The sequence below is a fragment of the Borostomias antarcticus genome (genome assembly GCF_949987555.1).
Source record: "Borostomias antarcticus genome assembly, chromosome: 25".
Classification (NCBI taxonomy): domain Eukaryota; kingdom Metazoa; phylum Chordata; class Actinopteri; order Stomiiformes; family Stomiidae; genus Borostomias; species Borostomias antarcticus.
The window spans coordinates 5,151,472-5,223,560 of record NC_140258.1 but is presented as its reverse complement, the minus strand read 5'-3'; the positions used below and the strand labels follow the sequence as shown (position 1 = coordinate 5,223,560).

Sequence of the window (72,089 nt, the reverse complement as noted above, 5' to 3'; positions counted from 1 at the left end):
TACATCTTAAGACTGTCCTCCACAAACGATATTTACAGATTTTTGAAATATCACAAATTTAATGCACAGCGCATCAAAATATTATAAATGTTATAAATCTCCAATGTTCATGAAAAAAATGAGGACATTTTCATGTTATGGTAGATGTAGTGTGAATTTTATTAAGAATTTTATCTCAAAAACTGAATTTTTGACAGTATTTTGAAGTCTGTCCTCATTTTTTCCCCTCAAAGTACTGCTGTTCATACAGGAAAAAATACACTACCCACAAAACTATAGTGCAACAGCAATGTCTCCACCAATCAGAGACTCAAGACTAGAATAGAATATCTGTTTATTGCAATGTACTGTATATGGTTCACACATACTAGGAATTTGACTCGGGTTAAGGCATAAAAAATAGAACAACAAAATTACAAAGAACAGTGCAATAAAATATAGTGCAATGTACAAATTACAGATGTGGGAAGTTAGAAATGTTCCATCCTGCAGCATTTCACCTTTGCGGTATTTGGCGGGGCAATCCCGTTGGAAATCTTGTGGGATTTCAGACAGGTGTTTTGTTTTAGTGATGCAACACCGCCAGGTGGCGTCTTTGAGCAGATTTAGCAGGGTGGGCTCAGTGTTTTTCTCCTATAGTCTACAAATGAAGCATCATTACATTTCACATTCTTTAATTGAAATGCTCTGTTGTAAAGCACTTTGAGCTGAATTTATCTGTATTAAAGGTGCTATACAAATATCGTTTAATTGTTATTATTACCTTGTTCTCAAACACATTTTTTCTCCATCTGATGTAATTTAATTATTACAAACACATATATCTCATCATCATCATCATCATCATCTTCATCCGCTTATCCAGGGTCGGGTCGCGGAGGCAGCAGCTCCAGCAGGGGGCCCCAGACATCCCTTTCCCTAGCAGCATCAACCAGCTCTGCCTGGGGAATCTTTAGCCGCTCACAGGCCAGTGCAGAGATGTAGTCCCGCCACCTAGTCCTGGGTCTACCCCGCGGCCTCCTCCCAGCCGGACACGCCTGGAACACCTCCCTAGGGAGGCGCCCAGGAGGCATCCTCACTAGATGCCCAAACCACCTCAACTGGCTCCTTTCAACGCAAAGGAGCAGCGGCTCTACTCCGAGTCTCTCCCGGATGACTGAACTTCTCACCCGATCTCTCAGGGAGACCCCAGCCACCCTCCGGAGAAAACTCATTTCGGCCGCTTGTATCCGTGATCTCGTTCTTTCGGTCATGACCCATCCTTCATGACCATAGGTGAGGGTGGGGATGAAGATAGACCGGTAGATCGAGAGCTTTGCCTTTTGGCTCAGCTCTCTTTTCGTCACAACAGTGCGGTAAAGCGACTGCAGAACCGCACCAGCTGCTCCAATTCTCCGGCCAAACTCCCTCTCCATGGTTCCCTCACTCGTGAACAAGACCCCCAGATACTTGAACTCCTTCACTTGGGGTAAGGACTCATTTCCTACTCGGAGCGGACAGGCCACCGGTTTCCTGCTGAGAACCATGGCCTCAGATTTAGAAGTGCTTATTCTCATCCCAGCCGCTTCACACTCAGTTGCGAACCTATCCAGAGAGTGCTGGAGGTCGCAGGCAGCTGATGCCATCAGGACCACATCATCTGCAAAAAGCAGTGACGTTATCCCCAGCTCACCGAACTGCAAACCCTCCTCCCCCCGGCTACGCCTCGATATCCTGTCCATGAAAATCACAAACAGGATTGGTGACAAAGCGCAGCCCTGGCGGAGGCCAACACCCACCGGAAAGGAAGACGACTTACTGCCGAGGACCCGGACACAGCTCTCGCTCTGGGTGTACAGGGATTGGATGGCCCTAAGTAGGGACCCCCTCACCCCATACTCCCGCATAACCCTCCACAAGACCTCTCGAGGGACCCGGTCGTAAGCCTTCTCCAAGTCCACAAAACACATGTAGACAGGTTGGGCAAACTCCCAAGCCCCCTCCAAGATCCTTGCGAGAGTGAAGAGCTGGTCGGTAGTTCCACGACCAGGACGAAATCCGCATTGTTCCTCTTCGATCTGAGGTTCGACTATCGGCCGGACCCTCCTTTCCAGCACCTTGGAGTAAACTTTCCCTGGGAGGCTGAGTAATGTGATGCCTCTATAATTCGCACACACCCTCTGGTCCCCTTTTTTGAATATGGGGACCACCACCCCAGTCTGCCACTCCTTCGGCACTGACCCAGACTTCCACGCAATGTTACAGAGGCGTGTCAACCAAGACAGCCCCTCTACACCCAGCGCCTTCAGCATTTCTGGACGGATCTCATCAGTCCCTGGGGCTCTGCCACTGTGGAGTTGTTTGACTACCTCAGTGACCTCCTCCAAGGACATTGACGACCCCCCATCATCTTCCGGCTCTGCCTCGTTCGTAGAGGGTGGATTAGTCGGGTTCAGGAGTTCCTCAAAGTGCTCCTTCCAACGCTCAACAACCTCCTCAGTTGAGGTCAGCAGTGTCCCCTCCTTGCTGTATACAGCTTGGATGGTCCCCCGCTTTCCCTTCCTGAGGTGTCTGATGGTCTTCCAGAAACACTTTGGTGCCGACCGAAAGTCCTTCTCCATGGTTTCTCCGAACTCCTCCCACACCCGCTGCTTTGCCTTGGTCACGGCCGAAGCCGCAGCCCTCCGGGCCAGTCGATACCCTGCAACTGTTTCTGGGGTCTCCCGGGCTAACATATCCCGGAAGGCCTCCTTCTTCAGTCGGACGGCTTCCCTCACCACCGCTGTCCACCACGGTGTCCGAGGGTTACCGCCCCTTGAGGTACCTATGGCCCTCAGGCCACAGCTCCCAGCCGCAGCTTCAGCAATGGAGGCTTTGAACACCGACCACTCATGCTCGATGTCCCCAACCTCCACAGGGATGCCTGAGAAGCTCTGCCGGAGGTGGCAATTGAAATCTCTCCGGACAGGCTCTTCCTCCAGACGTTCCCAGTTCACCCTCACTACACGCTTGGGTTTTCCAGGTCTGTCCAGAAGTTTCCCCCGCCATCGAAACCAGCTCACCACCAGATGGTGATCAGTGGACAGCTCTGCCCCTCTCTTTACCCGAGTGTCCAAAACGCATGGCCTCAGATCAGATGATACGATAACGAAATCGATCATCGACCTTCGGCCTAAGGTGTTCTGATGCCAGGTGTACTTGTGGGCATCCTTGTGTTCGAACATGGTGTTTGTTATGGACAAACCGTGACTAGCACAGAAGTCCAACAACAAAACACCACTCGGGTTCAGATCGTGGTGGCCATGCCTCCCAATCACGCCCCTCCAAGTTTCTCCATCATTGCCTACGTGTGCATTGAAGTCCCCCAGTAGGACACTGGAGTCCCCTGCAGGAGCCCCCAAAAGGACTCCACTCAGGGTCTGCAGGAAGGCTGAGTACTCTGAACTGCTGTTCGGTGCATAAGCACAAACCACAGTCAGAGTCCCCCCCCCCACAGTCCTAAGGCGCAGGGAGGCGACCCTCTCGTCCACTGGGGTGAACTCCAGCACAGAGGCGCTCAGCTGGGGGCTAGCTAGTATAGCCACACCTGCCTTACGCCTCATACCGTGAGCAACTCCGGAGAAGAACAGGGTCCAACCCCTATCCAGGAGTTTGGTTCCGGCGCCGGTGCTGTGCGTGGAGGTTAGCCCCACCAGGTGTAATTGGTATCGCTCCACCTCCCTCACAAGCTCCGGCTCCTTCCCCCCCAGCGAGGTCACGTTCCATGTCCCCAGAGCCAGCCTTTGCCGCTCGGGTCCGGTCCGTCGGTGCCCCCCGCCTTCACCGCCACCTAGTTGGCAGCGCACCCGACCCCGACAATTCCTCCCGCGGGTGGTGGGTCCACGGGACGATGGAGGAGGAGATGGTGTTTCCACGTTGCTTATTCGGGCTGGGCCCGGCCGGGCTCCGTGGTAAGCCCGGCCACCAGGCGCTCGCATGCGGGCCCTCCGTCTGGGCCTGGCTCCAGACGAGGGCCCCGGGCTTCCTCCGGGCCGGGTCTCTCTTCCTTTTTGTTGTAATGTCATCAGGGTTTTCCTGTAACCCCAGGTAGGGGGGCTAGGGGGTACTACCACTTGCCCAAGGTGGACCCCCAGACTAGTGGAGGGAAGGAGGCGTCTTACTTCTCCATTCTAGTTTTGCAACTAGCCACTGCCACATTTAGAATAGAATTTAAAATCCTACTTCTTGTATACAAAAGTTTACATGGTATGGGACCAAATTACATAGCAGGCACGCTGATACCATACAAACCCATCAGATCATCAGGTCATCTGACAGTGAGCTTTTTACTGTTCCTAGGGTTAAATCCCACCCAGCTGGAACAAGCGTATTGAAATAAACCCAGGCATACTCCAACAATACTGAAATGAACAAATAAAGGCTACAAACGTAGGGGCCTTTTGTACACTCACTTTCACCACATCTTTACTATAGGCTAACACATTTACAATACTGTTATTTTGCGCATTTGACTTAACAGACACCACGTCTTGAGCCGACACATATATCTATAGTATCTATCTCAGTATCTGACGTCGGCTCAAGACGTGGTGTCTGTTAAGTCAAATGCGCAAAATAACAGTATTGTAAATGTGTTAGCCTATAGTAAAGATGTGGTGAAAGTGAGTGTACAAAAGGCCCCTACGTTTGTAGCCTTTATTTGTTCATTTCAGTATTGTTGGAGTATGCCTGGGTTTATTTCAATACGCTTGTTCCAGCTGGGTGGGATTTAACCCTAGGAACAGTAAAAAGCTCACTGTCAGATGACCTGATGATCTGATGGGTTTGTATGGTATCAGCGTGCCTGCTATGTAATTTGGTCCCATACCATGTAAACTTTTGTATACAAGAAGTAGGATTTTAAATTCTATTCTAAATGATACAGGCAGCAAGTGTAGTGATTTGAGGATGGGAGAAATGTGAGCAAACTTTCTGGTGTTTGTCAGGATTCTGAATAAGTTGGAGCTGTCTAAGTGCCTGTTTGGAGAGTCCCGAAATCAGGCCATTGCAGTAGTCTAATCTACTAGATATAAAAGCGTGGACTAGTATTTCAAGATCAATCTTGCACATGTAGCTCTTAATTCTAGAGATGTTTTTAGATGGAAATATGCTGTTTTTGTGATCAACTTATATACTTATAATAACTTATAATATGAGCATTAAAACTTAAATCCGAGTCCAGAACGACACCAAGGTTTCTGACTTGGTCTTTACAATTTAGTGAGTAAGCTCTGAGCTGACTACCAACACCTATCCTTTTTTCTTTTGATCCAAAAATGATAGTCTCGGTTTTGTTTTTATTTAGTTTCAGGAAATTTTGACCCATCCAGTTATTAATTTGTTCAATGCAGTCTAATGGGTAGTTGACTGGTGCAAAGTCATTTTGGGAGAGAGATATGTAAATCTGAGTGCCGTCTGCATAGGCAATGTTATTATTTTGAAGAATTTTGCCCAAGGGAAGCATGTATAAATTTAATAAGAGTGGGCCCAAAATTTACCCTTGAGGGACACCATAACTCATGCTTGTCCGTTCAGATGAAAAGCCGCCAAGGGAGACAAAATAGTCCCGATCTTGTAAGTACGATCTGAACCATTGTAGTGCTGTATCAGATAAGCCTACCCAGTTCTCTAATCTATCCAAGAGTATTTTGTGGTCGATTCTATCGAATGTGGCACTAAGGTCCAGCAGGACAAAGACAGAAACCTTGCCAGCATCTGTGTTTAGATGGATGTCGTTTAAGACTTTGATGAGGGCAGTCTCTGTGCTGTGATTAGGTCTAAACCCAGACTGAAAACGGTCAAGCAGCAAGTCGTGGAGTTGTTTATTGACAGTTTTCTCAATTATTTTACCTATGAATGGTAGATTAGAAATAGGGCGGTAGTTATTCAGTATAGCTGAGTCAAGACCGTTCTTCTTCAGTAGTGGTACAACCACTGCCATTTTAACGGCTTTTGGAAAGGTTCCCGATAGATGGGAACTGTTTACTATTTGAAGTTTATCAGATGCAATGGAACTAAAAACTGATTTGAAGAATTTAGTGGGCAGCAGCAGTCTAGACAGCAAGTAGAGGTTTTAAAGGAGTAGTAAAGGGGAAATCATGTTTAGCCCTGTTTTAAGGTTACTTATGATCATATACAATGGTTCAGATCAAAAAGTTGACAAAACTAGCACTTTTGAGAAAGTCTGATAATTGCTCTACCACCGTTTTGGTCATACAATGGATGTGGGTGGGCACTGAGACAAATCATTCAAAAAACATGTTAAACTCTAAATTTCAAAGACAAGAATCTCACCGAGGTGTTAGTTGGCGTTCTGACATATAATTTGCCATAAAGTAAGATTCTAGTTCATCTGGAAAGGCTTTTTTAAATATTTAGCATATTACTATTTAGTCGCAGCACATAGTGTGTAAACTTCCGCTTGAACTGATTCCGACAATGCCTTGATCTCTGCGGATTGATCTACACATCTACAACGGTCGTGTCAATACAAGTCAATGGATTTCATAAAATGATCAATAAAACCCTACAGGATTCATGCTTTGCGGTGAATTTGATGTCAGAACACCAACAGACACCAATTACCCCCTTGGTGAGCATCTTGTCTTTGAAATCGAGAGTTTAACATGTTTTTGAATGATTTTTCACGGTGCCCACCCACATCCATTGTATGACCTAAACGGTGGTAGAACAATTATCAGACTTTCTCAAAAGTGCTAGTTTTGTCAACTTTTTGATCTGAACCATTGTATATGAGCATAAGTAACCTTAAAGGACAATGCTCGTTTTTGACAACCTGGACCTTATTTACGACATATTATAAGACGTTTGACTCACCGAGATCACTTTGGTGAAGTTCGGAGGCATGTAGAAGAAATTTAAAATCCAGCGTGAGCCAGTATATCCATGTAATGGCAGTGGTCGGGGCACTGAGAATGCAGTTTCTAAAAATCTATTTTCTGCCGCGAAACGGTTGTTTTCATCAATCTGTCTTTATGAATCGCTAGTTGTGCTTACATAGAGCGTAGGCCTGTTGTGGTTTTTCACATGCCTCTGTAATATGATCTTTAGAAACGTCTTTCGACACGAAATAGCTTCCTCACTTGCTCCAGCACGCATGCGCACGGCGTGCTGGAGCAACGATTGCGCGCTTTTCTCTTCACCAAATCCCAATAGCATTAAAAAAATATATTTCTGTATATGCAGTGATGCATCCTATATAGTTTCTGGTTGATTGAGGACAGTGTTGAACCTTTTGTATGGACATCAGACAAGAAAACATGCATAAATCCTTTTTTTTACATAGGCGAAAATTAGAAATTGTGATATTTGTCACATACCTTTATCAGCATTTTTCATTACTTTCCACCACTGGGATTTTGGGGGACTTTTTATATGTTATAAAGAACATATGTTTGAGACTAAAACAGTTTAAATAATTTCAATTTAGATTGTTTTATTCCATAACGTGTTTAGTGACTGCATTAGTGACAGTGACTGTCCTGGTATGCAGTGTGATTTCTGTTCAGTTTTGTCTGCTGATAATACGTGTTTAGCTGTCGAGAAATACGCTAGCAACATCCAAGTTACAATCCTCCTGTTGTGTTTCCGTTGCATGGGAATGTGATATTTAATGTCCTTATAAGCACAGATTATCTTCAATTGCAGATTTGTTTGTCTGTCATCCATGTACGTTGATGTATGTGATATATTGTAATGTTTGAAGGAGATTTATGTTCTTTTTCGTAAATAAATTATCCTGATGTCTCTAGCTAAGAGGAAAGGGAAGAGCAGTCATGTTAGACTTGACTGCATGAGATCATCTTCAGTTGCAGACAAAATATAATTCTACAAATCGACCCCTTTGACAGCACTCTCAATCTGTTTAAGAGGGGTGAGGAAACTGTAACCCTATAGAGGTTACTTTCTCTGTCTTACTTCATTGCAGAAGCTCTCCTGACACTCCATAAGGCGGCCGAGGGGAATGTGAAGGCAGCCATCATGGACCACCTCAAGCAGGCCCCAGGCTGCGTGGGAGGAAGGGGGTTCAGGATGGCAACTGGGTAATAAAGTGTTTTCTGCTGTGTTCTGGAGCAGCAGTAGTTCAGGAGTTGGAGCAGGTCGTCCAATGACGGGTTGATGGTTCGAATCCCTGCCCCTCCTGTTAGCATGTTGGAAGTGTCCTTATGAACGACAAGGCGCATGCTTACATGGTATCTAGCCACCATCGGTGTGTGAATGTAGCGGACACTGGCGCTGTTTGTTTGCCTCTCTCCACATGTGTGAACGAGAAGACCATTGTAAAGCACTTTGGGTGCTTGAAAAAATTTTAACGTAATTATAGTATGATATGTAGTTTGCTACAACCTCATGCAGTCTGAACACAAGCTTAAGTCTAGACTTCTATCTTCATGACTACACTTGAGTTCAGGTATCAATTTCAGTTTGTAATGTGTCTTATTCTCCTCAGATCGGACCAGTGAGGCCCTCCATGACCATATAAGCCCTGCTGAGGTAGCAGGTGTTCTGAGCAATGGCCACGATGGAGGAGGAGGGTGGGGGGGAGTATCACTGACGTGGGGGGGGGGAGGGGGGGAGTACTTATTCATCTACTAGTTCTCATTTAGCTTTCAGATAATAGGCCTATTGGAGTATAGATTATTCATGTTCTTGTAGACTGTATTTCCTGTTTGATTTCTACGTGGTTGTACTGTTTTTGTTTCACAGCACAACATAAGTTTGTATTTTTATCCGGAATCCGAATCCGAATCTATCCGGCCGAGTTGCCTACCGTTTCCAAATCGAAGTCTCAAGGTTTGGTTGAGACGTTAAATAGTGCTCTCTCAGCCCACCCCCCCACACCTAGGCCTGCCTGTTTAGGGCCAAGTGAAGCTAGATTGGTGGAGGAGTGACCATACAGATGTCGCCTGTCACCCTAACATGATATCTTAATAACCATTGGTTGTCAGTCTGGGTTGTGTCTGTTTATAGTGTCCCATAAAGATGTGCCATTGATACCCCAGAGGAGAAGCCCCCCCTGTGGCCTAAGTGTGACCTCTTGACACCCACTAAACCGAACAGCCACAGCAGCAGCAGCAGCAGCTGTCTCCCTCACTCTATTGACTACACAGTGTCCACGTGAAAACAAACAAACACATTAAATCAAATACATAGCAGTAAGCCTCTGTAGATGTTATAGACATTTCTCCCTAGATTCTTCACTATAATGTATGAATTGGAACTATCACAAGGTCTCGCCTTGACTCTTTAATAGATTAGCAGATGAGCTTTAGTAGGCATAGCTTCCTTTTTGTTAATATTAGATTGGGGTAAAATCAAAATGATTATGAGAACGCTTGAAAACGTCATCAACAAGGGACAACGATGTACGATGTATCTTCAGGCGCCCACTAAGGGATAGTCTGGGAAACACTCGTAGGAAAAACTGTCCCTTCACCAAGGTCTACCTTGAGAAGCGTCGTAGAGCACCAAGGTACAGCGAATCTGGGAAACGTGGCCCTGATGGATAAAAATAAACAATGAAAACAGATTTAAATGAAATAATGAAATTAAAATAATTAAACATTTTAGAAATAATAATATAAAATATATTTTTTTTTAAATACAAAAACAGACTACAAATTAAGAACAAAGTAAAGCTACCTGGTAAAAGCAATATTAAAAAGGTATGTTATAAGATCTCGCTTAAAAGTTACCACGGTCTCAGACATTCTCAGGTCCTCAGTTCCTTCAGCGAGCTGAAAGTTTCTAGGAGAAGATCAATGGTTGTGCATTGCTTACAGTATATACCGTAGGGCACCTACTCTGATTGGACGCGGGAGCATGCTTTTTTTCCCTCTTTTTTCAGTGTACAATGCTAGCTACAATTGGTCATGCCAATTATGAGCAGGTCCTGTGGGGCGGAGCTCCACAAAATAGAACTAGACAGCAATATCATGGGGCAAATAAAGGTGATATTTCTGCAACCTACAGTAGCCTATATAAAAAATGAACCTATGAATATATCACACTGTCAGGTTACAATTGTACAATTGTTCAAGTGGATCAAAAGCCCCTGCTTCATACATTATTGATACACATGGAATACGGGCAGGATTTGTAAACAGAGATTCTTACTGTATACAACATGTGGCCATGAATACGATCACCTAGAAGAGCTTTGATATATATATAACAAAAATCAGTGACTCGCTGCAGCTGATGTCTTTTCAGAATGTCAGTCCACTCCCCTCTCTGGATGTTCGGGAATTTTCTGTTGGAGAGTAACCATTGCATCTGATGCCACTGTGAGGTTTACCAGATACAAGCTTTATGTTTGACAGGATACTGTGAGCTGGCTACTGTACAGTATGTGAAGTCCAATCAGGAGTAAAAGGAAGTGGAACAGACAAATTGGTCCTTTTGTTACCCTCATACTGAATACCTCATGGCCACCCAAAACAAGGGCAGTCAGGTCACATTGCTTTGCAAAAAAATATTCTTCTTTGCTGCCTATCAGTTTTCAGTGCACCTACGTGTTGACCTACGTGCACCTACGTGCTCCTCTCCTCTTTTTTCTACATCATCTTCAGTATTCTGGAGTCCAGATATCGGCTACATCTATTATGACACTTTCCTGCAACATGGGAAAAAAAACACTTATTCAGATGCCTCAGTTTCCCAAAGTTGAATAGATGATTTCAACTTTTCATTTATACATAATTCATCATCATTCTTCGGTATTGCCTGTCACTGCACCATGTGTGCGAAGGCACAAGTAGAAATGAAATAGGAGTACAAAGAGGTAGGATAGCTCACAGAGCTAAAATGGCATTATATCTCTTCCTTAAAGTCTAATCAACACTGTCACTGAGCCCACATACAAGGTCGGCTCAATCACTCTACTCATTTTCAATGGTGTGTGTGTGTGTGTGTGCGTGCGTGCGTGTGTGTGAGAGAGAGAGAGAGAGAGAGAAATAACAATTGTTCATATATGTAGAAGCATTCTGGTGTGTCAATGTATTTTGAGTGCTTAGAATATGAGAGGAATCTCACCAACTAAAATGTCAGGGTTAGGACTAGTCAGGATAATTGCTGACTTTCATCACATTGATGCAGTCTGTACTACAGATACATCCATGATGGCTTTTACCAATTATTCTTGCTGCAACCCAACGTTTCTGTTCTAAAGCCTGTCGTCTCGTTCTTATTTATGGAGCTTTAGGATGAATCAATACTGACATGCTCAAATTAATCTTCTCAAAGCTGTACACTGATTCAAGCTTCAAGTACTTTGGCGTCCAGATCACCAAGGACATGACATGGTCAACACACATAGACACTGTGGCGAGAAAAGCACGTCAGAGACTGTACCACCTTAAACAACTGAGGAAATTCTCAAAAGCGCTTTGTGCATTCGTGCTGTGAAAGGCGCTATATAAATAAAACTTACTTACTTACTTACCAGATTCGACGGAGCTTCTACTCATACACTATCGAGAGTATCCTAACTGCGAATATCACCACTTTGTATGGGAACAGCAGCTCTCAGGATCGCAAGGCCCTACAGAGAGTGGTATGGTCAGCTGAATGTACCTTGGGGGGGACTCTGCTGCAGTCAAGGAAAAGACCCCACACTCACATGGTGAGTACAGAGAGACTCAGGAAGAGCTTCTTTCCCCAAGCCACCCGGCACCTGAATGATTATGTCTAACGTATAGGACAACTATACCAAGAGGATCAGCATATCTAGTGTATATAACATAACCACATGCAATGCAAATGGCAATAACCCCCCCCCCCCTACACACACACACACACACACACCGTTTATTTATTAAAGCTATATGACACACCCATTAGTATGGGAGTTTATCCTCTCATTTATAATAAGAAGGGCAAGTTGTGAAAGAATCTGTAGGCTAATTGCAGGATGTCATTGTCTTCAGTAGTGAGATTACAAAAACTTTAATAAATATTTTAAAATATTTTAACTGAGGAATCTATTAGAGATCTACGGAAGAGCATTAGGGACCAACAACAGAGTTTTTTTTTAAGCTTCTGAGTTTAAAGTCAGAATTTCTGAGAAAAAAGTCTGAATTTCTGAGAAAAAACCTCGGAATTTCTGACAAAAAAGTCGGAAAATAACTTCTGAGAAAAAAGTAAGAATTTCTGACTTTAAACTCAGAAGCTTAAAAAAAAAACTCTGTTGTTGGCCCTAATGCTCTTCCGTAGAGATCTGCATAGAATCACTCCAACCAGCCAACCATATTTTACACATAGGGCTTAACAGAAATGTACAGTACCACTACATTTTGTTTCAACGTTGTTGTGTTTTTTCTTTTGAGAAATGCATGTCTTTTAAGCCCGAGAGCCTGAGCAGGTAGGCTTTGTTACTGTAGCACTCACTCATCACGACCCGACTGTGTGCACACTGAGAAATATTGTGTAAAGAGTTGTCCGTCCTTAAAGCTAATTTGAATACATAATGTTTCACTCGTGTCGTTGACTTTTGAGATGGCTTAATGGAAAGTCATTACATCTGACAGAAAATATTGCTCTCATTTTCCCTCTCAGAGCAATCCCTTGAACACAAAACACACAAGGCAAAGCATTAGCCTACCATACAGCAGATGTCATGGGAAGGGGGTGGGGTCTCTCTTTCACAAGCTCTATTCAGATGTTAGCAGTAGAACGCATTAGCCCTCTTTAATTATAGTACCATCCATCAAGGCATTAAGAGCACTTCCCTAACCAGGTCTCACTCACTATTTGATGTATGTTTATGATTCCAGACTGCCGCTCAATTTTCACTTCGACAAGATTGCCAATTTAAAGGTGCACATGTAAACAAATTATTCAGATCTTTAGAGGTACTACTAAGCACAATCTATCCTTTCACATTCAGAAGTGCACAACCCTCGACAAAGATATAACTGATTATAGAATATTTGCACTGAGGTCATCCGATCTGCCGAGAAGGGGATCGGCTGCAACCTGCCCTTCCTCCTGGTCTTGCACAACTCCACGCCCCTGAAGCGAGCCAGGAGGATTGCGGCCGACCCCTCCCACCCCGACCACAGTCTCTTTGTGCCACTCCCCTCAGGCAGGAGGCTGCGGTCCATCAGGATCAGGACCTCACGCCACAGAGGCAGCTTCTTCCCCACGGCCACCAGCCTCATCAACAAGGCTGGTGTCCTCCTCTGTCTCCACCTCCACCATTGCCCCACCCTGGACCCCGCTGAGACACTTGCACATTACCACCGAATGTACTGTACATAGGACGCACCGCACCCGAATATCATGCCGCACACACCATAAACACACACTCATATATTACACTTTACAAACTCACTGTATAGATTCAGACTCAGACAACGTTATGGATCAAGAAGGCGAATTCAGTTGCAGCCCATAACTCATCCACAGTTAAAAGCACAGCAAAAACATTCTCAGGCAAAACAAGTTATGTGCAGAAGCAATAATATAATATAACTACAACATAAGTACAGCATAAATGTGGGAGCACATGAAATGTACAGAATTCATAGTTTCAGAACAACTTACTGGCTGCTGTCAGCATTTGAGACTTAGCATGGTGGTTAGTTCTCCTGGGGGGGTTAGAGGCATAGTGGTTAGTTCTCCTGGGGGGCGCCATGTACTGTACCCCGCCAACCCCAGGGCATTATAGTGAATTCACTGGTCAGAACGTGATCTGGTTGGCTAATAATCCTTTTGGCCTTCTGGGCCACCTGTTTCTCCCAAAGGGAGTCCAAGTCCCTCTGCTTAACTCCAGTAATCTTGGAGCAGACTTTTGCAATACCATTTAAGCTGTTTGTCCTTGACAAACCATGAAACCAGCAAATAAAAGAGAACGTCAGAAGGCTTTCAATGAATGATTGATAGAGGTTGCATAGGATGGTTTCACAGACATGGAAGGAGTTGAGCTTCCTCATCAAGTGGATTCTTTGTTGTTCACGCTTGATAACTGAGTCTGTGACTCAACTGACTTGATTTTGAGTCGAACATTGTTTCAAGGTACTTGAAATTGAACTTGAATTGTACTTGAATTGGAAATCCTTACCATGTATTATGCTGGCCTTTGGTTTACTACTGTTCTGCCAGGAATCAATAATGAATTCCTTTGTTTTTGATCAAGGTAGCTGGCATTACACAATTTGACAAAGGTACAGTAGGTAGGGCATGGCCATGACTCCCTGACCGCACTACATTTTGTATATTGTTTTTTTTTATTGTATCTTATTTTGCACTAATATTTTGTTCTGTCCTGTCTTTGCACTGTCCATGTCTCATTCCTGCACCCTGTCCAATGTTGTCTCCATGTTATACACGATGCCCGAAAGCAAATTACTAGTATGTTGAAAAACTACAATGGCAATAAAACCAATTCTGAATCTGAATGTATGTATGTATGTATGTATGTATGTATGTATGTATGTATGTATGTATGTATGTATGAACGTATGTATGTACAGGTGCATCCCAAAAAAATAGAATATTGTGAAAAAGCTGATTATTTTCCATAATTTAATCCAAAAAGTGAAACTTTCATGTATTCTAGATCCATTACACGAAGTGAAGTATTTCAAGCCTTTTTTGTTTCAATCTTTATGATTGTACAGTATGTTCATTTATACACTCAATACCTGGTCGGGGCTCCTTTTGCATAAATCACTGCATCAACGTGGAGCGTGGCATGGAGGCAATCAGCCTCGAAATATTTCACTTCATGTGTAATAAATCTATAATATATGAGTTTCACTTTTTGAATTCGATTACGGAAAATAATGAACTTTCCACAATATTCAAATTCTCTGAGATGCACCTGTATGTATGTATGTATGTATGTATGTATGTATGTATGTATGTATGTATGTATGTATGTATGTATGCATGTATGAATGAATGTATGTATGAATGTATGTATGTATGTATGTGTGTGTGTATGTATGCATGTATGTGTGTGTGTATGTATGCATGTATGTATGTATGTATGTATGTGTGTGTGTATGTATGCATGTATGTGTGTGTGTATGTATGCATGTATGTATGTATGTATGCATGTATGTATGTATGAATGAGTGTGTGTATGTATGTATGTATGTATGTATGTATGTATGTATGTATGTATGTATGTATGTATGCATGTATGTATGTATGTATGTATGTATGTATGTATGTATGAATGAATGTGTGTATGTATGTATGTATGTATGTATGTATGTATGTATGTATGTATGTATGTATGTATGTATGTATGTAATGCATCCACAGTCCCCAGAGGGAGGAGGGGAACATGAACAAACATGTGCAGTACAGGTCCCTCTCTCCCTCAGTATGTCTAATGTTATGTAAAGCACTTTCCCCTGCGTGAAAACAAATCATCCTCAACACCAGCAGCCAGCGGCTGAGCGAGGACTGTCTCCCAGGTGGTAATGAATACTCTTGTGGGCTGTTCAATCACACATCAGAGACCTAATAGCAATAGATGCCTATCCTGTGGTCCATGATAGCATGGGAGACAGGAAGACAGAGCCTCCCATTTTATCAGGACTCTAGGTGATAGGGGTTATAATCTCCTGACCGACTGGCCACAGAGCCACAATACAAAGGAGCCTGGGTTTAATGATCCCTGGCACCACCAACCCATTATCAGTACCCCCGCCCCCCCCCCCCTACATGGAGGATGAGTTATCTGATGAGGGAAGCTGCTCTCGTTGCACCTGGTGGTGACAGGGCCTTAACGGATCAGACTGATTGATGTGGTCCTGTCTGCTCTGCTCTCCGCCTCACCGTCCGCTCCCTGTGCCTCACTGTGCCGATACTGAACAGGAAGTCGGCTGCTCCAGTCACACGCCATGCCTATACAGTAGCTCAGTCATCCTCTACAATTAGTCATATTTCAGAGACTATCATACTCTAGATATCACTGCACTGGGAAATTAAATCACATTTTAAAAACTTTACTTAGGTAACTACTGTACCAATATCCCTTTGGTGGGTCTGCAGTATGGCCCCAGGGGTGTACCTCCCAGCCTCAGTGAGTAAACAGGCTATAGAAAACATGAGAGTGGGCTGTGTGGCTTCACTGACTTTTAATTCAAACCCTATGATGGATAGTTCAGTTGAAACCGATGGCTTCCTACTCACAAATAAAATCACGTCCACACAAAGTGAAGTTGTGCAACTCTTTCCAAGCGAGTACAGGGAACAGAAACTTCCACATCAGACACATATCAACTGAGCGGGCAGAGCCAGATGGAAGAAAGTGAACTGGTGGCAGTCGTGCATTCCATACCATCAATTGGTGGACGTTTGATGCCACAGCAAGCTGGCAGAGGCGTAAATTAGAGATGGCAGGTGTCTGAGAAAGGCTCAAATGTCCCTGTAGGGTGATTATACCAATCTGAATATCATTGGTCAAACAAGGACAATTCAATCATCAGACGTGTCGTGGCTATTGCATTGCTTTGATCCTCTCACACATGTATAATGTCAGAGGAAGAGACTAGAGTCACACATCTTATTCAATATTATTTAAACAGAGATTATGCTTAATGAAATCTGTGTCGATCAATCTGTATGTACAGTATACGATTTGAATATTTTAAATTAGCGACTGCATAATAACAGTGGTCCTTTCAGTCTAATTATATTATTGAGTTGTTCTCTAGATGTCAGATGTGGTTAGTGGTTGTCAGAGTTCAGGGCTTCATTAAAACTCAGTCAATTACGTACAGTTCCAGCCAAAGGTACTGTTGTATTGTGTGTGTGTGTGCGTATGTGCGTGTGCGTGTCCGCAACTAATTATAATTAATTAAGCCTTATTAATTGTAAACTATTGCAGCAAATACAGAATGCTTATTGTAACATGTTTATGTGTAGACATACGGTATACAGGAAAATCCCTGTGGAGAAATGACTTTATGTACACAACTAATACCAACTACCAAAGCGTGCAGTACTGTATGAATGCATGAGAATGGTGTTGCAGTGTGTGTGTGTGTGTGTGTTTATCTGTACTACTGTATATCAAATCAAACTATATTTTTATTGTGCATTTCATACACAGAGGCAACACAATGGGGGGATGGGCATACATGTAGATCCTACTCCTAATTTTCCAGAGGGAAGCAAAAAAAAAAAACAGTTCACCCAATATACTGTAGGTGAGCTGTAAAAATTCTTCCCTGACCTCTCTCAATGAGGCAAGCAAGAGGAGGGAAATGTTTAAATCTATTGGCTAGGAACATTTTTCAGAGCAATAAACATAGCTAATAATAAGCTAAATACTTCATATTAAGAGATATGACTATCAGTAGAGTAGATAAATAGTTATAGAGATGTTACCAACATGGCAGGGCATTATGTGTTAGCTATCCCTGAAGTCCATAATAGGATATTTACTGTAAGTCTCATAATAAGGCACAGTAAAGCACTTAGCAGACAGGCTCCTAAAGAATATAGAGTAAACTAGGTATAGCAGCAGAAGTGGGGAAACTAAATGCAGAGAGCAAAGCAAGGATGGGGGGGGTGACGTAGGCTACTTGATGACTTGATGGGGACAGCTGGTGACGCATATACAGTATGATATCCATGCCATACAATGGGATGCAGCAGTAGTAGGAACAGTTCATTTTTCAAATCCAGTGTCGCCATCCAAAACAAACATCGATTCCACTTTCATAGGAATCAATTTCAATACAGTGAAAACATCCCGTGCAGCAGAAGCGTGCTGTAGTCTGCATAGAGAAACTGTAAAAATGAACACGTAGAATACAGAATACAGAATAAAACTGGGAAGCAATGCTACTCCGTCTACACCAGAGCAAAGTGACATTTTGGTCTCACTCTTGTGAGTTGGATGGTAATGACTGGGCTAGTTTCTATGGGGGGCCTTCAAAGACTGCAATATGACTGCAATTTTCTTCCTGGAGGTGAAAGCCCATTGATTGGCCTCTGATGGTTTTCATGGGGGGCTGCTTTCATCCAGGCAGAGGCATTATCGAGCTGTGATCATGTTTTCTCTGGTTTTGTGTAACCATCAGTAGGACCTCAATAACATTCATGACTATGCTAGTGGTCTATGCTCCAAAAGAGTTAAATACAAAATGATCTGCTGATGTACTGATAGATTTATCGATTCAAGCGTGGGTCTTCATAACTTGCAGTCGTCTAGACATTCTATACAGTGATAGAAATGAACTTGTCATTCTCTGTAATTGATTAATAATGTAATTTAGAGCTCAGCACTTAAGGAGTTTGTTTGTCTCCTCTGGTGTCTCTTGGCAGGACGACCGCAGTCCGAGGCTCCAGCCGCCGGTGGCTCTCAGCTGGATTACTGCAGGCGACTTCGTTACCTCTCAGTGTCTGTTTGCATTAAGGACTCGGCCCTAGCTGAGCACTGATGGGGTTAGTGGTCGGGTTAAACGCTGTCGCTGAAATGAGCTCCAGGGATTTCCTTTAAGTCCAGACCTTACTAACCCTAATACGGAGACAGACACGGAGGAACGCACCTGTCAAGATGAATGTCTCCTCTGAAAATTGCTTTAAAAGTGTTTTCCTTGACACAGTGTAGACAGGGAAATACCAGTATATATAGAACTATTAAACATGTAACCTACAATGTCTATAACTTTAGAAAGGAAATGCAGTATATCTAAGAATTGAAGATAAATGAGAGTGTAAAATGATATTGAACTAAAAATGGTGCTTGGAGAGCACAGACCTCCGCCCATGAATGCATTTCATGGCTCTGTGCGTGTGCACATGTGTGCGAGCAGGACATATTTGGTAGTGCAGAATTCACTAGGTCAAGAGCTTTAGAAAAGAATGGGGTCAATTATTCGCTCCTGATCCTAAATCCAAAAAAGGAGGTGAATGGGTGGTCATGTTTGGGCGGCTCTGTGTGGCCGTGTTTGGGCGGTTCGGTGCACTCCGGGCTCTCCCCCCGCACATCCCAGTCCAAACCTCGTGTCTCTAGCAGCCCCCACATGGGGAGCTGGCTTCGCCCAAAGTTATCTCTTGGCTCTGTGCGTACACTTGTGCGTGCGAGCAGGACGTTTGGTATTGCTGCATTCGTTGGGTGGAGAGTTTTATGCCAGTCAAAACCACATGTCTCTGCAGTGTTTCCCCTAGAATGTTTTTCAGTGGGGTGGTAAACTACTAGTATTGTTGCAGTTCAGGTGTGATGCATGGTGTCAACAGTGTCGTCATAGACACTAATAAGTAAATAAATAACAATGGAGTGAGGTGCAAGTATACAAAATGCTTTCCCCTCAGAGATTAATAATGTATGTATGTATGTATGTTTGTATGTGTCTGTCTGTCTGTCTATCTATCTATCTATCTATCTATCTATCTATCTATCTATCTATCTATCTATCTATCTATCTATCTATCTATCTATCTATCTATCTTATTTTATGTTATCTAATATAATCTACCATTTTTACCTGGAAAGGAATGCAGCTATACTACTACTATACAGTGCTGGATTCATAGTTAATCAGTTACTACCCATTAACTAATCTCAGAGTTAATCAGTAACCACTCATTAACTAACCTCAGAGTTAATCACTAACTATTCATTAACTAATCTCAGAGTTAATCAGTAACTAGTCCTTAACTAATCATTCGTTCCTCATTAGTTACTCAGTAACTACTACATTTTTGTGTACCATAGTGTACGGTGGGTGGAGGTAATCATAATTGAAGTTAAGTTTTTCTGATTCAGAAACTAGCCAATAATACAACTAATAATACATGTATCTGACCATTCAGTGGATTACGGGCATACTGTAGGGATGTCTAGACTAGAGTTTCTAGTTGGGAAGTAGAGAGTTTCTAGTTGGGAGTGGCATTTTGCCAAATAATCTTCACATTTAGCTGCATAATTTGTCTGAGGGGAGAAAAATGACCTCTGCTCTTTTCACTTAATTTGCTGTCAAAATATAAATATTGAACACAGAGGACTCACCCTTGTGCATGACATTGGCCAAGCCAGGGCTGATCTAGATGGCAGAGGTGGCCTAGAAGTCAGATGCGTGTTTACATTAGCATGTGGACCTGTGACTCCAGACACTAGTCAAGAGGTCTAATTTAGACACCCATTTCATAATGACATTATTCAGCAACAGTTTTGGAAATAGACTCCTGCATTGACAATCATTGAAACTGCTTCAACCTAATTACAAACAAATCTTTGTACACAACAAGCAGCAAATATGAATTCAAAAGATTGCACTCGGACCAATCTAATATAATTTGACAGTGCTAGTGCCTATACTTCATGACGTGAACTCAGCAAAATCAAAATGACATACAGTACTGTAATGTTAATCAAAGCTCAGGACCACTTTCCTCATTCACCCACTGTACACAAACACCTCCTGCAGTGCAATTTGCAGTCATTCCAACTTGTTCAACTCTCTTTGTTGTTTCTCTCTCTCTCTCTCTCTCTCTCTCTCTCTTTCTCTCTCTCTCTCTGCAAAGACTCACAATCCCCTCAGATCTCAAGAGGCTTAATCAGTGTCTGTGTCAGACTACTTCTCAGTAGCCTTTGGCCACAGCGGATATTACCCCCCCCCCACCCCCCCCACCCCACACACACACACACATCTGTCAGCCCACTCAACGGGAAATGAAACTTCTCATTTTGTAGACAAGCACACTGTTGGTCTGGAACACACTGGCGAAAAGCAGGGTAACAACAATATTCAATCCACATTACGCCATGGTATCTGACACGCTATAGAACACAGTCCTATCATAGAAAACAGCAGCAAATACACATATTATGCAAGGATAGTAGCCAAGGGAATGGTTGCTTTGATTCAGCTTAATTTGCATAAACCCTCCCAACTAGTCTTTTAATAAGTGAACTGTATCCTGGGAGGCATTAGCATATACAGACAACATTACGTTTGATTTGTTGAAAAAGGGGGATTGGGAGAAACCTTGCCAAACAGACCTGTTTGTTTTAAATTTAATTTGGTTTAATAAAGCAACAAATAGTTATTGTTTTGAAAATGACTCCCTCTTGGATTCTACAGCATCACCAACTGTGTAGTTTCACAGTGCCCCCTAGTGACATCACATCTCACACACTTGGAGGATGAACTGTTATGGAGGCTGGTATTGCTCCACAAAGCAAATCTGGATATGGTAAGATGTTTTTCTTTAGCACCGAAAGCTGCAGGTTTATAAATGTGGGATTAGGGGTTTAGATACCGTAGGTCTGGGCTACACTGCAGCACTTAGTTGTTTCTGGCTAGAGCTAAAAGTTCAATGTTGTTTCTTTATCGGTATGAAGGGACCCAGCTGCTGTGTCCACTATGGTTCAATTTTAGCTTCAGTAGCCATGAAAAACCAATTTATGTTGCGTGATGTGAGCATATATACAGTAGCGATATGCAGTAATGTAATTGTAACTGTAGCAATGAGTGAACTCAAATTGAAATTGCCAATCATCAGTAATTCCCTCTATTTCACACTAGGTGGGGCTAGGCTATTGGGAATACACTGGGCCTCATAACCACAAAACATCATTCAACCTCTGACAGTAAAAGAACAGATTGATGCATTTTCCTGTCAATTAGGGCCAATGTGGAATGGAACCCCCTCAGACAGTTTATAATCCCTGACTTTGAAATGAGACAGAACAACGCAGAGGGAAGGCCGAGGATTACTCCATCACAATCCCCTGAGAAGACCCTGACAGGGAATGGAGAGATGGAGAGATGCGTCCACCCACTTCTATAATAGTGTGGATTAGCTGGAAGGGAAGGGAGTTGGTTTTCTCTAACTCTAATTTGCATGAATTTCTCAGATGACAAAGACTAATTGCCGCTAGATTGACCTGCATCGAGTCAAAATGCAGCCAGGTGCCGGAGTATAGGAGCCTATTGTTCCGACTGTCCTGAGAGAGCAGACTTTATTTAGAGAACAGGAACGTACAGTAATGCCGTAATATGGCAGACCCAAATGAAATCAATATCAGATTTGGAAGCGATAACAATTTCTGGAACCAAAACCAGGTGGCTCCATACTGCAGAGACATGGCTCACAGCCGTTTGCTTAGCTGTTCTAGTTTAACAGGTTCTGCATCAATAAACAGGTTGGTATTCATATGACAACACAGACAGTCAACAAATAAAAAGAAAATTACAAAATATTGAGTCCAAGCATGTATGTGTGTGTGTGTGTGTGTGTGTGTGTGTGTGTGTGTGTGTGTGTGTGTGTGTGTGTGATAGAAAATGCAACAGTGCTGAATGCAACAGATGGCGTATGGTCATAAGTTCACAGTGAGCACATTGTCCAAGGCCACCAGGCCCATTCAGATGAGTTTCCTTGACAACCGAGCATGACACATCAACGGTCTCCTTGGTGATGTTTCCTTGGTGATATTTCTCTCGCCGCTCGTCGTGAGATTCAAGCGTCATTATCTTCAAGGACATGGATGTGAATACATGCTGCATTGTGCTTCAACCTCATATGAGAAAGAAAGAAAGAAAGAAAGAAAGAAAGAAAGAAAGAAAGAAAGAAAGAAAGAAAGAAAGAAAGAAAGAAAGAAAGAGGCCGTTTTTCTATCGACCTTCATCTAACAAGTGCTTTATGAGAGCCTCCTGCTCTCCGTCAGCCTTTCCAGACAGATGCCCGATGTTGATTTTGATTTATTTATTCACCCCCCCCCCCACCCCCAAACTGCGGTGCTGCAGGGGGGCTCCCCACCCGGCCGTGTGGATGATGTCAGAGTTACAGTGTGATTGAAGACAGATGTGTGGAAGACAAAGGCTGTCATGAACACAGTCAAGAGAGGCACTGCATGTACTCTGCGACCCAGAAAGCATCCTTAGACCGCTGCTTACACACCATCACTCATGCACTCCGAAGTGACCAAATACAGTACATTGTAAGTGGATCCCTCCTGGGATTCTGGGGGCCCTGGTCCAGGACATAAGTGAGGTTTTTGCATTTTTGCATAAAGTGTATTTCTCAGCTCTCACTCTCACGCCCTGTCCAATACACATCCTCATTACCGCTTTTCACTCTGTCTACTCTTAAGTCCCTACAAATAATATACTTTTATGTTACGCTATACGCTACTCACCGAAGTGAAGACAGTTTTCGAACTATAAAAGCCTTTTCTCTGCGGTGGCATGACTTTGCATCCCCCACCTTTTGTATAAAAACCTTTTAGCCCTTAAATATCACATATCCACAGTATCAAATGGCCGTCTATTTTCAAAGGGGTGAGACTTCTGGTCTTCTTCCTATATTTCTTCCTACTTCCTACACTTCTTCCTACACTTCCTACTCTCTATTTCAACAATTAATGGCATTCACAGACAACCAACACTACGATCAAGCTGTCAAAGAGGGGGTGTTGTGACATCATACACACACAGCCAGCACATGGTGATGTGTGTTGGTCTATCTTGAGTCAAGCTCTGTGGCAGGGGTCAGCTGCTCCAGGGTGCACGACCCTTACCAGGAAATGAGTGGACTGGCATTCAAGGGGCCCTTGGAGATGAAATCAGGTCACAGCCTACCTGTCGTCACATGCGGACACCCTGGCACATCAAAGAGCCTCGTTAGTATAGTCAAACCACAGTTAAACTGTGACTGGCTCCTCTTTATGTAGTCCAATGCGTACAGGTCTCTACGCCTACATACTAGTTAGTTTAAAATTCAACATGAGATCATTCCAGCATGCACAGCAGTCCCATGACAGTATGGTAATGTTATGTAATACTCTTTTTTTTTAAGGCTGAGACTAGCAGTAAATAAACATTATGCATGAAATGTTTTTGGATGGGCTGGAATTCAGATAAATCTACAGCATTCCTCACATAGAGGATAGTCTTGTGTCATAGGACATACTGTATAGAGTAAAGAGTGTGAACACAACATGTCAACCCCCCCCCCCCTCTCTCTCTCTCTCTCTCTCACTCCCTCCAAACATAATGCTGAATAAACGGGTGTGTCCATTATGAGAGATTTTGTTTTGACGCACTTCCTCTTGAAGAGGTACGGCTTGTATGCAGTTGCGCCAATAGGGACGTCTCTCTGGAAGGGGTCTCTCTGGAAGGGGCTGTCAGCGCTCCTTTGAGGAGTGAGTTTACCAGCCACTCGCTACCACGACCATGGACTCACTCCACAAGGGTTTATGAGGACTCACAATTCACTCACATTTTACATAGATACACAGATCAGAAAAAAGTCTCACATTGATAATTACTCCATATTGACTTCAGACAGGTTTCTCAGAGGTGTTGGAACATGTTCGGTATATCTGGAAGACTGTGTAGTAACAGGCCAAGTCTTAACCCTAGCTGTGTGACATGCACACAGAGTTATGCTGGGCTCACACTACAGGATTTTTGGGTCCATTTATCCCCGATTCAGCCCTCCCGAGGAGAAATCTGGTCTGGGACGTCGGTCGGTACCGATGTTGGGCCCAGATGATCTTGTAAGGTGAGGGGTTTACAGGTCCAATCTTATGATCGGCTCGCAGACCCATCGGGGCGGCCCCGATAATATCAAACATGTTTTATATTTAAGATTATTACGTCACTACTTTACAAGCAAGACGACAAGACCAGGTTTGTTGCTCCCTCGGGCACGATAAGATTCTGTAGTGTGTGATGAGCCGTTATTTTCAAATCTTATCATGTGTGCCTGTTTGAGATTCACAAGAACAACATCTGTTAATATTCTCCTTATACTGTATGAGTGATACAACCCAATTTGGATATTTGGATATGAACATGTGTTTAGAAGGCTGGACAGTATGAACACTGAAATACATATTGGGAAAATATAACCCAATCATTACAATAACTGTAACACTAAGCCAAAACAAAATAAGCTGACCAGTTGACATCTTAAGATTTAATTGGCTTCTCTTTAATATAGGTTTGAGATGAATATCCTCGGTAAATATGTTTCCCAACTACCGGGTAGTATACCCGTACTGCAGTAAGTGCCTGAATTGTTTTCTCTCTCTCTCTCTCTCTCTCTCTCTCTCCCTCTCTCTCTCCCTCCCCCCTTCCCCTCCCTCTCTCTCTCTCTCTTACTTCAATTCAATTTGATGCTTATTTGATGTTCTCTGTCTCTCTTAATTCAATTTGATGATTATTTGATGCTCTCTCTCGCTCTCCCTCTCTCTCTCTCTCTCTCTCTCTGTGTCTGTATGAAATCTAGGACAGGAGCTCCGCCTCTGTCCATCACATACAATACTGCTGCAGTGGAACATTTATTGCAGTAAACATGTAACACCACCAGCTCTGCTTTCATAGTCAAAAGTCAATAGTGTGTGTGTGTGTGTCTGTGAGAAAGAGAGAGTGAGAGAGAGAGAAACAAAGATACAGAGAGAAAGAGCCTGTACCTGTGTGTGTGTGTGTGTGTGTGTGTGTGTGTGTGTGTGTGTGTGTGTGTGTGTGTGTGTGTGTGTGTGTGTGTGTGTGTGCGTGCGTGTGTGTGTGTGAGAAGGTGTGTAAACTCATTTGTATTTAGCGCCCCAGAGCTGCCAACTAGATTTCACATGGCCTTCACCTCATAGTCAGGCTTATTTGATTGTGAGTCAGAGCCAATGACAGAACATCCGTTTCTGCCACCGAGAGATCAATACTTGAGAGTAAACAGACAAATCAATACTTCAGACTTTATCTTGTTGTAGACTGACTTCGGAAATACAGTACAGCATGGATTCAACAAGACTGTAGGAATCAAGATACATTTGACCTCAAACATGACCTACCTGTGAATCCATCTATGGTCTCTATTTATTGTAAAGTGGATGTTCGGCGCGCTGACGCTCAAATGCTGACGAAGGCCAGAGGGCTGAAATGCGTCTGTTCATTGTCTGCTGTGTATTAAAAGCAGTTAAAACCTATTTGAGAGTGCGGATTTCCCCCCTTTTTGCTCTTTTTATTGTAAACAAATACATTTTAATATCTATGTATTTTAATATTGGTGTATTTTAATTTGATAAAGTGTAATCAGCAGGAACTGAAGCTGTCCAGCTTGATTCCCCGAGGGGATTTTAAACTTCTTTTAGGGGACCTGGAGAGAGGTTCTGTGGGGGTTTGCTCTTGCTCTTGTACTCTCTTTACTTGGTCCCTTTTGCATTTATAATTTTAATGTTTGTGTCCTATTTTTGTTTTTGTATCGAATGTCCAGTCTGTCTGTAACTTTGTGTTGTATTGCCACCGTTTGTCTGACCAGGTCTCTCTTGAGAATGAGACCCTGTATCTCAATGAGATTTACCTGTCTAAATAAAAAAGAAAAAAGAAAAGAAAAAATGAATCCATTGGGTGAGTTCCATGTAATTGTGCCGGTCAAACTCACTACTATATAACTATATAACTTAGTTTTCTATTGCCCTCATTAAGCACAGTTCTTGTTGTTAGTTTTAGTGATGACGTAATCAGAGGGAGCTAATATATAAATCATGCATGCCAGATGACACAGAATCCTGATGGACTGATAGAGATACTATCTGAATATCTAAAACAATGGTGACGAAAGCTGCCTAATTAACAATACACTGACTGACTGATCAATAGATAGACTGATCACGGGGGGGTTGTCGTACAGAAAAACATGTCTGAGATAAAAGTATCAGTCAAGTAAGTATATTCATGTGATAAATAGATGAAAAGTAAAATGTCCCATCCACAGAGTCGTAGCACCCTTCAAGCTGGCTCAGGTCCATAGTGTCATAGCCATCCAGGCGGGGGCTGGTACGGTAGCCTGATGGGGGCTGGTACGAAGGAACCTACGGAAGCGCTCTGTGGGGCACCATGGCAGAATCAGTCTGCGGCTAAATGCGTTCCTCTGCCTGACCAGAGTGTTGTGTAGAGGGTTATCTACACAAGCTAGTTATCTATCGAAAACTAGCTGAGGTCTCTCTCTTTCTTCCTCTCTATATGTGTCTCTCTTTAGGTCTGCTGTATTTATCTTTCTTACTGTATCCCCCCCCCCTCCCTCTTTGCTGTCCTCTCTCTGCCTCCCCTCTCCCAGTGATTTATGGGGGAAGGGAAAGACTGTGTCCTCAGTAGATGTCACCTGAGCAGTCACAGTCACATCGGTCCAGGCTGGCAGTAAAAGAAGACACTAATGCCCTATGCTTTAAAAAGCAAAGTTCCCTGTGTTTACAGTAAGGAGGCTGCAAGCCTGATATATCAACGTGTAAAATTCTGAGCAGGGTTGAGGCGTTGTTGTTTTGTTTACAGTGACAATATGGTTTACTGCTAAAAGCATACGGTATATTCAGGGGTATCCGGTAACTGTACCACAAGACTCTAGCTAATAGCTAGACAATAGACAATAGCTAATTTACAAAATAGTCTTTGTGTAGTATTGTGGAACTGCATTGATGAGAATAAGGTCAAGATATAACATTGTACTGACTTTGGACTTGGCACATGTTGAGATTACATAACACGTACTGTACCTCAGGAGAAGCTGTTGACACTTCCAGCGTTTGGCTCTCGCTGATGCATGAACTAGGCTGTGCTAAGACTCAATAGCTCTCTCCTTGATTCTCAACTGACCCCAAACTTACCAACCCTATAAAAAAATCAAAATGGATTAATTACTAAGTATTAAATAACTGATTCACCTGCAATGAAACCATTACTAATGTGTGGGTAGAAGTAAACAATTTATCAACAGCTTATAGTGAATAAATAAGAGACACTGTGGTTTTAATTTCCTCAATATAACTGGCGTGAACATTATGAGTTTATCTCAAGCGCTTTCATCATGCAGAGGAGACCACCATAAGTATTTATCATTCGTAAATGTTTTATTATGAAAATGAAATGGCAGCTCACTGCACTGTCTGTTTCATAAACGGTTTACTCGTAGCGCAGGGCTTAACGTTCAGATGAGAGTTATGCTTTACACGGTCTACTGGCTGCTGGAATGGCCTTAGACTGTTTCTAACATGGCTGACAGAATGGAGGGCTATGGTTCTGGTCAGCAGGGAGGAAGGTGAACCCTGGACCATTATTTCAGAGTCCGGTGTTACACAGTACCTGTACCTACAGTACACACAGACCACAAGCATGGATACAATACCTACACGCAGACCACAAGCATGGATACAATACCTACACACAGACCACAAGCATGGATACAATACCTACACACAGACCACAAGCATAGATACAATACCTACACACAGACCACAAGCATGGATACAATACCTACACCCTACACACAGACCACAAGCATGGATACAATACCTACACACAGACCACAAGCATGGATACAATACCTACACACAGACCACAAGCATAGATACAATACCTACACCCTACACTCAGACCACAAGCATGGATACAATACCTACACACAGACCACAAGCATGGATACAATACCTACACACAGATAGAGATGTAACGATAACCGGTATAATGATAGACCGCGATAAAATTTGATTACATTTATCGTGATAAAATTACCATTAAAACCGTGTTTGATTTTCGCGCTTTGAAAAACTCACAGTAAATACTTTCCAGCATCAATCAAAGTTAGCGAGTCTCCAAGATGCATTATTTTAATGTTCATTCAAACAAAAAGTGAGTAGTGCTGCTAATTAGGGCCCGAGCACTGGCGGTGCGAGGCTACCTTCTCCTACCTTCTTCTTCTTAAAATGGCGAGCAATGGCATAATACTAATTAAATATTCAGCTTAAGTATACTGATAGCTTAAGCCTCACATGCTGTACCAACAACAAATTCTACCGACATTGGTCGTGTGGTGGTCATCATTACGTTGAATCCATTAATTGATTAGGACTAGCTAGCTTATTTAGCAGGTGGGCAGTCGGCTAATTTAGGCTCAGCTGTTTGGCGCTGTACTTCACAACAGAGACAAATAAATGCAAGTTATAGTTTGGTAACTGAGGCTTAGGGGGCAAACAATACACACGTTTGGTTTATGTGTTACCTGGCTGGTTAGCTGTCATCACTCGGGCACTCTGGATGGGGAAAGGGCAGGGAGGAGATGTGTGTGCTGTGTGCAGTGCTGCTGCAGCGCGCCTCCGTTTGTGTCCGCTTTTCGCGTTTACCGTTGACAAATGAAGAGAGGGAGTGTGTGTAGGGGGGGGGGGGTCTGGCAAAATTACAACGCATTTTGGGGCATTATTATTACACGCTTTTAATCAAGAATTGATCGATGTCACCATGGGCCACATACAGTACAGTAGACCTACACTGTAAAAAAAAAAAAGAAAAGAAAAGAAAAAGAACTTTCAAAAGGGCACTTGCCTTGTCCAGAGGGCAAAGGGCAGGTGCTCTAGCACCACCTCATGTCTATCTGTGCACGTCCCTGACAATATATACTGTACACACAGACCACACGTGTGGACACATTACCCACTGTACTGTACACACAGACCACAAGCATGGGGCCCTGCGGCTGCGTGGGACCCCCCTCATCCAGAGCCGGCCCTGTGCCTAGCTTTGTTTTCTTTCCAACCGTTCTGTTTAGTACACGACCAAACAGAACAGACTTCACACAAGTATAGAGACGAAAGAGAGGAGCTAGCCATTCAAAGGACAACACTCTAAGAAACTGTGCTGTAAAGAAACGTATTTCTGGAGGAAGACAGTCGCCTTACTCGCTGATGCTCGACAGACAGTCATGACTTCATGGCACACAGGCACACATGCTTGCTGTAAGGGTTACTGTTCAAGGCTCAGCGGCTTTCATTTTCTGTTCCATCTCCATCACTTCCTCCCCAGCTAAATGGCTATGGCTGCTGTTAAAGGATTGGGGGCAGTGGCCATCTGGCTCGTTGTGTTGCATCAAATAGACGACATGAGCCGATGTGATGGGAACATCTGTGGACTGGATGGCACCCTGGTTGAACTGCACTGAGCCAAACTACCTTCTCTGCCCTACAAGTCCGTTTCTGACACATGCATGCAAAGATTCTCCTGTGAAAAAAAAAATAAACAAACAGACTAATAATACTTTTTTGTGTTCATAATTTCAACCTTGTTTCCAACCTACTGTAGATTCAAGCCTCACACAATAATACAAATCTATGAAATGAAAATGACTGGTAAAAGAATATTTGTAATAGTCATTTTATATACCATTTCAAAGTAGGTGAAGCACGAAGCGAGAGGGTCAACTTTCCGTTCCACCCTCAGCAGCAGAAAGAGAACCTGTGCCGAGTGCCGACAGTGCATTTTTCAGCAGGCCGAGGGAGGGCAGGCCCATGTGTTCAGAGTCCCCGAAGCAGAGGGCCCCACTTCTGTGACATACTGGGTCTCATGTGATCTATTGGTCTATACATTTTCTCAGGGGAACGTAGATACAAATATCTTCCATGTCTGAAATGAACTAGTTTGGACTAATATTAGGATGGTGACTCTATTAAGGTGTAATCAATCAACAGATTTGTTTTATATTTTGAGTCAGTTTTAAATTCCTCGAGAGAAGATTTTATATTTATGTTGCTTTTAATGTGACGTTCTGTTCCATTTAAATCACGGTCAAGAGTTCTGGGCCAGTCTTCCAAGGCAAGATACAGTATGTTAGATACTAGCCACATGGTATACAGACCGCGATGAGAACAAGCAAAGTAGCCTGTGGATATTATTGTACTGTAGGTACAGGGTATGTAGCCAGCTCACTCACTTTGACACAGCTTTACACCGATGATTCATGTCAAACAAGGGGCACAGTAAGGTTTACAGTGTGCTCTCATGGTTATTACTTTAACATTGCAATAAAGATGCTAAGATAAGACTTAACAGCCACAGTCCCGCTGGTTTTCCCTGCCACTCAATAGATCAGGGAAATTCTCCCACATAACGTCCCTTCTCTACACTGGTCGCCTGAGCTCGCCTATGGGTGAAATGCACGACCCTCCACTGCTGCTAAACGACTGTAATGTATGTAAGGTAATGTAATGAATCCACACGTTTCTGCCACATTCGGAGCTGCAATCCTTCATCCGAGTGACATCCCCAGCATGAACAACGGCGCTGATGAGATGATTTACGATTCTCCCTGATGGCCTAATAATAAGTGAAAGCTTACGACAGACCTCATCATTCAACTGCTATAGCCTCTCGGGTGCTGACAACCACTTTTTTGGAAACATCTCCTGTAGCTGGACATAGCTGCCATAACAAATGAACACACATAGGAGTGCCTCTTCACAGTCCCATTACATACTGAGGCCTTGAGCCCAGAACCAACTCCAGCTCAAACCCAAACCATATGCTGCATGTTTGTAGTGCAGAGAACACCACACTGCGTCTCCCTGCTCGTGATGAGAGCCACGCTGAAATTCTTCTTTTGGCTCGGGTGACAAAGACATTACAAAGATTTAGCAGTTTGACAGTTATAATATGAGCGTTGCACACCCAAGAAAGGTTGTACCATAGTGCATCCAATGGTAAATGTGTCAATATATTTATTACAGTCTGTAAATACCTCTGTGCACACTTACCTATAGTGACTCATATCATCAGCAATGTTGACTATTAAATCCACTTTTGCTTTTTCTTTCTAAATATTTTGACAATACAGTCCAGGTTCCCAGTTACCATACAAGGAATGTCTCTCCCCTGGCCGGCAGAGTAGGGGGCGTCTGTCACCCTGGTCACATATCAGCTGGAATAAACCTTGGACTGGGCTGCAGGCACATTACTGAGCACACTAGGCTGGACAGAGACTATCTGGGAGGATAAACAGCTTTTTGACTGAGCTGTTTATCCATCATGCATGATTAATATCTCAAAACACAATAAATCATTACTAAGCCGCGGGGTTGTTCTACTGTTATCATCCGAGGTGTTATCTGACTGGCTTTATAAATGTGCAAACAGATGTCAAGTTATTCTTGTATTTAAATGTAACAAAACTGTTCCTCTGAGCTCTCATGGAGCCATTATCCTGCTCGTCGTTGATGGGCCTTCTATCTTTCAGACATCTCAACCTCATTAGTCATATTGAGGTGTAATTCGCAGTGAAACAGCCTGATCATTCTTCCATTTATTACCTCTGATCTGATAACAGTGGACAGAGATGGGCGTCTGGCTGGTGACTCACACCCACAGTCCTCCTGTTCATTAAGTACTGTACATCCTGATTCCACTGATTTATTCTCCATATGTCTTCTGGCCGAGTGTGTCATACTGGACTGAACACCAGACAGGATGGAATATACTGTAAATGGGCTTAATCTAGCTATTTATTAGGGCCTTATTGCATCAACGTGTTGGTCCCATATGGACAAAACATCTCAAGTAGGATATTTGAATGACTGAGGATTTGGGTGGGAGAGCAGTGTTGACACAAAAAATACTGAAGATGTTTCTGTCCTGGCCCTGCAGTGTGGAATGAACTGCCCACTGATCTTTCACCGCAGGCTCAAAACTCACCTCTTCAAGAAGTACTGCCATGATCCTCCCTCTTAAGAACCTATTATATTTTTATGTTCGGACTCTTACACTTTGGCTTTAGCACTAGATTATGCTCTAAGTCACTTGTATAGAAAAGAGATGCACTTGTGAGTTCTGACGAGTAGTAGGCTACTACACTACCTACTAAGTGCAATTAGTCGCTTTGGATAAAAGTGTCAGCTAAATGACTAGGCTACATGTAAATGTACTGAAGATCTCACATTTGACTGAAAGGGAACATTCTGATGAATTATTTCAATAACTACTCAAAAGATGAACAAATCTCTAAATTCTCAACAGTAAGAGTGTGTGACTGTCTCTGTCGTGACAAGAACTACATGTCTGTGACGTTGATCATTTCAGTGTCATTTCGAAAACAAAACCTGTCAAATAGATTTCTTCACCCTCTCTGTGCCTCACAACTTGGCCACAGGGCCGTGCTGATATTTGACTGTCCCCCCCCCCTGTCGGGGATCATATGATGCACTTGTGTTGCTTTGTAATGCTTTGCACATGGCCACAGGGCCGCGGTCCAAGATTTGGGCTGAATGGTGGTTTTGTTCGCTGCCACGGATCCTCCAGGAGAGAACGGGCGCAGGGCGCCCTCATACGAGGCAGGATGTCCACGGGGAGGCAACACACCAAAACAGCCGCTCAGGAGAGCCAGCTGCGGTGGGAGCCAGCCCTGCTCAACAAACACTCTACTGTAGGAGGAGCTGTCACTCAGGACAGTAAACAGTATGCCTGACAAAGACCTTTTCGGTTGAAACGTTGTTAAATACACTGTAGGCAAATGAAAGATCAGTAGTCAGACAAGACTACGACCTACCTACCCACCTAGCACATCTAATATTATTATCTAATCTGGATTATTTCTAATCTCTTGTCTAGATCGTGCATTATTCACCACAGACTAATCCACCGTGTGGTTCTCATCAGTGTAATGATGGAATACAGTCCATTCCAGTCATCCGTCCATCTTGTTAAATGCGATTCTATTCAGTTCTCACAGGGCTGGGAGGGGATCTAGTGTTAGGGCTGTGAGGGGATCTAGTGTTAGGGCTGGGAGGGGATCTAGTGTTAGGGCTGGGAGGGGATCTAGTGTGAGGGCTGGGAGGGGATCTAGTGTTAGGACTGGGAGGGGATCTAGTGTTAGGGCTGTGAGGGGATCTAGTGTTAGGGCTGTGAGGGGATCTAGTGTTAGGGCTGTGAGGGGATCTAGTGTTAGGGCTGTGAGGGGATCTAGTGTTAGGGCTGTGAGGGGGTCTAGTGTTAGGGCTGTGAGGGGATCTAGTGTTAGGGCTGTGAGGGGATCTAGTGTTAGGGCTGGGAGGGCTGTGAGGGGATCTAGTGTTAGGGCTGTGAGGGGATCTAGTGTTAGGGCTGTGAGGGGATCTAGTGTTAGGGCTGGGAGGGCTGTGAGGGGATCTAGTGTTAGGGCTGTGAGGGGATCTAGTGTTAGGGCTGTGAGGGGATCTAGTGTTAGGACTGGGAGGGGATCTAGTGTTAGGGCTAGGAGGGGATCTAGTGTTAGGGCTGCGAGGGGATCTAGTGTTAGGGCTGGGAGGGGATCTAGTGTTAGGGCTGTGAGGGGATCTAGTGTTAGGGCTGTGAGGGGATCTAGTGTTAGGGCTAGGAGGGGATCTAGTGTTAGGACTGGGAGGGGATCTAGTGTTAGGGCTAGGAGGGGATCTAGTGTTAGGGCTGCGAGGGGATCTAGTGTTAGGGCTGGGAGGGGATCTAGTGTTAGGGCTGTGAGGGGATCTAGTGTTAGGGCTGTGAGGGGATCTAGTGTTAGGGCTGTGAGGGGATCTAGTGTTAGGGCTGGGAGGGGATCTAGTGTTGGGGCTGTGAGGGGATCTAGTGTTAGGGCTGTGAGGGGATCTAGTGTTAGGGCTGTGAGGGGATCTAGTGTTAGGGCTGTGAGGGGATCTAGTGTTAGGGCTGTGAGGGCTGGGAGGGGATCTAGTGTGAGGGCTGTGAGGGGATCTAGTGTGAGGGCTGTGAGGGGATCTAGTGTGAGGGCTGTGAGGGGATCTAGTGTGAGGGCTGTGAGGGGATCTAGTGTTAGGGCTGTGAGGGGATCTAGTGTGAGGGCTGTGAGGGGATCTAGTGTTAGGGCTGTGAGGGGGTCTAGTGTGAGGGCTGTGAGGGGATCTAGTGTTAGGTCTGAGGGGATCTAGTGTTAGGGCTGCGCAGCGGCAGGGGTGGACCACAGAGCAGACAGGCAGAGCAGGTTCAGGGGGGTTAATGAAGTAACACGGGGAGCAGCAGAGCAGGAACAGCAACCAACATGAAAATGAACCAACAAAGACACAGGAAACATGAGGGCTTAAATACACAGGGAGAACAATCAAGGAATGAGGTGCAGCATGAGACAAGACATGACAAGACACAGGTACATACACTCACCACACACCATACTACTGTACACACACACACACACACACTCACCACACACCATACTACTGTACACACACACACACACACACACACACACACTACACACACTGTACATACACTCACCACACACCATACTACACACGCACACACACACACACACTACACACACTGTTCATACACTCACCACACACCATTCTGTACAGTATATAGAACATACACTGAAATTGTGTCTCCTCCTTTATTTTTTATTTTTAACAGTATATCATAATTTGCACATTGCACTGCATTTTGTTGCACAGTTTTTTGTTGTTTTTTGTATTTTGTATCATGCCTTTGCACTGTCCTGTCCTGCACTCTGTCCTATGTCATCTGCAACAGCATACTGTATGCCTTAACCCTAGTCAAATTCCTAGTATCTGTGAACCCTATACTGTACATGACAACAAACAGATCTTGAGTCTTGAGTTCAGACAATCACCCATGACAGAACGTGAAGGGTAACCGAATAAGACACGAGGGCAGAGGGAACGAGAGCTAGGGCTGACACAGGGGAACTAGGACTGGGGCTGGGACTGGGGAACTAGGACTGGGGCTGACACAGGGGAACTAGGACTGGGGCTGACACAGGGGAACTAGGACTGGGGCTGACACAGGGGAACTAGGACTGGGGCTGACACAGGGGAACTAGGACTGGGGCTGGGACTGGGGAACTGGGACTGGGGCTGGGACTGGGGAACTGGGACTGGGGCTGGGACTGGGGAACTGGGACTGGGGCTGACACAGGGGAACTAGGACTGGGGCTGGGACTGGGGAACTAGGACTGGGGCTGGGACTGGGGCTGGGGCTGGGACTGGGGAACTGGGACTGGGGCTGGGACTGGGGAACTGGGACTGGGGCTGGGACTGGGGAACTGGGACTGGGGCTGGGACTGGGGAACTGGGACTGGGGCTGGGACTGGGGAACTAGGACTGGGGCTGGGACTGGGGAACTAGGACTGGAGTGGGGGAGCTGGGAACAGAGCTGGGACTGGGACTGGACCTAGGGATGGGAATTGGAGTGGGGAGTTTGGACTGGAGGGGGGCTGGAGGGATCAGAGGGGGCCCTAGGGCTCAAACTGGGGGGAACCAGAGGGGCGACTGGAAGGTACCAGGGACTAGAGGGGGAAACCAGGGACTAGGGGCTAAAGGGGGCACTAGGGGCTAGAGCTGGAGAGGGTAACTACTGTTAGGGCCCAGGACTAGGGGGGGTGCTAGAGCTGGGAGCACTGGGATGGGAACTAGAACAGGTTTGGACACAAACAAAACTCAGGACAAGACAAGGATCAACATAGGACACTAGACAGTAGGAGGAGCTAAGGAGTCCAGGGTGAAGGCGGGGCGGTCCAGGGCAGGCGGAGTGTGGCAATGTCAAGATTCATGGCGGGGAGGGTGACAGGGGATGCAGGACCGAGTGTCACCAGGTGCGGGGCGGACCGTGACAACATCTAGCCTATATTCTTACATGACTGATTCAGTCCATCACTACAATGTCCGTCTCATTCTTTGCTTAATTGTCTAACTAACCCGAAGCAGTATCCCCTTCCCATTTTGATACTAGAAAGCATCCAATCGGTTTATCAAAGGACAGTGATCAGGTGACCTGTCACACTCAGACAGAGATCAACATCAAAGCCACTGCCACAGGGGTCTATGTTGCTTTCCAAGGAGAACTCAGCTATCCACTTCCTGAGCCAAGAGTGTGTCTTCTCGACCATGAGACGCTAGCCTAGTTGTGTAACTTCACAAAGTCTCACTGGTACGAGCCAAGCTGCTGTACAGAGCTGGCTTGTGCCAACAGTTCTGGTAGGTGACATAGACTCACAGCTGGACTCAAGTGCCAACAGACCTGGGGGTTAAAGGCAGAAACACTAGGAACAGCCGAGCTGTTTCACTTGTGAGAAGCCTCAATATTGAGTATTCTACAATGCTATAATTTTGGTTATGCGAAAGACTTAATGATTATAAATCAACCATTTTGGGTGACATATGTGTATGTCGCCCAAAATACCTACCTGACTTATTTACCATCATCTGGTCTTCAGGTCACTGCAGTTGTGGCGTCCTGGCCCAGCTTTCTACCGACTCAGCCCCAAGACAGACGTCTCGGACCGCCGTAGTAGGCTATAGCTCCACAGCCTGGCCTGTCAAAATCAATCAGCATTCATATTATCAGACCCAATTCCCATGTAGCCACCTGAAACCTTACAAAATGAAAAGTGGCCGCAATTGGGTTGCCTACATTTGCAGCAGGTCACTCGCAACCTCTTCGCACATATTGGTGCAGAATTGGAGATCTATCCTATAAAGGTTTTGCTTTTTTATTTACAGCGCAAATACTTGAACGTACCCACTGAGCAAAGACACGTCTAAAAGACGTCTTTTAGATGTCTTTTTCGTCTTTTTCGGACGTCCAAAGACATCCAATTAGGAGCCAGAATGAAAGTTTTTTTAGTAGTTCAGATATTGAACCCGTTGTGCACGTCCACAGACGTCTTAGAGGGGTCCAAGCCAGACGTTTGAATATTGAGGGGTCCAGCAGACGTACAAATGGGGTTCTGGACCGACGGACGTTATTAAGACATGATCTGAACGTCTCCCTGACGTTGTGTGTTTGCTGGGTAGGCTACTGTTTACGTTGAAGCCCCACCTCCACTTCCATTTTTATGTTAATTTCCGAGTGATCGTGTGAGCGCCGAACCGTGTCTCTCTGTGGGCAGCATCAGTGTGAATGAGCCTGGGCTCACAACCCGCCGCTAGGAAAGCGCTGCTTGGACTTAGGGGGACGTGAAAGAGACGATATTATGTTGACAGCAAGGAAACACGTTTTCTCCGTGAATATTTCTCATGAGTAAAACCAGTCAAGAGGAATTCACCTTGCATACAATAACCATGGGAGGTCAGATGACCAGGAATACCTTGTACGGTAAGGATTTTTGACATTGACTTCGATTATCTGTAACGTCCAAATCAAATCCTAGAGGATAAATAAGACAATAATCTGTATGGATCGTGGAGTTTTAGGGGCGAGCGAATTCTACCTTTCTTTACAGTGTGTACACCTAGCGAGGTAGCAAGTAGCCTAAAAGTGTTGCAAGGAAGAAAGTGAATGTACACAGAAGCCGAATTAAGTATGATGTTATGTTGTAGAGTAGGCTTTCAATACAAATATCTGCGGTTTGTATAGAGTAAATATTATTTTCATGCTTGTTTTGTTATTGTGCTCTGGATCTGGTGACAGATCATCCTGAAATGTATGATTTTACTTAATTTAAACTGTGAAATGAGTTTGCTATTAATGTATCACTGGGGTAAATTGATCTGAGTTGAATGTTTTAGGAGTTAAAGTATAAACATCAACCCCCTGGTGATTCTCTATAATATAACCACAGGCACAACCATTGACTGCATTAATCCCCTCTCACTGACAGGTGTTGTCAAATGACGTATCAGATGTTTCAAAACGAACTGCCTTGATATAGCCAAGAAATAGAGCAACTTTGTCATTGGCTGTGCTAGAATAAATTCAATAAATTCCTCTGTCAGATCCTGTGCCCGTGCGTGGCTTATAAATGTTGTTGTTCTTGTCTAAAGTAATTATAATATGAATTATACATCGTGATGTTAATTAGAACACATACTAGGCTACATGGGAATTGGAACAAACAATGTTAGACTTCTTTGCAGGAATTGCCGAATATCTTTTGAATAGCCTGTGTTTCAATATCTTGACTGAATACATTTGCAAACAATTTGTTTCCTTTTCTGCATGCTGTGCAATTGAATAATAATAATAATCATAATAATAATAATCTGCATAACTGCATATCACTTCAGATGGACACATAATTGGGGACTCGGTACACAAGGTAGGCTGGCCTTTAGAACCTTTGAACACTCCTGTGTACTGCCCCTAGTGGTTGCACAGGGAACAACATGTATACACTGCCAGGTTTCCATACAGCTACCTTACCTTAACTACACTCATCACCAGCAAGTCCGAATTTGAGCTGTTAAGGTCAAGGCAGGTCGAGGCTTACTGTAGGCTACTACTACTATTGGCATAATGTCCTGTGCACTCCAGGGGTCCGCTTGTGAGTGTCAGCCGCACACTAGAGAACCAACGGTCCTTGGTTAACATCTACCCACATTAAGACTGGGCCAGGTTGTACCCAGACGTGGGTAAAAATACAATTTGAAATAATTTCAAATACTTAACCGTGTTTGATTGTTCATGTGTAGAACAATGGAACCAGTGGGCTGTTTCCCCAGCCGCCTCACACTCAAGCAAGCCAAAATATTTCAAATAGTATGTGAACCTACAGTACTCAATGGTGAAACACATTGATGCCTAACAGTAACATCAAGGAGGATAGAGGAGGGAAGAGAGAGGGAGGAAAGAGAGCAGGGGAGAGGGGGGGAGTTGAGCAAAGGAGTAGAGAGAGGAGGAGAGGGAGGGAGGGAGAGAGAGGGAGGTAGGAAAGAGAAGAGGAGAGAGGGGAGGAGAGAGGGAGGACAGAGGAGGAGGAGAGGGAGGGAGAGAGAGGAGGAGACAGGGAGGAGGAGAGGGAGGGAGGGAGAGAGAGAGGAGGAGACAGGGAGGAGGAGGAGGAGAGGGAGGGAGGGAGGGAGGGAGGGAGAGAGAGAGGAGGAGACAGGGAGGAGGAGAGGGAGGGGGAGAGAGAGAGAGAGAGAGAGGAGGAGACAGGGAGGAGGAGGAGAGGGAGAGAGAGAGAGGAGGAGACAGGGAGGAGGAGGCCAGCTGAGTCTGCCCAGATTCTGTCTCCAACTCCAACTTTTGTTTGTCCTGAGTGACTCCTGACCAATCAATGGCACCTGTGGCTTGAGTGTGTGTGTGTGTGTGTGTGTGTGTGTGTGTGTGTGTGTGTGTGTGTGTGTGTGTGTGTGTGTGTGTGTGTGTGTGTGTGTGTGCGTTCGTGCGTTCGTGCGTTCGTGCGTGCGTAATATTTCCTGTCCTTAACCTGCATGTGACGCTTGTCGAGGCGCCTCTCTTTATCATGGTGGAGCTCTGCTGAATGTAGAACCTGTCAGGTCACTCTCCGATGTCTGTAGCTGTGCCATGTGTGGCATCGTACTACCGTGCAGACCAGAAGGTAGGCACAGCCATACTTTCAGAAGTATGGTTAAACAAACACTCTGTACTTTTCCTAAGCCAGTTCACTTGGCAACAGCAATATGCAAGTGCTTTGACGATAGTGGAAAATAGCTCCACAAAAGGAAATGACTAAGTCTTCTCGACCAGAACATTCTTGGTTGTTTCCTGATCGAATTTCCTCATCAGATGATGCTATATTTACTGTACAATTTATCCACACATGGATAATGTAATTGGGCATCCACTGTCCAGTATTCTTGCATTGAAACTGAAACTGCTGTATTCCACTATACTGTAGCCTGTGGTTTCGAAAGTCACATGATGCGTTGCTGCCAATGTTGGCTGCCTAATTGATTTGTTTCCTGGGTCCTGAGCAGCTCTTGACCCTCAGAAGTCAGCAGCAGATGGGCAAGAATAACTCGGCTCCTAAGGGCATGTGTCCAGATTAGTCTGCTTAACTCTTCCTCATGCGCGCACACACACACACACACACACGGACACGCACAGACATGCACCCAACTCTGGAATGCTCAAGGTGCCAAAATGACTTGCCCTACCAGTATTTAACAATATACCATCAACACCCCCAACGGACCGATCTCTTATTCACCCTGCACACCTTTACAAGATGCTCATTGCTTTGTTGACAAGATGCTCATTGCTTTGTTTACAAGATGCTCATTGGTTTGTTTACAAGATGCTCATTGGTTTGTTTACAAGATGCTCATTGGTTTGTTTACAAGATTATCTCAAAGAAAACCTCGATGACAACACAGTGTCCTTGGCCTTGCTATAATTCTTAGAAATGACATGTGAGGCTGTGTTGGCGGGTAAGAGAGATTAGGTTAACCGCCAGAGGGGAACTGTTGATTTACCACTCACACTGGCTCCAAGCCGACTCCTTATCAGGGTGAACTGTGAGGAAAAGCCTATTTCGTGTCAAAGACTGAGTGCGGTGGAGAGATTCATGACCGGAAGCTGGTTAACAAATGTGATGCCAATGGATACTTGAAATAGATATTAAGTATTCACAAAGTATGGTTAAAATAGATCTAAAGTGTTAAAATTATGTTGTTAGATAGGGAATCTATTTTTTTCTGTGTAACGTATGTCATGCATCCATTGTTATTTAATGATAATACAGTCGTGAGTCATGCGGTAGACATCCTTGACAGTTCTGTTATACTGCCAGGCCTTTTGTTTGCTCTTTGAATGGAATGCTGAGTAGCCATAACTATTTTTCATTTTTGCTGGTTCTGGTGCTCCATAAAGGCTACGACTGCCTATATTCCATTCATTAAGACAGCGCTGTCCCTGCACAATCAATTAAACATGAGTCACATCGCAAGGTCTAGGTTGACTAACCCCAGCTCTTAATGAGCTCCAGCCATCACGTCAGGGTTGTGCCATCTCCCATTCCTTCAGTTTCATCATTGTTATCTGTGCTGCTGCTCTCCGTTGCTCTGTAGATTTGTTGTGTTATGAAGATAAACTCAAAAACCAGTGCCAAATTGGCAGGATGTATAATACCAACAAAATAAAAAATGGAGGGTGTTACAGGAGATTACCAATTACTGAAATTATCTTGTTTTGAATGAGTTTCTCACAGCTGCACAACGCTCCCCTGGCACAGAGACGTTTTCTCATCCAAGGAGAAAATCTAGATGACTAACAGACCGTTTTGCTATTACGTTTACACTCCTATTTGAATTGTATAGAGATCAAGTGAAATGCATCTACAGCAATGATTATTTGAGCATGTGGATTTATGCTGAATGATATTGAACGCGCATGCATTCACACCTAATACAATCAGATGCTCAATGCGGATGGGCATGTTTATGTCTTTCTGGTGTTTTGTTCAGACTCCAGACCATATTAAACATCATAGTTGATTCCTTAACAGTCAAATCTATGGTACGATACATGTACATACATCTACAGTAACTGTCTACCTTTATACTGTACACCCCCCCTCTAGATTCTCTGGGTGGCCCGTTCCCCTCCACCTCCCACCGCTGCCCCCACATGCCCAAGCGCTTCCTGCCCCTGCAGTCGTGTGGCGGTCTGGCCTCCCATCCTCTGCTCTTCCACCCCAGCACCAAGGGCTCTCAGATCCAAATGGACCTGGCTCAGAGGACCGTGAAGAGGCAGGCCAGCTTCTGCAACGCCATCACCTTCAGTAACAGGCCTATCGCCCTGTACGAGCAGGTCCGGCTGAAGGTACGTGGACTAGGAGAGTGGACCATGACTGTGAGCAATTCCTCTTCTCTCTCTCTCTCTCTCTCTCTCTCTCTCTCTCTCTCTCTCGCTCGCTCGCTCGCTGTCTGTTTCTTAAGCACAATCCCGCATATATACTTTCTCTCTCACACAACATGCACTTTCTCATGCCTCTGTTATGCCCCTACCTCCGTCTGTGTGGCCCTAAACAGCTGAACTCAAGTTTCCACTACACCTATCAGTCCATCTAGGTCTCAAAAGTGAAAAAGCAAAGCAAGCATTACCATGTGAGCCACATAGCTATCTTGCACGGCAAATGCAATGCAAATAGAGGTTTTAAATGAGATAAGACAGGAATAGTTTGTCTGCCAGTGATAAACAGACGTGTGCCAATTCTTGTTGTTTGTTTGTTAACTACATATGTATACGCAACATGTGGTCTACAGAATGTTTAGATCTCATTGTGGAAAATGCAAACGATTTTAATGAAATGGGACAAGGACATTCCCCATCATGAAGCCGGTCATGGTGTAACAGTTAGTCATACTGTACGTTCTGTCCTGTTTGTCTACAATGAATAACATACTGTATCCACATGTTATGTTATGTTCTGTTATGTTATGTTATGTTATTTTTATTTATAATGCGCCCCCCAACCAACTGTTACATCAGCCCGGGTGGCAGCCCGGGTACAAAAAGAGACAAACAAAAACAAAGGACTGCAGAGACACAAAATGAAACTACATTTAAGACACAAGACAAGGACATAAATTATAAACATAAAACATGAATAATACATAAAGGAGATGTTTGTTTTTCTTTAAACCCCTAAATGCACGTTTACTCCCCAGATAACGAAGAAGCAGTGCTGCTGGAGTGGAGCGCTGCGCCTGGGCTTCACCTCCAAAGACCCGTCCAGGATCAACCCGGACAACCTGCCCAAGTACGCCTGTCCTGACCTGGTCTCCCAGTCGGGGTTCTGGGCCAAGGCCCTGCCTGAGGAGCTCTCCAACGAGGGCAACATCATCTCCTTCTGGGTGGACAAGAAGGGACGCGTCTTCTACCGCATCAACGACTCCAGCCCCATGCTGTTCTTCAGCGGGGTCCACTCTTCCGAGCCGCTCTGGGCCCTCATCGATGTTTACGGCCTGACACGAGGGGTCCAGCTGCTGGGTAAGATACACACACAGTTGTGGGGGGTAGTAGCGTGTGGAGGTTTGTTTCAATGCACTGTGCAGGAAGTGAGTGAGGCCAGATCCCATTGAATCTCAGGCTAGTCAGTAGTGTGTGTTGTAGTGATTGTCGGGTGATGTTGCACTTGATCTGCGGTGGTTTTCCCACACAACACACCAAAATAGTCCAATGGAAAAACGATCCCTAGAGAAGATAAGAAAGGTTGCATAGTTACACAGTTGTTAGAATCAAAGAAATGTAAGTACAGGGGAATTTGAGAACGTCTGGAAAAACAAAGCCTCCATTTTGAAAAGTTAACAATCCTGTTTGATAGGTTTGAATTTATTTTAATTTCATCTAATTAAGGAAAACTTTCCCACTCAGTCTTCGAATACAGGTTTATATATGTTTGTTTTAAGTTAGCTGTTGAAGGGAGTTGTAAAACACATTAGCTAACTGGTGTGTGGTAAACTGTACCTTTCCTAGACAAAATCAAAGCAAATTTTTTCCCCCAAGAACATTACACTACCTCAGTCAACATATAGGCAGTTGTTTCCAAGAATGACACTCCCTCGCTGCAAGGAATGAAAGCTGTCATCACCATTAATAAAAATAGAAGAGGCTCCCATATTGTCTAGATAGCGCTGTTTAAACTCATTTATGGCGGCGCTAGCTGACAGCGAGCAGCACGCTATCTCCCGTTGGGCTATCCAGCACAAGAGTGCCACTATCTGGAGTTCAGTGGCCTCGCTGCGGCGGCGAGCTCCCGTTCCTCGACAGACATGGTGGGGAGATGATGTCAGGGGACGAGGTGTCTGAAGCTTGCCAGACATGAGTGCCAGCGGAATGTCCTGGTCGTGGTCTCAGCATTGGAATGCGCATCTTTAGCGTTGGATCACCCACTTCTACTAAACATTACCTCACTCGTGATTTGCCCTGTATGACCAGGGTCCCTGAGGGAAAATTCACACATTTATAGCACATGCTATTTTATTGTCCCCCCCCCCCCCCCCCCCCGCCCCGCCCCGCCCCGCCGATCCAATGAAATCGAGGAGTGGGGGGATATTACTTTGACCCTTTGTGCTTGTTGCTTGCGTGCTGTACATTAGCGCATGCGATCATGTGTGCGTTTGTCACACATGTACCAGAGCCAGCCACCGGGGGGCACTAGTCACAATTAATTTTTCCCATTGCTAAGTACATTTTTGCGTGGTACATAAAAAGCTATGCTTGGTGTCTCAGTAAAAGTATACTCTGTTCTACTCAGGAGCCCGTCTACTTTCTAAATCCACAGAGTTTAGAGCTTGAGGTGTTTAGTAGGTCTTTTGGTGCTTGTTCTTAGACCTTGTAGAATGGATTGAGCAGATCCACTATGGCGGCAGTAACACTATATGGACAGCAGAGGGAGCAATAGACTATGTTTCAAGGCGTACTCCTGAAAGAAACTGTTGTGGACACATGTTAAATGAACGGCAGATTATCATATCATTTTGTTGCATGGCCTCATTTTTTTAGTTGTTGTTTTTAACATTGTCATTTTCCTTACGTATTTTCAGTCCCACAGAAAGTTTAAATCACTTGAGGTTATTTTTATATTAACTATTTTAATCACAGATATTTTAATTCACTACTTAATTTGTATAAATGCTTACATTTTATTCCAAACCAAAACTATGCTGGGCCTATACTATGCCGGCATGCATCATGGGTGGGGATGAACAGGTTCCCTGTGCACTTGTTGAGAGTTTGATATTTCCTATTTAAAAGGTTTCAGTAGAATATATGCTGCATGTAGGTACAGCCAACCCCCATGTCCGCTGTGGGCTAGCGTAGTTTCCCACTGTCTCTTCCCTGAAACCCTGCACCACCCCTACACCAGAGGAGTCTCAGCCCTCTGTCAGCTGAAGGGGCACTTCACTATCAGATCTCCGCTATAGCCCGAGGACGTCACCAGTCAAGAGCATGGTATATCTCAGAGGCCGAGTATTGGCCCAGCAGTTGGCTGCAGTTCAAGAAGCACTTAGTCCCTGAAATATGGCCGGCCACATCAAAGGCTACCTCGGTGACCTGGTGCTTGTGCTCGGTTTCCTTCAACAGAGGGGCACATTTCTATACTTAATGATGCTTACACCAAGGGCTGGCACTAACGCAGCGGCAGCTGATGGAGTTTCACCTGTTGTGGGTAAAACTATTTATCATGTAATCTCTCGGGGAGGGTTTTTTCAGGCCCGCTGTATTCTACAGAGACCTAATGGGAGGTTTAGTGAACAAACACAGTCGTGGAGTGAAGGCTTGACCTGGCACAGACAGATGACCTTGATCTGGCTGTTGAAGTCAACATGGGGAAACAAATGGGATATTTGAGGAGAAAAATGCACGGAGATTAATGACATCTGAGTAAGCTTTTCTAATGATAAATAATCGTCGGGATTTTCTGAGCGTGACACGCCACCATGTCACAGTGAGCCACAAAATATTTCCAGATGATTGAAACTTGTGTCGCGATGATTCTCAGACAGGTTACACCCTTCACATCTTGACTTGCTCATAAACCAATGCCTGCGTCGTTCCATGCTAGTGGCTTGATGTTGCTGCCTTTAACTGGGCTTTCACCAGCTCACCCATCACCCTGCTTCTCCCAGGGAAGCGTTCCGTCTTGGTCCACGGCTGTGATCGCTCATGTCCTCTCTCGGAGTCGTCCTCATTTCTAGATTTGATGGATTGATATCACAAGTGTCCCTGATCACATGTCAGGCAGCATTAGTGTTACAGCAGTGCAGCTTAAGCTCAGAGGAAAGATGAATGTCCTTCCTCTTACTTCTTATGATGGGTGATTTGACTGATGTTCGGGGAAGTGGTGAATCGCTATGTTGTATCAGAGATAAAATAGAGAATGTTGTGAGCGTTGGAAATAGACACTCTATTATATTACTTTCATCAATGTTTTCATGAATGTCCCAAATTTTATTCCTTTTATGTTATATTATCCTCTTTTTCCACTTTGTTTTTAGTGTTAGTGACAGCACTTATACAGCCGGCCTTGGTCAGGTCTTGATCGGTGCTTGTGAGACACAGTGTTGCTTCCTGTCTAAGCTGCTATCTAGGGAGCGTACTGTAGCTCGGCACCTAGCCGCCCATGCAAGGAGTCAAAGGTGAGACTGTTGAGACGGCTTGAAAGCCGAGATGCTGTTGCATAACTGGGGAAGCTAAATTAATCTTCTGGAATCAAACGAAGCCTTCAGGGGGCTGTCCAGACCAACAATGCTACCCATGCAGTTCAAGAAAGATCTGTTACATCATCCCGTTCTTCCTACTCACGCAGATACAGGAATACAGAGGAGCTTGGTAGTTGGTACAGTCCAGGCTGAATAAAGAGTAGCTTGGTAGTTGGTACAGTCCAGGCTGGCTGGATAAAGGTGCTGTGCAAGACCAAAAGACCATTACAAAAGACGTACTGTACACAATGTTGTTTCCTTCAGAATGGTGTTTTTCAAAGCTGTACTGGCTCAGCGTACAGTACTGTATCTTTTCATGCTTAAACGCCATCTCCATTCAGAATGTTCTTGCAAGCCATAGTATACAATACCTAACCCCATGCTTTTAAAGGGAAAACAGAGGGAATTAATGGTTGATTCCTGTTTTTCTTTTTTTTTCTTTTTTTTTTTACAGTTGTTTAGAAGAGAATTTGTGTTGAATGCTAGTTCAATGAACAGATTATTCACCCGCCTTGTTTGTTATTGAATGCTAGCTCAGTGAACAGATGACTCACTCCCCTGCTTCTAGATGTATGGTCAAGATAACCTTTGCTGTTTTTAAATTTCCCATCGGAGCAGCGCTTACGGCAACCAAAAACTTTCCCACTGTGAGGTGAATCAGAGGTTTGTTGTGTAGGACGAAACAGCACTGTAGACACAATGTCACAATGCTCACGCTATTCTCCGGTTGGAAAACATAGTCACAGTCTTGATAAACATGAATGTGAATGCCGCTCCCGCATGAGACCTTTGGCTCCTCTGAGAATGAAACGCTATACTGTGTTTGTTTATGGTGCCAAGCTCCTGAGGCTCTGTGGCCGCAGCGCATCACAGGTGCGAAGGCTTGCTTACAGGGCAAATAAGCACTTTACTCATCAGTGAATGAAGGGCTTCTTTTTGATGGATGAGGCAGGCTCAACGTTAGGAGTTTGTTTACCGGAGTAAAACGAGTCACTTCATCACAGACAAAGTGCTAGGAATGTCTGAAGCTAGCGTTAGCTAACATCCCCAAGTAGAAACTGTCCCTTTAGTCATCAGGGAAGATTAGACGAATAGTGGCCAGATTTTATGTAGGGAAATAGGCTCAGAAAAGGTCCTCTCATCACTGCAACTACTACAACATCACTACATCTACATCTTACACAGTAGGCTACTAGACTACGACTACATCACTACATCTACATCTCACACAGTACTACTACTACATCACTACATCTACATCTCACACAGTACTAGACTACGACTACATCACTACATCTACATCTTACACAGTACTAGACTACTACTACATCACTACATCTACATCTTACACAGTACTAGACTACTACTACATCACTACATCTACATCTCACACAGTACTAGACTACTACTACATCACTACATCTACATCTTACACAGTACTAGACTACGACTACATCACTACATCTACATCTTATCCCTTTTCACTTTTTCTCAACAGCTCCCTCAGCATTTTACAGCAAAAAACATGTTCAATATTTTAGGCTGGTTGGATGCCTATTATGTAGTCCTTTCCCTGCATCATGTCTATTTCTGTCAGCATTCACACACGCACCACACACACACACACACACGCACCACACACACACACACACACACACACACACGCACACGCACACGCACACACATACATTACTCACTTTGTGTTTCATTTGTCACCACCAAATATGTTATCTATGGCTGCACATAGTCTTGATCTGAGGATAGAAATAGTTTTCAATCAAGAGAGATCAGATAGGGGCAATCTAGCCTCAGCAGCCAGCCTAGCAAGCCAGCCAGTCGTTCAGTCAGTCGTTCAGTCAGTCAGTCAGTCGTTCAGTCAGTCAGTCAGTCAGTCAGTCAGTCAGTCAGTCAGTCAGTCAGTCAGTCAGTCATCCATCCATCCATCCATCCATCCATCCATCCATCCATCCATCCATCCATCCATCCAGTCAGCCAGCCAGTCAGTCAGCCAGTCAGTCAGTCTAGCCTATTTACTAGGGTAAAACAGTTGAAATAGTTTTTTTGGGGCATTCACCACTCACTATAACATAGTGAACTCTAACCCTAAGCCTTAAAACTAAATTTAATATAAACATTTCTACACTTAAATGCTGTCGATGAGGCACTGTGTGACCACGCCCTGGATAGAATTGTAGAGTTTAGTACGTGGACCAAGAGGTTCTCTCCAGAATGTCCATGAGGCAGTATGTTGTCCTGTGAAGGAAAGTTCAGGGGTGCTCAGCTCCTTCATTACGTATGATTTATGGAACTCTGTGATGGACCCGAGGGCTCGCAGAATCTCTTCTAATACCTCTATTATCGGTCTGGCACTTACAACTGCATCCTCCAAAACCAATACACCCTGGAGTTCAGGGAGGGTACCACGATGGAGAGTCATCTGTTATAGGTCTGTGTCGAGCCCGAGGCCATTGTCAAACAGGCTAAGTGTCTCCATATTATAAACATTTTGGTAATTCACTGTGCACGGTTTGTTTTTGGCAGAATTGGGTTCAAATCATGAATCATACTACATCTCTCTCTATCCTCTCTCTCTCTCTCTCTCTCTCTCTCTCTTTCTCCTTCTGATCACAGTAATCAATCATGCACAAATGCATCAGTGATTGGACGTTTAAACCTGATTAAAGTTTTGTTTTTGGATTATGCATTATACTGTTCCAAGTTTCTCAATTTTGGAAAGTGTTTTCTGAGAACTCTCAGGTTATGTTCATCAGGGTGAGAACTCTCAGGTTATGTTCATCAGGTTGAGAACTTGTGCCTTTTTTCAGTATCTTGTTATAGTTCACCGTTTGTGGACTGGCTCAAGATACATCTCTCCAATCACTTCCAAGTACAGTATATCACCTGGTCATAAGTGACAATAGAAACTTAAATGTGGCATTGACTTCATCTTAACTTTAGCAACCTCATCTATCCCTTCGTATACACAACTATGTCATCTAACCCTTTATATACACAACAGCCTCATCTATTCCTTCATATACACAACAACCTCATCTATCTCTTCATATACACAACCTCATCTATTCCTTCATATACACAACAACCTCATCTATCTCTTCATATACACAACAACCTCATCTATCTCTTCATATACACAACCTCATCTATCTCTTCATATATACAACAATCTCATCTAACCCTTCATATACACAACAACCTCATCTATCTCTTCATATACACAACCTCATCTATTCCTTCATATACACAACAGCCTCATCTATTCCTTCATATACACAACAACCTCATCTATCTCTTCATATACACAACCTCATCTATCCCTTCATATATACGACCTCATCTAACCCTTCATATACACAACAGCCTCATCTATTCCTTCATATACACAACAACCTCATCTATCTCTTCATATACACAACCTCATCTATTCCTTCATATACACAACAACCTCATCTATCTCTTCATATACACAACCTCATCTATCCCTTCGTATACACAACAGCCTCATCTATTCCTTCATATACACAACAACCTCATCTATCCCTTTGTATACACAACCTCATCTATCTCTTCATATACACAACCTCATCTATCTCTTCATATATACAACCTCATCTATCTCTTCATATACTGTACACAACCTCATCTATCCCTTCATATACTGTACACAACCTCATCTATCCCTTCATATATACGACCTCATCTAACCCTTCATATACACAACCTCATCTATCTCTTCATATACACAACCTCATCTATCTCTTCATATACACAACCTCATCTATCTCTTCATATACACAACCTCATCTATCTCTTCATATACACAACCTCATCTATCTCTTCATATATACAACAATCTCATCTAACCCTTCATATATACAACAACCTCATCTATCCCTTCATATATACAACAATCTCATCTATCCCTTCATATACACAACCTCATCTAACCCTTCATATATACGACCTCATCTAACCCTTCATATACACAACCTCATCTATCTCTTCATATATACAACCTCATCTATCCCTTCATATACACAACAACCTCATCTATCTCTTCATATACACAACCTCATCTATCTCTTCATATACACAACCTCATCTATCTCTTCATATACACAACCTCATCTATCCCTTCATATATACAACAATCTCATCTATCCCTTCATATATACGACCTCATCTAACCCTTCATATACACAACAACCTCATCTAACCCTTCATATACACAACAACCTCATCTAACCCTTCGTATACACAACAACCTCATCTATCTCTTCATATACATTACCTCATCTATTCCTTCATATACACAACCTCATCTATCCCTTCATATATACGACCTCATCTAACCCTTCATATACACAACAACCTCATCTAACCCTTCGTATACACAACAACCTCATCTATCCCTTCATATACACAACCTCACCTATCCCTTCATATACACAACCTCACCTATCCCTTCATACTGTATACACAACCTCATCTAACCATTCATGTACACAACGATATCATCTATCCCTTCATATAACCAGGGTTGAAACAGTGTATACTGGAGAGAGCTCTTTTTCAAATGACCTCAGCGCTTCAAATTTATTTGATTTGTCGAAACAAAAATAAATGTCTACACAGGCTGCTGCGCCTCAACCCTTGATTTAATCTGTCCGGATGGAATCGACCAGATTTGCAATGAAATCACAATGGAAATAGTAATGGACTCTGTCAGGTCATGGATCTGGGGAGCTTTACCGATACAGGGGGAGCTCTGGGGAGCCCCACCGACACAAGGGGACGCCTTCACAGAGAAACTAATCACTTTCAGATGGCCAGAGAGTCCCGCATCAATAGAGAGCTCTCTGTGTTTGGACATTTCACTGGATTTATCCTGTCTGTCCTCGACCAAAACAATGAGATGAGACTGTAATTGTGGAAAAGTGTGCATGGTCAGACAGCATCAACACTGAGACCAAATTTATCCCTCAATAATGAAGATATTCAACATCTTAAATCAGTAGAAGCAATACACATACACGACAAGACAAATATACCACACGTTCCAGCAAAAATGGCAAGACGAGGAAGGAAACTTTTAAGTCCCCTGAACCCTGAGACTGTTGCACACCGCTAATATTCGGTGGTGACCGAGGGGACGATGTGCCCTTCTGGCACTGTAAGGTGCTGACTCTACTGTCTTTCCTTGTGGCCATTTGTCACCTCGGCGACACCCATCTCATATTTTTTCCACTATGGAAGTCCAAATATCAGAAACATCTGGCACCTGACCAAAGAATTCAATTTGGTCTTCGAAATTTCCACATATGTAGCATATCCTGTTACATTTGGCATCTCGGAGTTCATTCAAACATAATTATATACCCTAGATGCCCTCAGCATGTCAAAACCTGACACCTAAGCACCTCCACTCCCACTACACGCACACACACACACACACACTTGTACAAACACGCAGGCACACATGTGCATGACCGCACACACACGCACATACACACACACACACACACACACACACACACACACACACTCACTTGTGCAGCTAGGATACCACTCCTTAAAAGCTCATCAATGTGGATTCTCCCCAGGGCTCTCTCTCTTTTTTTCCCTGATAAGCAAAAGCCCCTCTGTCTCCTTTTTGGGACAGACAGACCCCCCCCCTCACACACACACACACACACACACACACACACATACACACACATCCTATCCTTTCTTTCTCTTGATGGATGACCTCACTCACTCACTCAGGACAGAGGTGAGGCCCTCCAGCCATGCATACTTACAGAAAATCCTTCCCCATCACACACAAGCACACACACACTCACTCACTCACTCACACACCCACACACACACTCACACACACACACACACACACACACACACACACACACACACTCTCTCTCACACACACATACACAGTACACTCACTTGCACGGACACACACACTGACCTTGTGGAGGTTGTAGAGACACTCTCACTAAAATCCCAAAAGCCCCCTAATCCAGTTTCACTTCGCCAGGGAGTGAATCAAGAGCTTTCAGGTCTCTCCCAGTGGCATGCCAGGTTCTGGTCTCTGGAAGACTAAAAAGGGCATAGGATACCTGCGAAGCATTTCCCAACTAATTGAGAATCATTCAGATTAAAATACCTTTAGTGAACTGTAACTAGCTTCCCAGATTTTAAACACGGCAATAACCCTGCAATATATTTACCAGGTTGAGGAGAATGATATTTTTACCTTTGCACGTTTTCAGCTGTCTGCTTTGACAGAGAGGGAGAGTTTGTTTGGGTTGGCTGGGGAGTACTGTATAGGAAAGAGCTGATTGTTTGTGCGGTCTGAATAGATCCACCAGAATAATGCTCTGTTTTTATGCTGGCAGGTGCTCTCTCTGGGATGAGAGGGGAATAGCCATCGGTCTCAGAACCAGGACTGGACTGGCTCCTGCAGAACCAGGAGAAATAGAGCACAGAGACTGGGTAGATTATGTAAACCTTACAGGTAGACTAGCATTGAAATCCACCTTGAATGTTGATTGAGTGAAACAAGATGTCTACAGTGCCTCCTTATTCTGGATTTTCTTCTTCCCAGCCTTTCACATCCCAGTCCTCAACTGGTCTGACTGGTTTAAGCTGTGGGGCTCGAGTTTCTCAGCCACCATCATGTCTCAATCAGTCATGGGACAGGACTTCACCTTGCCTTTCCTGAAGTGACTGCCCCCAGGCAGGAAATAGACTGACTAAAGAGCAGGGAGTTGGATGATCGACAGACCTTGTCTACAACCATAAACACTGCTTTAAAAAAAACACACAAAAAAACAGTTGGTACCTGTTTGGAAGTTCACCTGGTTTAGAATTCTTCTTTGTTCCCAGTGGACACCTACTTTATCATGGCCATTGTTTTCTGTCATGACTGAAAATGTGATTACAATTTGCCTCAGAAAACTTGGGACTTTCTGTAATTTGAACTTGAACTTGAACTTTTGTCATTTTAAGTAGAGTGTAATCACCATTATTCTTAATATGCTCTATTATAAAAACCACAGCCAAATTAACTAGTTAAAGATGTGAACCCTTCAAAAAAGTGGCATTAGTCAGACCACAGTGAATGTCTGGCTTATTTTTTCCTTCACAATAGCTTCAAGCAAGCTCGAGAGCACAAAAGATGCAGGCCTGCACCTGTCTGTATGTGACTGACGTTTAACGAGGGGAGGCAGTGAAACACCAGGCACTGAGAGGAACCTAGCTCCTAAACTCCCAGCTTACAGGCTAATCACACTTGGCTTATTGTCAGCTGCAATAAAGCAGCCTCAACCCATGCCAAAACCAAAAGCTTGTTTGCTGTGGTGTGTGTGCCATTGGAATAATTGTTTCATGGTATATCACACCGAGGGAAGGCTCCTCCACAGTGTTAATTTTGACACATTTTGATTTAGTTTTAATCAGTCTTTTGACTAAAATGCTATTTAGTTTTAGTCATATTTTAGTCATCTGAATTGTTTTAGTTTTAGTCTAGTTTTAGTTGTCTAAATAGCATTAAGATTTTAGTCGATTAGTCGACTACAGTAGATTTAGTCGAATAAAAGCAAATGGTGTCAATAGATTTCGTCATAGTTTTTGTCATAAATTGACTTTTATTTAGTTATGGTCTCATAACTAAATAAAGTTCCTTGACGAATAATTCTCGTCACAGTTTTTGTTGACGAAATTAACACCTCCGTGAAGTTCGAAACCTGAGGGGGCCTTGAGAGAGGCCATGCCGTGTTTTAGAGGCTGCTTTAGAGGCTAGGGAGGGATCCTCGGGTTTGTTACTGTATGAGAACAGTTTGTTTCCCTGCATAAACAGGATCTAAATTAAGGTGCAAGCACACACACACACAAAGGCTACACACACACATATACGCACACGCGTACGCATACACACACACACACACACACACACACACACACACACACACACACACACACACACATAATAACCCTGAGTGGCATATTTCCCCCCTGGGTAATCCTGACATCATCCTATAGTTCCTGTTACTGCAGCAGTTTTCCTCACAGCACCTTCCTGAGTATCACCAATAATGAGTGCCTAAGACACTTGAGGACACTGCATGTGTGAAAAGCAGTACAAAGACAATTGTATCTTCAAGCTCCATCATTTCTTGGGTACAATTTGCAGCTAAGTTTTACCTTGAAGTGCTGTAGATAAGGTGGCTAATTATAAGACCCTGGTGGCTGTTTGTGGACCCCCTTGACTGAGGAAGCTATTAGGGTCAAGCAGTCTTTGACCGGAGATGTGCTGTCTGTGTGAGATAAAGGAGGGGTCTGAGGTGGCGAGACCTCTCTCTTTCTCTCTTTCTCCTCCTTTTCTCCTCTTTTTCTTTCTCTCTCTCTCTCTCTCTCTTCTCTCTCCCTCTCTACCTCTGTCTCGCTTTCTCTCTCTCTACATCTCTCCAGTTCTCTTTCTCTCACTTTCACTTTCTCTCTCTTTTCTCTCACTTGCTTTCTCGTTCTCTCTCTTGCTTTCTCGTTCTCTCTTTTCTCTCTTACTCTGTGTCTTTATCTCCTCCTTAAGCCGATTGAGGGTGAAAGCCACACAATGAAGCAGCTTAGCCATTCTGTCACTCAGTCAACCCCTGGCTTTAGCACCTCTTCTCACGTGTCCAGTGGGGCTAATTTTAGCTTTCCGTGTTTTTGAGGACCAGCTTAATTTTGGCAGCCAGTCCCCAAAGCGTTCTACTGTACGATCCGTTTGTACCCCGCTCCCAGGCCTGTGCTTGGACAGACCGTGTGGTTTCCTCTATCTATGAACTGCTGTGGGGGGGTCACATCCGTCAGTAAGCGAAATTAGCACAGAGGAGGCTATTTATCGGTGTGTCGCACGGCCAAAAGAAAGGTGATACTGGTGGCGTTTTAGAATGTCCCTCCCTCTCAGCAACAGAAAAGGGCAGAGCCTTTAACACCCAGACACATGCTTCACATGATCCTGGTGGACACAGGGCAGAGTACACACTGTAACCCCTCTGTTATTCTGACTTGGAGGGTCACACCGCTTTCTGAAACCTGTTTCAAATAAGGGTTGCAAATAATGATGCCACCACGATGGCTTGATCCGTCGTTGCAAATGAGCAAGAGCGCATATTAAATATTCACAGCCTTTCATCTCAATAAAAAAATATGTTAACCAAGTTCCAGACTTCTCCCCCTAATTGCGGGTACATTCCTTCATAGCGTTCCATGGTGAGCATGTGTGGGTTTGAGAGCCTGGGAGACTAGCCTAGCCTCTCTCTCTCTCTCTCTAGGTTGTCCTCGGCACACACACCATCGGTTAGCCGGTGTGGGTTAGAGAACTGAGTGACTGGCCAGTGTGGTCGGCTGTCCTGTCCAGTTCAACGCACACGCAGTGTGTGGTACAGCTATAGATCTGGGTAATATCTGGGTTTTCTTTGTAGTGGATCCAGCTGAACGGCGCATGTCGTCAACATTACGTAAGGCTATTACAGTATGTGTCTTTCACAGTGATATTGTACAGCAGTTGCCCTCCGGCAATAACCCCCTTCAAATACTCTTGAACGTATGAACATCCTAGTATTTTGTGCATCTCTGCTCCCTAGATGTTTACTCACCAGGGGTAGATATGGCAGTGAATGGCAAACATACAGTACACACATGCACATACTCCAAACTATCTTTGCTACATTTCATCACCACTTTGAACATGCACTCAAATGCTTAGTCAAATCGCGACGCCCTTCGTAGCATTACCAACCACGTGAGAGATGAACGTGTGTCCTCTGTCTCCACAGACAGCGAGATGGTTCCTCTGGACAGTCTCCGGTCCCGTTCCTTCACCGCCGCCCACCGGGCCTCGATGCGCCGCGACCCTGACGACCCCCGGCTCTCCGTCAGCCTGTGTGACCTACGCCTGCAGAGGCACCGCGAGCCGCAGGAGGAGGAGGAGGAGGAGGAGGAGGGGTCGGAGGAACGTCTCCACCCGCTCGGCTCATCCGCCTCCTCCTCCTGCCACGTCCCCCAGAACTCCCAGAACTCCCAGCAGTGCTCTCTCCTGCCCCCGCTGCTGGACAGCGACATGCACTTCCACCCGCTCCGCGGCTCCCACGTCACCGCGCTGGACGAACACACGGTGGCCCGTGTGGAGCCGCGGGCCGGCGAGGGTGAGAGGACGCTGGTCTTCACCAGCCGCGCACCCCGTCCCGGCGAGACCGTGTTCGTCAAGGTGACGAAGGCGGGGCCGCCGGCGCGCCCGGGGTCCCTGTCGTACGGCGTGACATCCTGTGACCCAGGCAGCCTGCGGCCTGGCGACCTGCCCCACGACCCCGAGGCCCTGGTGGACAGGAAGGAGTTCTGGGCCGTGTGCCGCACAGCGGCACAGAGCGGAGACATCCTGGGCTTGGCGGTGAACGGCGAGGGGGAGGTCCTGCTCAGCCACAATGGTGCGAGCGCCGGGATGCAGGTGTGCGTGGATAACTCCAGGCCTCTGTGGATGTTCTTCTGCCTGCATGGAACCCTCACACAGCTCAGGATCCTGGGTGAGTACGAGTGGGGCTGAGAGGCTCAGCACTGGTTTGACGTCTTTACTGTGTATCATGTCTCTGAACTTGTGTCTATAGCCATGTTTCCATCCACACGTTTTATGCGAATTAAGTTATATCGAATTAAAAATGCCTTATGGAAACAGTAAAATTCGATTAAAAATCATGAAAATCGACAAAAAGTTTGTACTGTCGATCTCATCGGATTTTCTCTTGTTCGATAAAAGTCTTTTGTGATAAATGCTTTATCCGATTTAAAGCTCTAGATGGAAACGCACGTTCACCGGCTTTATTCGCAATTATATTTTTTGCGATCCTCACACAATTCGATTGAGTGGGAAGTGGATGGAAACATGGATTATGACAGCCTCTTTTTCCCCGAATATGTCAGTCTGATTAACCTGGATTTAAAATTAGTGGTTTCTGTCAGATGTAATGTCTCTGTCAGATTAGGCCGATTCAGTTAATCTCGATTTAATGCCAGTTTGCCGTGCAATGAAAGTATCATTTATCATTGATCTTTATTAAAGTTTCTGTGAAAACAGCTTTACGAATAGATTGTCCCTCTCAGTTAAAAATTTAGTAGCTTTGTTTCCATTAATAAATGACTGCAGTGTCTGATCCTTGAATGACCCGTAGAGGTTGGATTCCTTCGCAAACAAGTCATGAAATAGTTTTCCTCTCCCTCTGATCTAGGCCGTTCTCAGTCGTTATCAACTCATATATCTCTCCTGGCATTCCAATTCTCCACCCACTGTTTGCAAATGAAGGCAACAGGCCGATCTTCGTTTGTGTTTTCTGTGAACTCATTTGTTATTGGCTGTGGCTTCAGCAGATGGAAACGTACCACCGGGGTACTAGTGTTGTTTCACACGAGAGCAAAATTAATCAGGTTTTTCATTCTTATCTGTATATTGGTATAGGAGCCATGTGGAGACACATGCAGTGAATACAGGGAACAGGATGGGGAAACGTGGCTTTGATTGCTTTTAAACACATTCTGTAGTAACATACTCACAGCTAACTGATGATGCCCAGTCAGTACATTGCATGGCCAGCCTATCCAGAGGATAAAAACCCTGGTCTGATTGAAACCAGCTCCCGCTGGCTGGCATGGGGGTGCCAACGCTGGACCCAGGGCCAGGGGGTGGTTCAGGGCCCAGTCCACATGATGGATGATCAGAAACATAACACACCATAAATGCTGTCTGACAGACCAGGGTGCTGTTGGAAATTGAGAATAAACGGGAAGCAGTGGAGCATTCATATCGTGTTTCATTTCACTTGGCTTTTCAGTGATTCTGTAATACAGTACAGTATCATTGGATACAAGAGCTGGATATAATGTGAAAGCAGATTGTTTTTAAACTATTGAGAAATACTTTGATTACAGGCTGAAAGTAAAACACATTGAAGATGTACATTTAATGATGCCGGCACATTTGCCTGAAAGCAAGCTTGTTGTTCCTGAGCCAGAGTTTGTGGATCATCTAGAGTGTATTAGGTCTGTGGAGGCCTGTATTTGTCCTCACTCTCCAGGACCTGAATACCCTGGCCGCCAGCTTGGCTTTGTGTTGTTCCCTGTGCGACTTCCTCTCCTCTCTTCTCTTTTTTCTCCTCTCCTCTTCTCTCTTTTCTCCTCTTCTCCCCTCACCTCCCCACTCCAGTTGAGTGTGTTAGACCAGGGCTGAGGACTGAGGAGGTTATTTCTGGTGTGCGTGGGCCCTCAGTGGGCAGGCGCGTTAGCTAGCTGCTGCTTATGAAGCCCTCTGTATGCATTATTCAGATGTAATTGCACAGAGGCTTCAGACACCGGGTTTTCCACCTACTCCCTATTCCCGATGGTTCTCTCTCTCTCTTTCTCTCTCCCTCTCTCTCTCTCTGGTCTCTCTCCCTGAGGGGTGCTTGCGCTCCTCGTTACATGTTCAGTCGTGACGTTTCTGTCCGCCCACTCTATACTGTGCCGCCGTGCGATGCGTTGCCGTGGAGACATGTAGCCACCTCACCAATCGTCAGTTCTCCATGCCGGGTGTTGTTGTGGCTGTGAAATGGTGCAGATGGGCGCCTGTCGATTCTTCCTGTGGCCCATAATACGAAGCTTGTTCAACATAATAACTTTTCGCTAGCTCGCTCGAGTAAACCACAATCACGCACAAATGGCACTACGACGGTGGCTATCAACTCGTTAAGTGTACCCAGCTGGTCCAATCCAGCTACAGTATGAGCGCGTTCACGGTAAAAGGGGAGGTATTTGCTCGAAATGACCAATCGCATACCTTAGTATGGGTATTCTGACACGGCCATAGACAAGGCAAACAATATGCATAACCAAGTTCCGTCCACCGTATTTTACACAAGAGGAGCAATATCCCAGAAAACATGTGACATCAGGGAGACGTTCAGATCATGTCTTAATAATGTCCGTCGGTCCAGAACCCCATTTGTACATCTGCTGGACCCCTCAATATTCAAACGTCTGGCTTGGACCCCTCTTAGACGTCTGTGGACATGCAGAACAGGTTCAATATCTGAACGTCTAAAAAAACGTTCATTCTGGCTTCTAATTGGATGTCTTTGAACGTCCGAAAAAGACGTCTAAAAGACGTATTCATTCAACCTGAGGCCAACCCTGGCACATTCTGCCTCTACTCTGTTCAAGAGCTCCTGTGCCTGCTCTACACGGTTGGACATCAGACAGTCATCTGCATAGTCCAGGTCCACCAGGACTACAGCGGAGATTCTTCTAGACTTCCTAGGTGTTATTATGAAGCCAAGCTCCTGCTCCTGCCCACTGATGGCTTTCCTAAGCGCGTAGTCCAGGACTTCAATGAAGAGGAAGGGGGCAAGAGTGTCCCCCTGTAGCACCCCTGCTAGGATGTCGAACTCCTCACTGTTGCTAGATCTCCAGTATGATGTTGTCGAGATCACAGTTCTTAGGGACTTCTTGGAGGATGCCATCCGGCCCAGTGCTTTTCCCTTGCTTCAGAGCAGACTTCGCTGTGGCAAACTCCTTAGCTGTAAAGAGGCCATCGTCAATCACAAGATTTGTGAGGACTGCATGTATTTCTTCCTCAGCTCCTTCCACTGTCAGGTGTGTGCCTAGGAGATACCAAAAGTGGGTGAACCAGGAGGCCACTCTCTCCTCTAGGCTGCAGCCTGCTAGTTGTCCCTCCCTCGACCTCTTGCACCCACTCATCTTGTTTATGACCTTCCATGACTCTTTGTACTGTCGTTCGCCATGCACCGCCTCCACCTTCCTCACCTTCCTCACCTTCTCCATCAGCTCCTCCCCTTTGATCCTATAGGTAGGTGTAGGTGTTGAACAGCTGCTGTTTGGCCTCATTCAACACCTCCCGACTCTCTGTGGTCCCCTCTTCCTCTAAGCTTCTATGCGCCTCCCCCATCCATGCCTGCGCCCTCATGACCTCCGAGTGCTTGGATCTGGGGGAGGCTCTGAGTCTCCCCTTTGTCAGCACCCCCCTCCTTGTTGCCTCCTCGTTAGCAGCGAGAAACTGCCCATATGTTGTCTGAGGCTTTTCCTCTTCCGCCTGCAGTTGTAAGCGGCTTCTCACCTCCGCCATGTAGCCGGCCTGGAGGTTGGGGCTTCTTGCGAAGGCCTCCCAGTTGGGCTGGGGCCTCGGGAAGTTCTTGGGGACCTTCAGGCTCAGACGCAGCCTCACAGAGACCACACGGTGGTCGGAGCCTACAGAGTCAAACGTACTGTACGACTCTGCGTTGAGGATGGACGTCCTCTATTTCCTTCTTACCAGTACAGTATGTAGTGACGTGGAGTCACTACATACTGTGGAGTGGAGATGACGTAGCATACCGGTAGCTCGGTCCTGGAATGTCCATCTCTTGCCCATTCTCTCACAGAACAAGGTGTTGGCGGCCAGGAGCTTGTGTTCCGTGAGCAGAGCAGTAACATGTTCTCCGTTGCGATTGGTGTTGTTGTGGTATGTGAAGGGTGCATCTTCTGGTCCGAGCCTCGCATTGAAGTCCCCCAGGATTATCAGGAAGTTGTGAGCCGGCACATAGTGGATCGCTGTGCTTAGGTCCTCGTAGAACTTCTCCACTTCCTCAACTGGTGCTGCGTTGGTGGGAGAGTACACACTCATGACAGTTGTTAACGGGTTCCCCTCGAAGTCAGCGATAAGAATCCTGTCGGTGTGCTGCTGCACCCTACGAAGAGCTTTTCGTGCTTGAGGGCTCACCATTAACCCCACACTACCTGTGGCCTATAACGTCATTGATTGTCAGGCATTGGTGCTATCACAATTCAATTAAAATGTAGCCCACTTCTCTTTGCAAGTGGGCTACAATTCAATTAAAATGTAGCCCACTTCTCTTTGGTCCTAGGAACAGGAGGCTAGTCTAATAAATCAACATTAAAGACTTGAAAATTGAATAAAAAATGAGTGTTTTTACTTGGTTCTCCGCATCACCCACAGCCTACATGAAACTGCAGGTAGGCTAATAAAACGCAAGCCATGTGCATAGCCTACAGTCTATGATTGTAAATGCACAAGGAAAAATATGGCTCAAGCAGCTGTCATTCTGCAATTTTTCATATGATATTGGGGAAAGCTAAAGAGGGTTTTGTTGGTTTGTAAAAAAAGTGTTCTTAAAGAACCTCTCACTGCTCACGCACTGTAGATTATTTTTTAATTCGCACACTGAAGTTCCATATAGAATCCTAACGTCCATATTCCTTTTTCAAAGTGAATTGATTCCAAGCTTCATATGCTTTGATCCATAATTTGGAACTTAACCCGCCCCGGAGGAGGTTATTAGCTCGGCAGCATTAATAACCATGGCGATATAGCACTGTGAAAAGTGAACCACCTTCGTGGTACGGATAAACCAGGCTTGAACCTGAAGTTATCGCGCTAACCCCGTAATCCTGTTTCCTAGTACAGGGCCCCGGTCACGTAATCTGTGGTGTCTTTTTTATTCTTTATTTTTTACTTTGAACATTTTCGACTGCTTAATGTTACAGTAGGTACTGTACAGTAGTACTGTAACTGTCAGAACAAACAAGATTTTTATTTACTGTCCTATTAAAACCTGACCCCCTCTTTAAGCCTATGCATGCTGTCTATGCCTGCACACAGTACAGTATGTAGCCTATGTGTATGCCTTCTTAAAATGCATTAAATCACTCATGTACTGACACTGTACCAAGAAAAGCCTGCATATGGTGTGGTACAGATTCCGTTTATTGATAAGTATGTGGTGATAGCTACCGTGCATAGACTGCATAACCACCACGGATTCATCTGATCCCAGGCCAGACCTCCCGCTCTGCCTGCATACCCCAACACACTCACAGCCTGCGAATCCCAAAATCAGAGGTCAGGAGCACCTTCATGACATTGACGCATGTGAAACCTGACCTGGATGAAAGGGGTTATGAATAGACATGAAGGGTGTCCGATCTCCTTTTAGAGGTGATCAGGAAGGGGTCATGTGAAGTGGGTAAAGATCAGCAGTAGAGCGCGTGCATGAGTCGACGAGGCCATTAGCAGACAAGAGCGTGGTGCCTCCCTAAAAATTAGCGTTCAGACTGACCCGCATTGACTGACTGTCATCTTACACTCACACTCTCTCCCAACAAGAGTGTTTCCAGTGCAGAGAGCTTACCAGGACACCAACACATGACTTCACTCAGTTTTCCCGCTACAGTCTGGCCAGCATGCGTGGGGGCTAGCGAGGATTGTTTATGTAGAACGAAAGCGAGAGCTCACCAGTTCTTGTAGGGTGGTCCGGCACCAGCAACAGGGACACTGGCGCTCTCTAACACGCTCTGTTGAGGCTCTGCACTGTAGGCTACATGACGCTCTTCTCTCTTATAGTTCGTGTACATTCTTGTCACATGGCAAACGGGTTTACGAGAACATTTCTCAAACTTTGTTCTATTCAGCCCCACCCCCCTTCGAGTAAGACACAGCTGTTTGCTTTTAATCTTGGGGAGGGAAGTCAATGAGTTCTGCCATCGCAGACAGACCATAAGGATGTGGGAGAAATCCAACTTTTTAGTTCGGTTTAAATCATGTACCTTTGTGCCGAAATGTTGAACCATTTGAGATATACCAGATCTTGTTATGCCAGGCAACAGGCGAACGGCACTTTCCAAACAGATTTATAATGGACAGTTGAAGCCAGTGAAGTAGTGTCAAAAGAACTGTTGTGTGCCAACCAGACATATTAGGTTTGTGGATTTGGAATGGTCACAGCCATTGTCCTCAGTGGAATGAGCTGCCAGCGTGAGGGCTGGAGCCAACACTGAGTGCCAGGGGCTCGGAGCGCATGGGGACGGAGCGTGACACACAGAGAGTCTTGCTGTCGCCCTGAGGGACAGCGTGTGTCTGACTCCTTCATAGATTTCCCACACACAGACACACACACAGACTAGTGACTGACATGTTTGCAGCGCGTGCATGTATGTGTGTGTGCGCATACAGTATGTGTGCGCGTGCGTCTGTGTCTGCATGTGCTTGTGTGTGTGTGTGTGTGTGTGTGTGTGAGTGTCTTGCGTCTGCTAATTACAGGGATGTCAAGTCCTGCGCTCATAGAACGCTACCCAAATCTACCTGATGGAGGGGGGGGGGGGGGGGGTGGATGTGACTCAGTGAAAAAATCTCACTCCAAACTTTTGGACAAACTTGACATCCCTGTAATTATCATCTTCAGCTAACGTTTCTGAGCTCAATCGATTGTCTAAAAACAGGTCCAGGAACTGTCATCTGCTGAAGGAGAATTCAGATTTTCGCCTGAATCACAGTAGTACTTTGCACCATTTAGCCTATCTCAGTTTTAGTGACGCGTTGCTCCTGTCTGCTCTCAGGGACGTCCCTCCACGTGGACCCCAGGGGCCCGTCCACTCCCAGCTCTCCGTCCTGCACCCCCAACACCCCCACCCCGCTGTGCAGCGGCAGCTCTGAGCCCAACCTCAACACACACCTCAACATCAGCCTCCACACCAGCCTGAGCACCAGCTACCCTCAGACATTCACCAGCTCCACAGGTTAGACACACCTCTCTCCCCTCCCTCTTCCTCACCTTTCTCCGTTTCGTTCTTTTGAATATCATAATCACTCGTCCGTTAAACTTCCTTCTATCCTTTCTTTTCACTTCTTTTTTCCGTGTAGAGTCCTTCTGTGAATCCTCTGCCTTTTCCCTTCCTCTTTCAGTCGATGTTTGTGGCAGGACTGTGTCTAAAAAGTTGAATCGCCGGCTACTGTCAATGTATCCGGCATTTCAAAAGTGGGACTCAAACCCACAGTACGACCCTGAGATTAAGAGTCTCATGCTCAACCAACTGAGCTAGCCATCCAGCAGTTACAAATATGATTATATTATCATTATGACTATCATCATTGTCATAGGAAGAGGTTTATAGGATGCCTTATACAGATAGATAAGATAAGATAAGATGTACAGTAAGACTTATGTAAGACTTATGTACAGTAAGGTATAGGATAGAGTAAGATATATATGTACCTGCATACATTCAGTCTGTATAAATATAAATAACTATACAAATATATAAGTCTAGGAGTACACGATACACTGTATGTACAATATACTGAAGACGCAGATACCTGATGATGACTGATGATCTAACTCTACTGTCTGACAGGTACCGCTCCCAGCTCCCCATTCTCCAGCCTCCCAGAATCCCCCGCCTTCCCGTCCTGCTCGGCGTCGTGGAGTGACGAGTGCACCATCTGCTACGAGAACGCGGTGGACACCGTGTTGTACGCCTGCGGCCACATGTGTCTCTGCTATGACTGCGGCCTCAAGCTGAAGAGGATGGCCAACGCTTGCTGTCCCATCTGCAGACGGACAATCAAAGACATTATAAAGACCTACAGGAGCACGTAGGCCCGGCATGAAATGTGTCAAGCATCGCTCTTAGAGGTTTTACAACGGGGCCATCATAGACATTGCTGGGGACTTGGCCTGTCTGTCTTGACACATGACTCTGTGGCGGTGGTCTGGTCACATGCATGCAGGGGCGTCAGTACAATACATCCTGTATAGTCTAACTATGACCATCACAGAGCTTCACATACTAAAGACTCTATAGGGAGGGATGAAAGCCATGTAATTCCCATACTCATACAGGCTGGTTGTTGTTCTGAAAGCAAGGACCATACCTGTGGACAACAAGCCAAACAGCCAGTTTCATGAAGACAGAAGAGGATGGAGTTTGACGGAGTTTGGTTTCTATAAAGGACCTAGGCTACACGTCAGAACTATTGCTACTCAACTATTGATACCGAACCAATGGAGTTATTGTCCCCCACCTGGCAAAAATTGGCCTCATGTACGTTAGTGTATGCGTACATACACACCTGCGTGTGTACGTACAGTACATACGTCCGGCACAGATGTGCCATAGCCCACCACTGGGGGGTGGTCACCACAATTCATTTTTTCCCATTGCCAAGTACATTTTGTTTTTTACTGTACATAAAAAAACTATGCTTGGTGTCTCAGTAAAAGTATATTCTTTTCTACTCAGGAGTAGACCATCTCCTTTCTAAATCCACAGAGTTCAGAGCTTGAAGTGTTTAGTACATACAGACAGCAGAGGGAGGGATAGATCTAATGAACAGTAGATTATCAATATCTTATTTCATGGCCTGTTTTCACTGTTTTGTTTTTTGTTTTTTTTTGTTTTTCTAAACATTGCAATGAGGTTCCTTTTATATTACTATTTTAATCAGTGATATTTTAATTTCACGAATAAATGCTTACATTTTAGACCAAACAAAAATATATGATAGGCCTACAGTATGTGCTGTCTAAACCAGAAAAGCCCACTCCACTTATACTTTCAACAACTGTAGGCTTCATGCTGACGACATGCATCATGGGTGGGGGACGACAGGTTTGCTGTGCACTTGCTCAGGTATGCCATTAACATGAGGGTTGGGATAAGTAGCCTCCTGCTGGGATGAAGGTATAGTCACGTGATGATTGGCTGGATGCAGCGGTGATGGTGCAATATAGTTCCAATTCATTCGACTTCGCCCCGGTATTTTTTTCAATCAGTGCAAACCAACAGGAGGAGGTTTTATTATGAATCCACACGCCCTCCCTCACCTCACACACACACACCCATGCCTCCAATCTCTCCCCGGTAATTGGGATATGAAGGATGGCGTGGAGGAGAGAGACCACGTGTGAATGGAGTCGCTATAGATGGTCACAGAGAAGGTGAATTTAAATCAGAGAGGACGAGCGAGAGGGAGAGAGAGGGGGGAGACGCAGCCACCTGGGCTCGGGGGTCTGCGGGGGTCTGCTCAGCTTCCGGAGCACAGAGAGAGAGAGCTCACACACACACATATATCACAACTCTCTGCTTGAAGGCTCGTAAAAAAAAAGGTCGCCTCTGCACTGTATGTCGGCTCTAGTGTGTTATGGTTTTAATTGGCGGGGGGGGAGGGGAGGGGGGTTGGGGGTTTATGGGAAAATGCATTTATGATGATGTGGAGTACCGCTTCCTAAATGCCTTATATTGAAATATTATCATCATTAGATGAGCCAGCATAAATATCCTTATAATCGTAAAGCCATTTGGAAATCCTCAGAATGTGCTGAATTGTGTTTAAAGGGGTTGCTACCCCAGCGGTTTCCTGAACTAGTTTTCAGTTTAGCAAGGACTTGTTACTGTATATTACTGTAATTGTGTCCAGTATTTGTTTTTTAAAGGAATGCTTAACATGGATGGGAGGTAACACTGAGAATTCCACAGCACACAAAGTCAGTTCATACCCAGTGTTTACACACTGATTAACTCAGTTGTGTGTAGTGAAATGTGTGGGTGACCTTCAAGGAAGTAGCTTACTGGTTATGGTTGCACAGTATAGTATATGAGCTTAGGACTTGCTGTGTGCTGCTTTCTGTCGTTTAAGAAAATGTTAAAGAAGTGGTTTATGCTCTAACATACTTCAATACTTTGCTTGAAGGACAACAAGGTCATATGTACCTTAGAGGTACAGTACTGTAACTACAGGTTTAAAAGGGCCATTATGTAGGCCTGAGGAACATGATAGTATTGTGTGTAAATCTTGAATGACACATTTGTCCATGGTGTTCAAGCGCATCATCTCACCCACCCCTCTGTTAGGTTGGTTAGGACCTCATGTGAGTTTACTGCAGTGTTCCCGTGTGCCTTTAGAAGACGAGTAGGTGCATCGGTCAGTTACAACACTGTGGACCAATGTGTAGTAGGATTCATATTTTTCAGGTTCAGATCCCTCCTCATTTCACCCTCCCACAAGGATGAGGCCGTGGAGGGGCTGTTTCTGTACACTTCATTTTGTTTAGTCACACTCATGTTGATTTAAAAAAACAAAAAAAATGTAAAGGATTTTGAAGCCAACATTTCAGTGTGCTTAATATCAGTGTATGCCTTTATTTAGTGCTGTTGATATAAACTGTCTAAATATGCCTTGCCTCTTCTGTCACTGCATTGAATTATATTGGAATTTTACTGAGCTTTGAACATTACAAATCTTTTCTGCTTTACTGGTTGGGTTTGGTTTGTCAGACCAAATTAGTCCACACACCACGACAAGACCTTATAAAAGAATGATGATAACTTACTGTACAATATGAAAATAATATTTATTTTGTCAATTCTATTATGTTGAATTATCACTGTCTGGTTTTGTATGTTTTATGTCTGATGAAATGTAAATGTTTTATTGATTATTTGGTTGCCACTGAGGTGAAAAGTAAGTAATCATTTTTTTTATTTGAGTAGAACATTATTGTTATAATATTATCAGAGAAAAAGTCATACTATTTTTGAACATTAGTTTAATTTTATTCTTTACAATTCCATATTCATTTAGCAGACGCTTTTAATCAAAGTGTCTTACAAAGTGTCCAGAGAACCGACTGTTCCCAGTCATTCTTTTCAATTGTTCACTCAGCAGAGGACTAGGAGGTTTTTCATGGTCATAATGTGATGCATTATATATTGATGAATATGAAGAGTGGCATTAAAAGTGAAAAAATCCTCCATTGTTTTATTTGATCATCATAATGGGACCAAATATGTCATCATGCTATGATTGGCTAGCATGACTCCATCCCCCAGCGTTTGATTACTACTATGACTTTATGAATTAATATGTTCACTGTGTGAGTCAGACAGATGTGACTTTCAATAAAGTTTGAAGATGTGTTAAGAACTATGCTGACTGAAACTGGTGGCATTCTTGTGATATCATGACAATGTCAGATGAGCCTTCTCTGGTTATGGAATAACAAATAACCTAAAACTGTTTGGCAACTGACTGATGATTAGAAATGTTGTGCTTCCATTTCTCAACAAATCTGATAGGCTACTGATAATAACTGTGCACAGTGGTATTGTGGTTTAACTTCTCAGAAAACAAAGCTGAGTGTTTCAGTAAACAGCTATAACTCACACACAGTCTGTTTAGAGCAGAGGCATGTGGACCAGGCCAGGAGTCATGGCTTATTTACTGCCATGCTAGCCTGGCTAACACTGTTGTACACTGCAGTCGTATGTGTTCAAATACAGACCACAACATCAGGACATGAAGCAGATGGCAGAGGCCATTGCTCACGACCAGAGGCTCTCGGATGTGAGGAGGAGATACATGGCCACGGAGTGAGAAAGTGACGGTACATTTCACTGCTGTGCACACACACACACACACACACACACACACACACACACACACACACACACACCCTCTCTACTCAGACCCCTCGGTGAACCTGGGTCTCCTTCAGTTCAAACCAACAAGAACCGGGGGCCATTTTGAGATGTGAGATGAGTGTGATACGTATCTCCTTTCAGCTTCTGTTTGATGAATGGGAAGGTGTTTTAGTATTGGCTCACTATCAAACGGACATCAAACGCTACTCAAATGACATTTAAGTAGAGGCCCCCTTGTACAGTAGGCCTATGCCGTCAGACCCTTTTAGATTCAAAGGTGGTACAGCTTAGCAGCTGGACGTTCAGAGGTTTGCCTCAGGAGCAAATTTCTAGAGTCCTTGTCCAGCATGTAAAGCTTAACCTACCAGTTTTTTTTGTGAAAATGAGTAACTTGATGAATCTCAAAAATCAAATTTCATGACCAGATTCACAGCAGTGCAGATATGGCCAGTGCCATTTGGGATGAGCTGTCAAGTGCCTGTGCTGCCCCCTTGAGGACAAATGGAAATGTAAAATACTGTGAAAGGTCCCCTTCTATGAAAAACCCACTTTTCAGTGCAGTATATTAGGATTTGGGTTCTCTGATGGGCCCACACACACACACTGGGAAATAAGGCGAGGAGGTGGGGCGCAGCAGCTCATTTGCATTAAAGCATTAAGACACAGAAACGGCACGTCCAGACCAGGACTGAAACAGAGGGGTATTGAGGCATGCTACAATGCTTCATCTGAGTGGTATTTTCAGCAAAAATATATAAAAGGCATGTTTTGGGGACCCCATAGACCTATATTAACGTGTTGAAAAGGAGCATAATAAGATGTGGCGTACTGTAGTATCAGACATTAGGATCAATCAGAGCAGATGCAGCTGTAGGCATGATCTGGAACATTTATTGTCAACAGAGGAAAATATTGTTATTAGCACCACATAGCCAACTGCAATTGCAACAGGAAAGAAAAAAACTCCTTCCATTATTATCAACATATAGTGTCTTCTGCACATATAATTTGAACCTTCACTTATGGATGCATGGGAAGAATGTAGTTTGACTTTGGAAAAATGAAGAACAAATCACATTCTAGACATACAGTACATCTGTGCATATCTCATACTGTAGAGCTGAGGATGAGCAGGAGACACCAGTCACAGTACCTCCCCCTAGCTGGTTTAGGAATACAGATAGTGTGAGATGTGTTCTTCTTCTAGCCATGTTTGTGCACGTGTCTTCACCACTCTAGAACCACTTACCAGCTCTACTCCATCCACGTCCTACAACACCTGCAGACACGCATGTCCCCAGCACAACATTCATATTATTCACATATCATACTAACAGACATTCACAGAGTTTAGGTGGCAATGTGAATACAGTAACACACATGCACACACTCTCACATGCAAGAACACACACAGACAGGGACGCACACGCAGGTAGGCACACACTCACAGGCGCGCGCGCACACACACACACACACACACACACACACACACACAAACACACCCAATCTGAACAGAGAGAACAGACAGTCATAACTCTCTTCTAAGCAGGTGGAGTGTGAGGTTCCCAAGGGATGAAGATAACATCCTGTAATATTGTCATGTTTTAGACACAATCGTGTTACATTAGTATGCCACACTGCCTGACAAATGAAACCACTACTCTACAGTATACAGTCTGAGCTGGAATGAGCTCTAGAAAGTTACCAAATATAACCATATGTAGTACAGTAAATTGAGTTAAGTATCATCCTCTTCAACAATTAAGTCAATAAAGTATGGGTTATCTTTTTTCAAGGTTTGCATGAAATTAACCATGAAAGAAAATGAAGGTACCCACACTGTAGGAATTGCAAATCAGTTCTCCAACAGTTCTCAGGTAGAAAAGACAAGAAGAATTTTACAAAAATCATTAATCTCATCGATTGCCAAATTAGCCAACAATTATAATATTTGGCTTCTGGTTAGACACTTGACATTTCAAAAAATGTGTAAGATCTTAAGATGCTTTGCTTAGTAACAGGACCTGAGTTGAAAACACTTTATATGATTTGTCTGTGCACAGAAGTGAGCTGACTTGTCTTGAGTATCAGATGTTCAACAATATCAAACACTGGAGTCTGTAGAATATACATACTTCAAAGCAAAATAGTCAATAGAGAAGTGAATCCTGAATGCTGGTCAGATGCTGATTCAGCTTTAATCTGGGTTCACATACAGCAGATAAGACAATTTGAAGCCGTTTTAGAATGTTTGTACTTCCAGAATGTCTCTCTGTTCTGTCTTGAAGATTTATCACGTCAAAAATTACAGTTTTAGAATTGAGTACGAGGCAGTTTCAAAACCAACATTCCATTCTAAAACTGATTAAAACTCTCTTGGCTGTTCGGAACCCATCTTTGTCTAAACTGGTATAGGTGGGCCAATCCTATTGCACATTTCCTCATTTCAATTTCTCTAAGCATTTCCTGTTACCACAAATCTACTGATCAGTTACATGGTGTGCATGAATCACACATCAAAAACTGTAGCTGGTCATAATCTATGCTAAAATTAAGTCAAACAATGCACAATACATAATGTAAACATTACCAAACATTTACCAAACAAAGAAATACAATGACTGGAAAGTAACCAAGGGAATTGAAAAAATATTTGTAGTCAATTGATCGATGAATGCTAATTGAAAATTAGTCTCTGTGCACTTCACAATTTTTCACTGACAGAGGTACAGTACGGGTCTCCAGGTAGATAAAGTACAAATTAGTTCTTTAGATAATGCCCTCGTCAAGGGAGAAAGCTACTCTGAATACATTTTCTACATCAGTTTTTCATACCCCAAAAGCTTAAACATATGAAACTGTGGTGCTTTCTTGATGTTTATATTTTTATCTCTAGTAATCTATGTCAGGCATTATAAGGGTGAAGAGACCTTCACTGTAAACTGTCTATGCTGTACTAACACCTTCTAATCACAAGGGGGCGATCTTGATCTGATTTCAGTCAGCATAATTTGCTTATGTTTAAAAAAGAACGTCCATGGAACTCATAAGAACATTACACTCCATGAGCATCTCGAATCAAGATTTTATTTGATATAGAATAAATATGATTGGTCCCTGAAACCGGGGGACCTAGAACCAATAGAGATCC

The 72,089-nt window shown here is 44.3% G+C and overlaps 1 pseudogene across 1 annotated transcript; it reads left to right on the top strand.

The window, feature by feature from the left end:
* The first annotated feature begins 37,719 nt into the window (after positions 1–37,719).
* LOC311325824 (E3 ubiquitin-protein ligase NEURL1-like) lies at positions 37,720–65,115 on the top strand (annotated as a pseudogene). Its single transcript has 6 exons — positions 37,720–37,841; positions 42,013–42,254; positions 43,103–43,424; positions 56,482–57,225; positions 64,076–64,255; positions 64,871–65,115. The product of its transcript is annotated as an E3 ubiquitin-protein ligase NEURL1-like (transcript).
* The last annotated feature ends 6,974 nt before the right edge of the window (positions 65,116–72,089 follow it).